The sequence below is a fragment of the Python bivittatus genome, unplaced genomic scaffold (genome assembly GCF_059951505.1).
Source record: "Python bivittatus isolate LINGU-HERP-01145 unplaced genomic scaffold, Pbiv_v1 ctg000020_np1212, whole genome shotgun sequence".
Taxonomy (NCBI): Eukaryota; Metazoa; Chordata; class Lepidosauria; order Squamata; family Pythonidae; genus Python; species Python bivittatus.
The window spans coordinates 128510709-128582797 of record NW_028277030.1 but is presented as its reverse complement, the minus strand read 5'-3'; the positions used below and the strand labels follow the sequence as shown (position 1 = coordinate 128582797).

Genomic DNA, 72089 nt, shown 5'->3' with positions numbered 1-72089 from the left:
GGTACCAAAAGAAAATAAGTTTCTACTCACACAGCACACAGTTTAAATACAAGAGACCCTACCACAATGCTAACTAAACTAACTTTCAACCTGTAACCCCTCATCCAGGACTCCAGTCAACTCCCTCACAAAAGCCATCCAAATCTCTCCCCGCCAAAACCTGCCAGAACCCCCTTCTTCTCCTGTATTGGCCCTCAGGGATCAGGTGACTCCCTTTGGGTGCATCAGGCTGACTTTTGATTTATTGGGCCAGCTGCTTCCCACCACAGGGTAGCTGCCTATTTTGACACCACATAGCTGAACCAGTGCTTGGTTTTCCCTGGGAAGATGTATTTGGGTTAAGGGCTTTCAACTTGAGCCTCCAAATTCTCATTCAATATCTTCTGTAGGCAGCTTGAAGAGGTACATGAATGTATGCCTTAAAGAAATCTATATATGTTAAGAAATTGTTCTTGGCTGTGACTATTCATATGGACCTCAGAATTTATTTGTATATTTTGAAGTATGCTTTGTGGATGAATTTAAACAATTTAAACTATCTCTCTCAGATAGTTTTCTTTCTGTAGCATCTATCTCTACCATGGCTGAATAATGTGATTGGAAATTTGAAGCTAAGCAGGATTCTCAAACCATGGAAGACATATTCTTGTTACTAGGATAGCATGAACAATCAAGGGGATATACATGACAAATTATTTCACAAAGAGATCCAACTCTAAAATCTTTCTAACATAAATGTTCTGATACTGTTCTGATGTTACCACAATGGCTCCAGCCTTAATATAGACCATTTCAACTCACTTTCATTTCCAATGAAATTGGAATAGGTGGGATATTTCAGGGTCAGAACATCTCAACCTCAGAAAGTTTCAAACATCTCTAACATAACCTGTGAGACTGAGTCTAAACCCCAAATTTTTCATATGGTTATTGAATCAAGATGCACTACTATTTCCAACAACCTGATAGATTAATTAACAAAGCATGAAGCATCATGACAATTAGATCTTCCATTCTGACAGCTAATTTCCATATACTGCTCTTAGGGATGAACATATCACTAAATATGCATCATATGAAGGTGAAAGAGGCATTCCAAGCATTCACTTTCCATTCTTCAGGCCGTTGAACAAAGAATGTCAGCAGTGACAGAATATATTATGAGAAACAGCCAGAAGAAAGTCAGTATCCCAACTGAGTATTGAGTTAGCATTCTTTGATTCCATGCAACTCATTAAACTCAAAAAACTAAAGCAATGAAATTGATAAGATGTCTAGTTTCTGCTAGGAAGATAGGACTTTTGAAAAAATACTTGAGTAAGTTAGGAAGCTAAGCAGATATACAATGATGAGTAACAGGGGTTCTGGGGGATTTCATTTGGTCCATATTTTAGAATAAGAAAACATAAATCATTCATCCTGATCAGAACTCTGAATGGCACACTTCTTTGAATTTTGCACTTTATTTTTGGCTCAAGAATATATTGTTGATGGGGTTCAGTTACTAAATCACTTCATGATCTGATGGATATTGTTTCACCAGGATTGTCTGATAGTAACTGTTTCTTTTTTAAAAAAAAATTGATTACAAAAAGAAGGAAAAAATACATAAAAGTGGTTTAACAAAAAAGTGAAAAAAACACAACAAAGTAAAAAAAAAAGGTGTTAATATATCATTATAACAATAAACAATTTCAATTCTATATATGCTTATTTGGTTCAAATATTATTCAAGTACGTATATATTTCTAATAGATTTATATGACTATCATTTTTTTAACCTACTGCATTTTGTATAAATGAGTCCCATATTTCATTATGCTTGTCCATACAAAGTTTACATCTCTAGGCAATCTGCTCATTAGTAGCAAGCACAATCAGGTCTTCAATCGGTTGAATAAATGGGGCCATACATCAAATTGATTTATTAATAATAAATATCTATAAAAATTAATAATAGGGTTTTTTGCTGTTGTTTTTGTTTGTTTATTTTAGTTTTAAAGGATTTAACAAGTTGTGCTAGTATCTCAGGTTTCTCAGAAGCTGAAAATGCTGCTGGTCCAAATAATGTTGTTAACAAATGTTGTAGCTGTAAATATTGTCATTGGGTTACAGCTGATAGATGATATTTATCTCTTAAGACAGAGTACATTAAAAATTCATCTTCATCATCTATCAGTTGGTCGAAAGTCAATAACCCCACTTCCATCCAATTTTTCCATATCACCATCTTTTTCCCAATTTTTAAAGTTGGGTTTCCCCATAAAGTCAATTTGGCATAGGAAAAAGGGTCAAACCGTTTTTTTATTAGACATTCCATTTCATAGCTTTCTAAACGATGAAATTGTTTCCAGAGATATTAGAGTTTTAGTGTATTTCGATCCTAAGACTGTCCATCTGACCAAAGTTGTTATCTATGTATATTCCAAAGTTGCCCAAATCAGAAAATTAACACCACTTGTTGGCTTCCAGTATTTAATACTTGACAATAAGTAAACATGATGATATAGCTCCAGATTTAGAAGACTGAATCCTCCCTCATTAACTGATCATTGCATTTTCTGTAAAGATATTCTCAGTATTGAAGAACCCCATAGAAATTTTCTAAACAATGAATTTATTTTCTGAAAATATTTTCCAGATATAAAAACTGGAATTCTTCTCAGAATATAAATTAATCTGGGAATAATGTTCATTTTGACAGTGTTCACCTTTCCCCAAAGGGTGATGTTTAATGACTCCCATCTATCAATATCTGAAGAAACTTCTCTCTATATTTTATTTATATTTATTTATATTTATATATGTTGCTGAGTTATATCCTTTGGTATACACATACCTAAATATTTAATAGATTTGATACAAATATGGAATTGATATTCCTTAAATGAATGGGTAACCAAATTTTCACCTACTGGCATCAATTCCAATTTGGACCAGTTAATAGAATATCTTGCTATTTTAGTAAAGGCATCTTTCCTTTCCATCAACACTGGAGTAGTAGTGTGAGGTTTAGAAATAAACAAAAGAATGTCATCTGCAGATAACACCAATTTGTGTTTAACTGAGTTGTGTACTACTTCGTAGATCTCCCTGTGTTGTCTAATAGCACAAGCCAAAGGTTCCACGTAAATGCTAAAAAGCAAGGGTGAAAGTAGACATCCTTGTCTAGTTCCTCTAAATAGTGGAAAAGTAGGAAAAAACATACCATTAACCTCTACTTTAGATGTGGGCAACTCATATAATATCTTAATCCATTTTATAAATTCCAGAGGAAATCCTGCATCATCTTGCAGGGTAGTATTTCATATGCTCCTGCACTTCTGTTGATAACAATACTTTTAGGGCCCATTTAGCCTCACTTTCACCGGCTCTGATTCAGTGATCAAACCTTTATACATATGATTGATTTTGGATTTTTTATTTTTTGTACAGTTCTGTATATTCATGGCATCTCTTAATATCTTCTTTCTCTAGTAGATCCAATTAGTGGATCTTTGCCTTCTTTATTATTTATTCTCCTAATTCCTTAATTTTCTTAAATAAATCTTTTGTCCTTACCATTTCCAAATGTACATTTTTGATAGAAATGTGATATTTTACATTTAAAATTAATATTAAATAGTTAAATTTTACATTAAAATATTAAACTAACTAATGTCTCTCTCTCATTCCTGTTTATGTCCATAATGGAAGAGGCAGAATATATATTAACTTCTTTCCCACTTTACCTTAGAAACATAATAATTAAGCTTCCGTTATCCTGCCATTTGAGCTGCAACCTTACCTTTCCAGAATGGAAAGCCCATGTGTGCTGATTCAGATTTGAGCCTTAATTGTCAGCACAGCATTCATTGATTCAAATACTGAGCCACCTTCAAGATTCATTTTTTAAAGAGTCAAGGTAAATAAACAAAAGGATAGGCAAACCTTGAACAAAACAATGAAATATAGCAGGTATATTTTGTTGAGATTCTCTCCATCAATAAATCTTGGTTGAAAAAAGTGTTTAGAGATTCACATCCCCATGATAGCATAATAAAGTCATAAATAACAGGCATGAAAAAACAGCAGGTGCCTCCATTTCCCCTTTAGATGTTGTTCAGGCTTTTTCTAATGCTCCTTTTTGTGAGTCCTCCTGAGTCCTCAAAATAGAAACATGAGATCTTCTTCCTCCAAAACCTAAAGTCTAGAGTGAAGATAGCCAGCCTGATATTCACCTGATATTTTGATTGGTAACACCAATATATTCCAGAAAACATGTCCAGTGGTCTGGGATTTGGAGGAATTTTAGTCTGCAAAATTTGTAGTCTGCAGGAATTGTAATCTGCAAAATTTGAAAGTGAAATGTTGCCACTCCTTCTGGTCTAGAGCATTCAAAAATGTGAGGCAGCTAACACTTAGTGAGTCTCAGCAGGTGGAAGTACCTGGCTGATATGTCAAGGGTCCAAAGTTAAACAGGTTGACCCTGGTTAGTATTTGGATGGAAGACCACCAGGGAACTGGTTTGACTGGTTTGTCAAAATCATTCCACAGATAAATAAAAGCAGACCACTTCTATATTGCAACCAAAAAACCCCTACAGTCATGTAGTCTTCAGATCAACTCAAGAACAACCTTACTGTTCTTTAATTAATGCAAGGAATTACAGAAGCAAGGGCTATAACATGTCAGAGCAAGATGCTTTAGAACCTTGGACAGCTCTCAAGCAGCAGATGGTCCAACAAGCTGTATGTCCAAGAGAAGCCTCCCCGCTCCAAGCAGGATGCTGTCTCTGGAGTATGGACACATAAAATTGAAAGTGGCAGTCTTGGAATCATGTGTTTTGGCCTCATACACTTCCCTCAGACTTCTCAGGGGGAGGGGGCTTCAAGAGAACAAACAGCATTAAACAGTTGATGAGTGGATTCAGCTGACTTATCCAAGAACTCTAAATTACCACATTGAGGTGGGGAAAATAGGAATGCAACAAAATGTTATCTGGATTCTTGACCTTTCCTCTGAAACAGTCACTTACAAGGCTCTCCTTTTCAGTTCAACTGAACAGGCAAATCCTTAATGATTGTTAATGCAAATGCAAAACTAGGTTCCTCCACTGAAATACATCTCATACTTATAGGTCTTGTGCATGCCTTGCAATATATAAAACATACAGATAAAAATGTATTGCATTCAGATTTAGCTTTATCACTACATCACTCCCTCTGTTATCCAACCCAGGTGGGATATACTATTAATAGTGTTTGTTTCTTTGTTTATAAAGAGTTTGATACTCTAACTTTGAGTTCCAGTTTGGTGGAGTGGTTAACAGTACCAGGTTGGAAACTGAGAGATCATGAATTCCAGTCCTGTCTTAGGCATGGAATCCAAGTGGGTGACTTTGGGCCAGTAACTCTCTCTCAAGCCCTAGGAAAAGGGTCATGGCAAACCACCTTCAAAAATATGGCCAAGAAAATTGCGTGGACTTCCCACGTAGTCACCAGGAGACAGCTGACTAAAAAGCACAAAAACTGTAACTTTAGACCTCTTCTGAATTGAAAAGTAACTTAGAAATGACTTTTTATAAATATATCAGTACTCCAAATGAAAAAGGATCTGTGTTTCGAGAATCCTGAAACATGCAAAAATTACATTGTAGTTTAAAGAGTAACACAAAAGCTTTCCAAACAAGGGAAATGGACTGCACAGACATGCACTTGCAAGCTTCTAATGCTACTTTTTAAATTTCTTTCAATAAAACGTTCATATTCTAATAAATAAATCATCTTTTGTGCAACATCAAATATATGGAATTGTATAGGAAAGCAGAGGTGGGGAGAGAGAGAGAGGGAAAGAAATGTATCAGCACTGATAGGCTAATTATTTTTGTGCACATTATCTGCTTTTGTCAGACCCTGAAGTTTTGAATGTGTTTAATTTTTCCTTTAGCGCAACCCACCCACCCCAAGAAAAAAACTGGTCACATTTTTTTCTGGTAGGAAAATGCATGGAGGAGAATAAAGCATTGTTATGGTAAAACTGTCAGATTTACTTCAGCAAGCAGAATTCGAAGGGCTACTTTGAGAAGATGACACATTAATACTTACAGCACCAACAACACCCTTTCTGCCTAGCCTAATAATTGCTCTTGTTCTTGAAGTAAACTGGCACATCCCTGACTGGCCATCTTTCTTGTAAAAGAGAGTGTTTCAAAATAGAAATTCATTATAATTGGTGACAAATAGAGGCAATTATTTTTTCCCCCTCTGAAGCATCCAAAAGAGATGATTTCTAATTTCTTCTTTCTTAGTAGAATAACAAATCAGTAAATTGGTACAAATGTTAGAGAATCTCAGGATGGTGATGCCACACATAGCCATAATTTCCCATTCTCTCAATGTTGAAGTTTTGCTTCTGTGGATTAGTATCCTAAAGGAAAGACAGGTTTGAGAATACTGTCCATGAATCAATGGTAGGCAAGGATGGGAATGCAGATAGACAGCATGCAATTAAACCAACTGCAGACACAATCTATAAACATAAACGCGATTTGGAGGGAAAGCAGGTCATATGAAGTAATGAGAGACTTGAAACCTGGCTGATCTTGAAAAACCAAGCAGGATCTAATCTAATTAGTGGTTGGATGGAAGACCACCAGGAGATTTCAGAGCTGTAGGTTAAATTAGAAAGTTAAAAAAAAATCCTATAAAAAGGCAAAAGCAAAATTAATTACCTGTTTTGTAAATGAAAGTACATGGATATGCTTATGAAGACACAAGGACTCAAGCTCAACTTCACAAAGACTTTTCCTTTTACCCAGATACACAGTCTACCAAAATCTGTTATGAGACACTTTTTAATTACTCTGTATATATATATGTGTGTGTATGTGTGTGTGTGTGTGTTTGTGTGTGTTTAAAAAAATAAAAACTTTTGTATCTTGGGTTTAGAACAAACAAATTCAACTGGTGTAGCCTCAACTCCTGGGGGATGGAAGCAAAAGAGAAATTGTTCCAGCTGTCAAAATAATTTTCTGTCTTTCAAATGATGAGCAATATTGAGATTTATTTGCATCAATAAAACAAATCATTTAAAATACAATCCCAAGAGTTATTTCAATATTTTAAATGTCCACGCACTTCTGTTTACTATGTAACCAGGAATGACTGCATTGAGCAAAAGACAGTGAAAAAAAATAATAACATGCATATAGCAAGTCCAGTGAGAAAAAAGGAGGAATGGGATGAAATGAACATTTGGTTCAAGGTTTCCTCTGAGTTTTAAAAAGACCCTGGGTGAATTTCTTCCAGCATGCAAGAGCAATGGTCAGGAATGTTTTCTCTGTTGTATTTCAGCTTATTGTATAGCTGTTTAAATGACCAGAGGACCTGTCAAGAAATAGTTACAATAAGCAGCTAACCTCACCTTTGAACCCCTCACACTAACATACCAGAAAGGGGGGACAGTTTTTAAAGACCTTGTCCTCCACCATAATTAATGCATTTGATTAATCAATTTAAAATTACATTTTATCTGTATTTAATTGTAGACATTGTTTTGCATATAACTGCCCTTAGATTTGGTTACAGAAAAACACTGTAAGACCTAATCCTAAAAGAGTTCTCTCTAGGACTTTGGGTCACTTTACACAATTGTGTTTTCATTCCACTCAACATGTTTAGCATGTGGCTACTAAGCCTACAGATAGCTATGCCATTTCTCCCTGCAATATGATCAGATGACTTTTTAAATATTCTGTCTGTCTGTCTGTCTGTCTGTCTATCTATCATTTTAAATATAGAAATACAGAAATTGAAATATAGAAATTACATGTGTCTGTGTGGGTGTGTCCTTCCCTGTATGAGTTGGTACCTTTACCCAGAGAAGTTACAGTGCAGTGAGTGCACTGTTGGAAAACCTGAAGGGACAGAATGAGGACAGATCATCCTGGAGAATATCTATGTAATTGGTAAGAGTTGACATCAACCTGATGGCACATAACCAATTAATCAATGCACTGTAAATTGTTGTAATCAATTTCCAAAGCCCTTCTGGAAGAGCCAACTTTTCACCAGCTTCAGGAAGGCCAGCTAGGAGGATGGGAGCTATCTTAGCTTCAGACAGCAAGTTTTCCAAAGGAGGGGAACTACTATAGAGAACATCCATTGTTAGGCCCTCTTGTGCTTCCTGTAAGAAGGGACTCTTAGCAGCCACTCACTTCCTGTTCGGGTAGGATGAGTGGAAACTATTGGGGAAAGGTGGTCTCTAAGATATCCAAGCCCTTGAGCCATTTAGAGCTTTATGGATAGCAATCAGCACCTTGAATTGTGTTACTGTTAGCCAATGCAGCTCCTGCAGCAATGGTGCAACATGGTGTTATCATGACTGACAACTGAGCACACATGCTGCTGCATTCTAGAGCAGCTGAAATTTCTGGATGGTCTTCAGGACAGCTGCAAGTACAGCAAGTTACAGTAACCTAACCTAGTGATGAGAAGAACACAAGCAACCATTTTTAGTACATCCTGTTCCACAACTGTAAGGCCACAACTGGCATAGCAGCCACAGCTGTGCAAAACCTGTCCTGGCCAGTGCCTCCACTTGCTCTTTAAGCAAGAGACATGAATCCAAGAGGACCCCCACACACACAAATTGTAATCCAGATCTTTCTGGGGGAGCATAACCCCATTAAGAGACAAAGATGAAACACTCCTGGAATCTGTCAGCTTCTGAATCAACAACCACTTCAATTGTTTGGGTTGAGTCTGAGTCTGTTTTTCCCCATCCAGATCTTGACTGCCTCCAGGTACCAGGTCATGACTTTTACCACATCTCCCAAGGACTCCAAAGTGTAAATATGTAACTGAGTTTCATCTATAGATTGATGATACCTCACCCTGAGTTGGGGGATGACCTCTCCTTGTGGTTTCATATAGAAATTAAACAGGATACATGGGGTACTCTTCCCCCCCCCCTTTTTTTTTTTTGTCAGCAGCACAATAACAAACCAGTAAAATAGGTTGGGCTAAGAGAGAGCAGCTGGCCCAAAGTCATCCAGTGAGCTGAGAATGGACTTGAACCAGGGTCTTCTCATTCAAAATATCACTTACCCACTATACACACTGGCTCTCCTAATACGAATAAATGTATGCGCAGCACTGAAAGCATTTCTGAGATAGATGTGTATTTGCATCAAATGAGATTTTGGTATCTCCTTATTTTTTGTGCCCATGTCATACAAACTGACCTTCTTCTTTCTTAGGCATGTATTCCTCCTTATCCTAGCCTGTAGTGCTTGATCAAACAACTGGTCTTCAATGACTAATCACTGGTATTCAAACCTTTAAAAATCCCAGCTGTAATGCATCTTAACCAGCCCAATGAACTTATGTAGTTGTAAGAGTATTGTGTTACGCTAAGCTCCTGATTGCCTTCCTTGGTGTTTATTGGAATACATCTCCTACCGGTTTTAAAATATATTATTTGTCCCTGGCCCTTACTGCCTTATTAGAAATCTGGCCTAAAGTATTTACTTTGTTTATGGATGTATTGGGTTGAAAAAAATGACAAATGCTTCATATGGAAAGGTTGATTAACATTTTGCTCAGTTCATTATTGTTAATAAGATCTCAACAACAGTTAGTGAATTTGCGATGAATGACTGGAATTAATTAAAGATGTATGTATTTTGAATCTGTGTTTTGAATTCCCAGAGGAAAGGCAAAATGTAAATGTAATAACAAATTAAGTTTTAAAAAATACAAGGCAGATTCATCTCACTGGATATAAAATACATACCTCTCTGAGTATGCAATTCTTAAAAATCAAAACTGAGTCTGTATATATTTAGTCCTGTTTGTGGTGCACTTTTGATTTGTTTGCTTCTTTAACAGCTACATTGCAGGGAATTACAATGTGGTCTTTTCTGTGCTCTGAATAGTTGCACCCATGGAACTTGTCTAGCAAGATGGGTAAACGTTTTTTGTTTTGTTTTTTTTACAGCATTATAACTTGATACATAAAAATAACTGAATGTGGAACAAAGTTAAACTGATTCATCCATCCTTAGGTCTAGAAAAGCAAGATGTTATTATTCCAGTCAGACTCAGTAATGATAATCAGGCATCAACAACCCATTTCTTTAATGTCTAATCTCATTTCAGCAATGCGATTGGAGACTTACAGGTATAGTGTAAAATTCAACCTGATTTTGCCCCTCCAATTATGACTGTTCATAATTGGCCAGGTATAAAAAGTGACAAACCTAGAACCAATTTGGCCTTTTCACTTCTAATGACAATTACCTGTTTTTAAAAGAAAAAGAAAAAAGGCAGCTCAGAGACATTCAATGATCCCATTAATATTTATGCACCTGGCTTGGCAGCATCTGTATCTTACAAACGGCCATCAATACAGGATATCAGCCCTGATGACAAGTTACATTTTATTTCTGTCAACAGACAAAGGTGTTCATATTTTCTCTCTGGCAGAGCAGTCAATCTTTTTTCCTTCCAAAATATATTTGGCCTGAACTAAAAGATCTAGGCATAATTGTGTCTTGTGTATTGCAATCTCTGTTTCAGTTGTACATAGGTGGTTGCCCCCTCTCAATTTGCAGGAGCTTCCAAATTTCCCTTTGCTCCCCATCCGTATGCATAGAATTTTCTGTTCATATAGGAAAAGGATGAGAATTAGAGCAAGCCAAGGAAACAGAGCATTCTTAGCTAAAATCTGAGATGTGTGTTAGTGTGTGGAGTGATGGGACATGGGAAATATATTGCACCATGGGGGTTCCTCTGCACATTTAATCCCTGGCTAGTCCACTTATCATATGTCACTCAAAAACAAGAGCAGACATTTAAATAGCCAAGGACCATACTTAACATTTGGAGAGGATGAGGATTGCAACATACAGAGTGATGCGAATTTGGCAAGGCCACCATTTATGGTTTGTTATTGTTATCTAGGTTACATTCTTTGAGTATCGTTGACAGGGCATATGAATGATCTGAACCTTTTTTGCCTTCTTGTTCTTTTGCAGTATTGCATAGTGGATTTCATTCCCAGGAATTTCCCCTTGTAGCAGGTGTCCCTCAGGGATCAGTCTTGGGTCCTATTTTATTAACTCTATAAACCTTTTTTGGATGCCTTGGCTCATGATAGAACTCCCAGTGTCATTGTTATACTCAAGTATATTGTGGCCCTTAATGACAACTTATTGTCAACTGTGACAAAATGCCCTACTTGCATTCCTTAATGTCATTGCATGTGAAGGAATGGTTGGATGAAGGCCGTGCTCGAGGAGATAAGCATTCCCACGCTCCTGTTGAGGGCTAAGGGAATGCTTATCTCCTCGAGCGCGGCCTTCATCCAACCATTCCTTCACATCGCACCTCCTTAAGATGAATATGGACAAGACTAAGACAGTTGCATGTTTTACTTGTTTGTTTGTTTATAAACTCTCAATCACTAAGTGACTCTAGGTGGCTTACAGAATAAGATTAAAATATCAAGTGAAAAATAACAACTAAAATAACAAAACCAACCATAAAATACTGGATACTGTGCACATCAAACAAGAGTAACTAACCAAACATATTCCCAACCAGTCACCATCAGGAAGCCAATTACTACACCCTACTCTATGGCCTTTTGGAAGAGCCAGGTTATATCTATGAAAGCCCAACAGGGTCAGGGCCATGTGGACCTCAGGGGGAACAGTGTTCCACAGGGCAAGCATAGCTACCAAAAAGGCATGTCTCCTACATCCCACTTGACTAAATTTTACAGCAGGAACATGAGCATGCAAATTTATTCAGATCCTACTGGTTAGGCAGAAACAACAAGAAGAAGAAAGCTCTGTGGGTGCCCAGGTCTTAAGCCATGAAGAGCTTTTTAGGTGACAACCAAACACTTGAATTTCACCCAGAAACCTACCACATTGTCCTTCCCATCCTCTACTGAGCCTTCCCCATTTGTCTTCAGGGCTCCTGGATTGCTCACTTTTCTACTGCCTTCAGCCTTGAGGCCTTGATAGACAAGACAATCAATCAATCAATCAATCAACTTGGCATATGTTTATTGATTCTAAAGGAAGGGTTGCCAATTTTCATTTGATAAATATTCATAGAATCTAGGAGATTCTGATGGAGGAGAATGCAGTGTTATTGGTATGTGTCTTGGTTGTCTTAACCATTCCCACCGGGGATAGCGTGAGAATTAAAACTCCCAGTATCTGAGTCAGGGAAACCTTCTAATTGTGGGATGGCTTTCTCTTTCCTAACTGATGTTGTAATGGTATGTGGGAATGACCTTGGGAGACGGGGTGAAGAGATGCTGCCTAGGGAACAGTCAGATAAGAGACAGCATAGCCCACAGCTGGAAAGTGGGTGGAGCAAGAGGCTCAGAAGGGACCCTCCCTAGTTTCCCAGGCTATAAAGGAGATGTTGGGAGAATTGTATTTTCAGACTTGCAAGATTCTGTTAATTTAGCTTTACAATAAAGTAGAATTAGATTATCTGGTTGTGTTTCATGTCTGGTCTACCTGGTAAGGCAGATATGAAACATTCTATATTGGCAAGTAGGACACTTGTGGGATCCCACAAAATAATTCATACATTGAGGGAAGGAAGACTTAATTGAAAAGCATCCATTCAAACAGCATACCACTAGATATGAGGACCACCTCTTCCCTATTATGTTTTTGAAGAACTGTAAAAATTTGATTCTTCAGGAATGCATTCAGTGACAAGTAACAATCAAATGATAGTACATCAGATTGGTTGGATTTTTTTTTTTTTGTAATTTATGAAATTTGTTTTGTTAATTTTAATCTCACTTGTGTCAAGATATTGTAAGCTTTCTTTTTTTAAATTAAGCAGCACATAAATCAAAGTAAGTAAAACATGAAGTGAAGAAAAAATCAGAGAGATAACAAGTGAAGTCTGTTTTCTATCTGCTAGTTTTCTACTTACAGAAGCTTCTGATTTGGGAGTGAATTCAGATTTGTAGCCCTGCCCTTGCATTCTGAATTGGTATAGCACAGAGAATACCATACAACATCCTTTTTAAGAACTTTCAGATTGTCCTTTTCCCCTTGATTTTCGATGGTTCATTAAGCTTAGGTAGATGAAACAGCCACATTCTGGTTTGTTGTTTCTCATTCATAAGTAATTCATCCCACTCCATTTGTGCATGAATCAAGTTTTTTTAGGTGCATGTATTTTTTAGGTGGAAGGGAGGGAGGAATTTAGAACACACCCAAAAGTTTAAAACTTATTTAAAACTGAGATTTTCATTGACTATTATATATAAAGTAAATCCACATAAAAGGCATCCTTCCTGTTTCTAGTATTTGTTTGTAAATTTTGATACGAAATGTGAATTGTAGGAAAAAAATCAAGACATAATTGTAAATGGAAACATACAAACTGAGATTTTATTGACCAAAACACAACAAGCTTTAGTGTCCAAAGATATTGGAAGTAAAAATATTCATTTATTTAAATATTTGGAAAAAATATATTAGAAGTTATTTTTGCAAGAACTTAAAATGTAAATTAAAACTTACAGCATAGGACTAAACAGCTTCTGTCTACCAAAATGTCAAGGAAATCAGTTCAATCAGTTAAGAGAGACACTAAATAGTAGAAACTAAAATAGCAAAGATTCACCAAATCCTCAGTTACCATGTGGCAGTACAAATACATAAACAAAAAATAATTAAAGTCATATAGCTACTTTCATTCACTGGTAGGAGTGCATCATTACCACTCAGATCTAAAATATTTCCCTGATGGATTAGACCAAGATCAATCGTATATAATTCATTTTCCAACAATAGTCAGATTTGTCTAGGGAAAAAAACAAGCTAATTTTCTTAAAATCAAACAATGCCATGTATCCTCTTGATCAGCTATCTGCAACCTCCTACCTTCTAGGTTCGAACACAGTGTTCAGACAAACATGCTACATAGCTTCTTGCAACTATGTATGGACAATGCAAAGGACTGTATACATACAATACATCCATACATAGGATACATACATATACATATACACATACATACATATACAAAGGATTGCATACATACAATACACCCATACATAAAGGAAAAAGATTTCCTTACAAATTCTCCAGATCAATGACTTATGGTCCCAGCTAGTGAGTCACTGATAGTATATGTTGAAACCATGTACTTTCCGGAGTCTCATTAACAAAGCAACCTATCTCTTCTCTCAGCACCTTAACATTTCTCTTTAATGAAAGTCTTCCATTTCAAACCCTGCAGTTCTCTACCAGGACTGACAATAAATCAGATTGACCAAAAATGGTAGGTGTGTCCAGCAAAGTCCATGCCCAACCAATCTTTCTAAGGTAAAAACAACAGGTTTTCAGTAGAATTTCATCACTACTTACTTGGAGATACATCTCTATAAATAAAAATAAAACAATCTCATAGTTTGGTTCATTGCCTGAAAATTGGTCTACCTTACAGTTGGCAGACACATCAGCAGTGTTGTCTCAACCCATCACCTTTATTCTTTCATGGACCTTTAGAGAGATTGTGTATCTATTAACTCAAGTAAGTCCTTTCCTTTGCCTATGCAAGTGGCCAGACACCCACCTGGAAATTATTGTAATACCAGAAAGAAGCAATAGTACATCAGACCAAACAGTTTTATGTGCAAGTTTAAAAAGTTAATCCCCTACCACTTGAAAGGATATTTAGAAGAAACCACAAGACTATGCAAACTCACTATTTTGTGTATAGCAGACCAATCCTACTCCAACATCCTTAAACAGCTATCAGGCAAAGATGCATCTGTAGAGCTCTTCTACGTGACAGACACTACCAATTGTGCCAGAGCCTCATTCAGCTAGGTGAGGTCTCTGCCATTCATTTCATAAGTCTCCTTCCATGCGGGCCAAATACACAGTCTCTACTGCTGTGCCCCATGGCACCGAAGGACCTTCACACAGCAGCATTCATAAAGGATGAAAAAAGTCAACATGGCAGCCATAACCACAAGATTGAAACTCTGCCCACTTTTAGTGTGTATTGCATGTTCTTTTAAAGTATGTGGGAAGAATTTATCCACATCTTTGCTCTGTTAAGTACTGTCGAGAAACACAAAAAGATTATTACAGGATTATTCTGTTTTGCCACTCAAATATTGAAATGTTATATGCCAGGAAGGAGGGTGGGTGGGTGTTATTTCCTGTTTGCTTAAATAAAAAGTTGATTATCTCAATGACAATGTACTGCTGGGAGCACCCTCTGCTGTTGAGGAAGAGTGTTTTGATATTATTTGACAACTGTCATTTTAAGATTGTTCCTTCTGTTCTAAAACTTCCCTAACAAATGTGACAATCTTATCTCAAGAAGACATGAAGTCCTTCACCCCACAGAAACACATAGATCAAAGTAATATAATAGAGAGAATGACATTTGCTGAAATGATCACCCTTGAAATTAAAACAAAAACCAAAAAACTGCTTTTAAAAAATGTAAACTCTTCATTAAAAGGTTTGCTGTTCTTGCCAACCCCGTTTTCTTTGAGCGTCAAAAGGAGCATGTAGCTGCTGCTAATTAGCACAGATTAGTCAGCCATGCTCCATTCTCACTGTTTATCTTGCACTAACAATGCAGACTATCAGATACAAGCAGACATTGGAGTGTGAACAATGTATCTCTTCTGATAGATGTGTGTCTTTTCATCCATTTTGGATGACTGCCAGTTAGCCAAGAGAAGATAAAAATGCACAAGGCATATATAGATTGAAGCACATGGTTAAAGTTGCTTTATAGTATAATTTGACATCATAGTAAGTGGAGATTTATACATTCAGCACTCTGATGGGATTGTAGTGATGCTATAAATCATTCATTGTATAACAAAAGTAAGATTCTGAAGCCACAGTAAGAAAGACATATAGAAAATGTCATTGGATGTTGTGTATAAAATAATTTCTCTATAATGAATGGGGCACATTCTCAGTTACAAGACTAGTGACAGCCGATTAGAAAACTCTTTTCATATGAATTTTTACTAAGTCTGATTATTTTCCCTGTGTAAAAGATCTCCTAGCCTTTAATTCTAGTCCCCTTTATTTTCTATGCTTTACCAGAATTTCTCCTGTATGTCAAAAAGTTAGAAATGGGGGCGAGATACTGATTTGATATTTCTTAAAGCTTCCCAGAGTTAGTTTGATACTAATTACAAAACTTGAGGTGTAATGTCAGATAGAGTGGCATCAGAAGTTCAGAAATAATTAATTTTTGTAATACCTAGTGAGCAATGGAACCACCAGCAGGGAAAGAAGCCTATTAACACTGAAGTTAATGGAGCAAAAGAAAAAGAAAGTTTTTACTATCATAATTACGCATCAAGATTTGGGTTGAAATCCTAGAACAAAAAATGTACCTGGTGTATTCCTGAGAAGACATTGCCTTCTAAATCAACCAAGAGTTCAATAGGCCTCCCATGGACGGGCAGGTTCTGCTATCAGGTTCATTATGGAACTAGAAATAGAGGTCTTCATTTAAAATCGCATCAGGATAACTATGCAATTTCACCTCTAGTAATGCTGGATTTTTCTTAGCTGTTAAAAGTGTGGATTGCAGGCAATTCTTAGATATGACAAGTCACAATTTTTCAGCATTTAATTACTCCGGCACTATTTCCCAAGGCTAACAATTAGGGATATTACACAATTTTGTTGGTTCTTCTGTTCTAGAAATAGGCTTCATTGAACTTTCTAATCAGTGCTGATTTATCTAAAACTGGTGGTGGGCATTTTCTTTCTTTCTTTTTCCTATCATAAATCATGTGACCATATTAGCCATTATCTGCATGTCTCAGTCTTCTGTCTCCTATCAATATTTATTTATTTATATGATTCATATAGCCACCCAGCTCACACAAGTGACTCTGGGTAGCTTACAGGATTAAAACACAGAAACCCAATAAACATAACTCACTGGCACCCAAGGTTAAACAATGACCCCAATGATCACCATCAACAGTAACAGAGCTCATCTACCCACCTGACCCAAATACCTGTGGAAACAACCAAATCCTTCCCTTTGGTACAAAACTAGACCAGCACAGATTACTTGTGAAACAGATTCCCTAAAGCAAGGATAAAGCAAACTTCAAGTTGTTCAGCATACTGGATTTGTCCAAGGATGCACAACTTTGAAAGGCAAGGGCCACAGCTAGGATGAAGAAGTGGACAGTCCAAGACAAAAGGCAGATTCAGCTTAATTTATTTATGACAGTCACATGAAATGTAGTGAATGTGATTATTCTCTATGTATTTAAAATTCATTATTTGTTAATGATTGAAACTACTGGTAGCTTTTGAAGGAGCTCTGGGAGCAGCAATTAAGAGTTTTCAACTCTTTTTTTTCTTCTTGGAATGTCCTGTGGAATGCTTTTTCACAGAGAGTTCATATGACACTGAGTTTTGCATACTTATAGCAGAATATGAAGTCCGTTTTTCCAAAAAATATCCATGTTTTCATAATTATATATTACTATATATAATATAATATATCTGCTGTTTTTCTTGTATTACTCTGCTATATGTAATACCAATTTTATTATTTCCACATGGGTGCTGTTATAACTTTTTTATTGACATGTTTATACTGGATATGGTTGTTGTTGTTGTTTTTTAATGTTTGTATAACAGCTTGGCTCTTTTATCTGAATTTCATTGTTGGCTGCCTTAATGGAAAGGCCGTGTAGGAGGCCTAATACTCTAGCATTCCTATATTCACAAGATGTGTATGGGTTACTATTGCAGTAACACTTAGGATTGTATAAGATCATATACTGTATTTCCAGGGGATCATAGCTAACCTAACATTTATAGAGATATCATAAGTATAGGAAAGCCTGCATACTTCTTAAAAAGCAATTGCTTCTTTTAGCTAAGCTTTGGTTGTCATGCCAAACTGACATGTCTGGCTATTGCAAAAATGTCAGGGACGGTTAGATAGGAAAGAAAGTTGTTTCTCAGTCAGGGTTCCAAACAGCTTTTTGTTTTACAATATCCTCGTTGAACAGGATATTATACCCAGTCAGTCCATAACAATCTAAAATAAGGAACCAAAACTAGACATTAACTCAAGCAAGGAAGAGAGATTTTATTGGCAATTAGATAACATTAATACTCATTAGTCTCAGTAGTATGTCATGAATATCAACTTGATTCAATGCATAATAACGAAGTGGAAAGTTAAGGACTAAAATGTCAAATACAACATGACATTTGGACTGAATCATATACAGTATCATACCTGGTAATAAGTTGTTGCACATCCTAGAGGAAGAGATGGACTGTTGGGCATTGTGGGGAAGTCTTGATCTGGGGAAAAAATAATTTTTGATGTTTCTGAGGATCTAGATTGCATATTCTACCTTCAACAAATGTAGCTTGAAGGGAAAAAAAAACTGCATCATAATTCATGTACTTGGTAACTCTTAATGTCTTGGGAGTGGGCTGTGTGTATGCTAATTATCACTGTTTGTTTTAATTTTGTCTCACCAATTTAATACAGAGAGTATTAACATATCACACAGTCCCAAATTCTATATTTACCTTCTTATTGAATAATACTGTGGGATGGTTTCCCCAATCAGCCAAATATGGGTTTTCCTCATCTTAAATTGTTCTCCTATATGGAGAGAACACACTGACTTCACTTCAGTTCAGCCATTTTTATGGAGACTGTGAGAGGCTAAGAAGGATATATGTGACAATTGAATTCTAAAGAAGAATTCTCTGGGTGGAAGGAGCGTTTATGGGAAAAGATGAGTCAGCATAATTTGAAACCCAGTTGATTAAGTTTAGAAACAAGGTAAAACTAAACAAAAGGAAGTTTAAAAAATGCTGGGAACTGTACGTAATTGCAAGTGTGATACTTCAGAGTTGAAGAAGCAGGAACTGGAAAGTGATAAATTAACAGAGGGGAATGAATCCTTGAAGGTTCAAGGGCAGAAGTAGAATGTTTAACTGATCAAGTCAGAAAATGTATCAAGCAGTAAAGGAGAATAGTGAACTGCAAGAGCAACTCCAACAATTTGCTTCTGAGTTGCAGAAGTAGAAACAGGAAATTGTTGATTTAAAGGAAGAGAATGGAGCGGGGAACAGAGGATTACAAGAGTGGGCACAGCAATTTGTTTCGTTAAACGAACAGGCCGCAGCTCAGATTTGAGTATATAATATTCAGCTTACCCAACTGGCTCAAAATTTGCAAGGAAAGTTCATGTGTTGAGAATGAGAGACAAATGTATTGAGGATCTGACAGCTCAAATTGTAACCTTTCATAAGACAAAGGAAGCTGCTTTTAAACTGATGAAAACAAAACATGACTGATCATACTAAATGTACACAGATAAGTTGTTTACCAAGAAATTGAAGTAGAGAGTGTCAGTTATAGCAACAGTAAAAGCTGAAGAGGAATCATCTGAAGGTTTGTCCAAAAATTCAGTGATGATAACTTCTACTCCTCTGGGAAGCCCTTCTTTAATAATAACAACAATGTTTATATGCTACTGAATCTTCTGTGTGTTTTATATACATAATTGTCTGTGGAGGCAGTCACAGAGAAGTTCAGATGGAAAAGGACTATAATGCACAACTTCCATTCAGAAAAGCTGACTTTATAACAGATTTACAGTATATGAAGTCCTTGGTGCTCTTTGAGCTTCGTTATTTGCTTGCAGACATTTCATTACCTGACTAGATAATATCATCAGTGCTAGTGAGTGTGGGGTTTGCTTCCTGTTTATATACAGTAGCTTGCCCTGACAGTGTTAGTGGGGGTGTGGTTTTCTCCTTGGTAGTTCCTTGATTAGGGAATTGTTTTCTGCTTGACTGTTTGTCTGGTGTTAATCCCTGTTTATCTGGGTGTAGGCTACTGGGGAGGATGTGTTCTGGTCTTGTTTCCTTCTTAGCTTTTTTAGTATCTCTTTTGAATGGTGTGTAAATGTGGTTTATCTCTATGTGTCTATTGATGGCTGATGTGTCTGAGTGCCAAGCTTCCAGGAATTCCCTAGTGCTTTTAGATTTAGCTTGGTCTAGGATGCTCACAGTTTCCCAGTTGAAACTATGGTTGAGTCTATCCATGTGTTGAGTCTGCGAGCATCTTAGACCAAACGTATCAGTGTAAATGGCAAGTAGTCTCTTGGGACAGGTCTCTGCTGTCTTTGGAGGGATCGCTGGTTTCACTTACCTTGCTGTAGCAAAGTAGGTCTAGCTCAGAAAATGCCAGCATAGGGTGAGATTATTATATGCTCATATGTGGAAAGATTCGGCACTACGCACAATGGAGGAATGCTGGGTGAAGATGATGGAACTTGCAGAGATGACCAAACTGACTTCTTTGGTTAAAGAAAAGGCAACATCTACATTTATGCTGACTGGAAACCCCTTATAGGCTTTTTGCATGTAACAGAAGAAAGTGATCTTATGATTTATGGCTTTGATGATTAGAAAAATAGATAATAGAAAAAAGAGAGCTTTTCTTTGTGTAACCATAGAGTAAAAGGTAATTTTGTAATTGTATTTATATTTGCTGCAAAGAAAATCAGAAGCTACTTCTACTTCTTTTCATTCTTCCTTTTTGCACTTTTTGTATTTTTCATTTTCCCTTCCTTTCTTTTCATTACTTTATATTAGTTCTTGTTAATTTTTTATCTTCTTTTCAAATATATATATATATATAAGCAGCTGGATAGGATAGTGCTTAGAACACCGCCTTTGACACAGGAGACAGGGGTTCAAATCCTGGCTGGTACCTACCTTACCAGTAGGGGTCCTTGGGCAAAGACCCCCCAACACTTCACCTGCCTACCTCAAATATGAGAGTGACACAAACTAAGAGAGTCATGCCAGCTTAGAATCACCCAGATTAACAAGGTCCGTGTCAGATGTTGGGGAACCAGGACAATCTGATGATAAGTGGGCTACTGGAACAAACCATACATGGATGAGACAAGAGAACTTGGAATTGATGGAATGGTACTACAACAGCAGACCTAATGAGAGGGGATATATGAAACATATGAGGGAACTATAGATAGACAGAAGTCCTACATCCATACTAACTGAGAAACAACTAGTTACCCAGTGCTTCAACATAGTGAAGAGGAAGCTGCTCTCACAACTTGACATAGACCAACTCTACATTACAACCCAGACTCAAGCAGACCTGGAAGAACAACTGGATGTGCAGCCAATGTCTGAAGCTGGAATGTAACTGCCACCCCTCCATTACAGAGCACAGCAGCTGATATGAGGCATAAGATCATGGATAAACTAGCTACAGTCAACCCTCGAGACCGATTACTAAGGCTCAGTGGAGAAGTACCATTGGATAGTATGCTAGAAGATGCCAACAGAGCCCTCCAGACAATCTCTACTACCACCATAACTCAAACCAATGAACTGATATATGCTACAGCTGCTGTAATCCTGAAAATGCTTGGCTACACAATCAAGAAGAACAGCACTACATACCCTCCCTGGAAAATGAGATTGGAGGCTAAGATCAAGGCAACTTGGAGAGAAGTCAGTCAGCTGGTAGAACTACAGAAGGGTGTGGAGATTAAGGATAAGACTCAGCTGCTGAAAAAATACATGGGCCTGACGCCATCTGAAGCCCTAGAGACTGTTAAAACAAACACTGGCTGCCAGATACACTAGAGAAGCAGAGGCCAAGAAAATAAATGCCCTGTTCTCCAAAGAACCATCCAAGCTGTACTCCCAACTGCAGAGCAACAATAGAGTAACAGCAGAGCCACCAGCAGCAGAAACTGAACAGTACTGGAAGAACATATGGGAGAAAGAGAAGACATATAACACCAATGGAAAGTGGTTGCAGGACCTGAAAGCAGACCACAGCAATCTCCCAGAACAGGAACCAGTCACCATCACAGTAGCAGACATCCAACAGCAGGTCAAGAACATGAAGAGCTGGACAGCACCATCCAACTACCGGCCAATAACCTGCCTCCCCACAATATGAAAAATTCTGTCAGGCATCCTAGCCACCAAGCTACATGACCATATGGGCCAGTACATGAGCAGAGCTCAGAAGGGCATTGGGAACAACACCAGAGGCTCAAAACACCAGTTGCTTATAGATAGAGCAGTCGCCTGAGACTCAAGGTCTAGGCAGACCAATCTGAGCACAGCCTGGATTGACTACAGGAAAGCCTACGACTCAATGCCACACACATGGATCTGTGAATGCCTGGCGCTATACAAAGTCAACTGGACACTAAGGACCTTCCTCAAGAACTCAGTGGGACTGTGGAAGACAACACTGGAAGTCAACTCAAGACAGCTCACACAAGTGGCCATCGAGTGCAGCATATACCAAGGCGATGCACTGTTTCCGCTGCTGTTCTGCATAGGCTTAAACCCCCTCAGCCAGATAATCACAAGGACTAGATATGGGTACAAGTTCAAGAGTGGTATCACCATCAGCCACCTCCTCTACATGGATGACATCAGGCTGTATGCTAAAAGTGAACGAGATATCGACTCACTGATCCACCTGACACGGATCTACAGTGAGGACATTGGGATGTCATTCGGACTGGAGAAGTGTGGCAGGATGATAGTAAAGAGAGGGAAGGTAGTTAAGACCGATGGAGTGGAACCACCCATCAGTGGGCCACATAGCAGACATAGAGATCAGCTATAAATACCTTGGTATCCCACAGTCACATGGGAACCATGAGGAGGAGGCAAGGAAGACAGCAACATCCAAGTACCACCAAAGGATAAGACAGGTCCTGAAGAGCCAGCTCAGTGGGAAGAACAAGATCCATGCCATCAACATGTACGCCGTGCCAGTCATCAGATACCCTGCCAGTATAGTGAGCTGGCCAAAGGAGGACATGGACACTGCTGATGTGAAGAGCCAGAAGCTCCTCACAATGTACAGAGGTTTCCACCCCAAGTCCAACACCCAGAGACTGTACACCAGCCACAAAGAGGGCGGACAGGGTCTGATGAATGTCAAAGCCACTGTCCTGGATGAAACCCAGAGCATCCAGGAGTACATCAGTAAGATGGCACCCAAAGATGAGCTGCTGTGAGAATGCCTGAGGCAGCAGCAGACATGGGAGGAAGTTCAAGTGGAGGAAGTACCATGGCAATACAAGCCCCTGCATGGGATGTACCATCGACAGATAGTTGAGGTGGCTGACATTGGGAAATCCTATCACTGGCTAGAAAGGGTTGGACTAAAAGACAGCACTGAGGCATTAATCATAACAGCACAAGAACAGGCACTAAGCACCAGATCCATAGAAGCAAGGGTCTACCACACTAGACAGGACCCAAGGTGCAGATTGTGCAAAGAAGCCTCAGAGACAGTCCAACACATAGTGGCAGGGTGTAAGATGCAGGCAGGGACAGCATATACTGAATGGCACAACCAAGTAGCTGGCATTGTGTACAGGAACATCTGCACAGTGTATGAGCTAGACCTCCCAAGTCCAGTTGGGAGATTCCACAGAAGATCATGGAGAATAACAGGGCTAAGATCCTGTGGGACTTCCAGATCCATCCGGAAAGGCAGGTACTGGCCAATCAACCAGACATTGTAGTAGTAGACAAGGACCAGAAGACAGCGGTGGTGACAGATGTAGTGGTGCCATGTGACAGCAACATCAGGGAGAAGAAGTTTGAGAAGCTGGAGAAGTACCAGGGCCTGAAGGAGGAAATAGAGAGGATGTGGAAAGTCAAGGCCAAAGTGGTCCCAGTGATGGTAGGAGCACTCGGGGCTGTGACCCCTAAACTGGGAGAGTGGCTCCAACAGATCCCAGGAACAACATCAGAGCTCTCTGTCCAGAAGAATGCAGTGCTAGGAACAGCTAAGATACTGCGCAGAACCCTTAAACTCCCAGGCCTCTGGTAAAGGACTTGAGATTGAGGAAGGCACACACCATCCATAGGGGTGAGAGGAGAATTTCTTATATATATAAAAGAAAATATATAAAAGAAAATGCCAGGGTAGGAAACAAAGTGGATTCCAGATATTCTTCCTTGCCTTATAAAATGGCAGTCATTGCCAGAATATATTGTGATGAGCAACTACTTAGATGTCTTTATTTTCCCAGCTTGCATGCAGATCCCCAAATAGTTTCTCCCACTCCTTGGAACCCTCTTCATTACTCAAAACTGAATTCACCACTTTCCACCCTTTGGAGGTAGAAAATACATGAAGACTATAGTTTAAGTGCTATTAGGCTAGTCGCAGAAATAGAGAAAACCTCCAGAATTACTTCTCACACATGAAAAAGAGAAAAGCTTGACCTCAATCACATGTGTGATGTGGTTCCAGCAAGTCTCCATTATCACCCCTGACTGGGCTGAAAAAAAATTATTTATGGCCTGCAGCCACCAAACCCCTCTCAAAGGATACAAACATAGGAGGAGCAATAGCATCAGACTAGCAGTTTTCTATTTTGTCACTGTTGTAATATAAACACCAGTCAGAATCCAGTACCTCACCTCCATGTGATTAGAACATGGCTACAGTGACCTGCTGCATCTTCCCAGAGGGCACAGTGCTTATATTGAGTTAAAGACTTGTTATGAGCTCAGCCTCGCAGTTTTTGAATTGCTGAAAATTAAGATGATCATGAATAACAGGGAAAATAGACTAACAAAAATTGATTCCTCTTTCTTTTATAGCCAGAAAAGTGAGTCATCTTGTCACTATTGACTCAAAAATTACCACGTTGGAAAACAAAAAAAAGGAAAAATAAATCTTCACTGGGTAGATTCCAGGATACTGTTATTCTTCTATTGATTCTTGCTTCCTGAAAGAGAAAATTACTTGTAGTTTTTGATGTCCTCTCTATATTTCTTAATCCTCCCCTTAGCTCTCATTGCAAAGAGATCAACCTGTCCTACTGGGTAAATTACTATGTTTTTATCAGTAATGATATTATTATATGTATTGATTATTCTTTGAAATGCTGACAGAGAGGGAAAATGGGAGGATGAGAACCAAAATATGAGGAAGTAACCCTGTCATGCTTCTTAAAAGCAGCTTTGTTGGGAATTCTGGGATTTGTAGTTCCAAATCATCAAAAGGCTGACCAATTAAGAAAAGTGTATTGTTGAAGGCTTTCATGGCCAGAGTACAATGGCTGGTGTGGGACCTCCGGGCTGTGTGGCCGTGTTCTGGAGGTTTTGTTTCCTGACGTTTCGCCAGCATCTGTGACCGGCATCTTCAGAGGGCAGGAGCGCAGACAGGAGCAGTTCTGTGCCCCGGATGATGTGACCCTTTTGTGGGTATTTATAGAGATCAGCGAGGGTGCCTGAAGGGGGGGGGGGTAAGTGAATTGTTCACATGTCCATTCACACAATGAACATGCTAAGCACCCTCAGCAGCCACTCCTTAACAACTCAATAGAAAAAACCCTGCCTAATCCCCAGGAAGATACACACATATTTTGACACCAAAACAAGCAGCCACTCATTAACCCAACCCCCCCCACCCCCTCACCCCCACCCCTTCAGGCACCCTCGCTGATCTCTATAAATACCCACAAAAGGGTCACATCATCCTGGGCACAGAGAGAACTGCTCCTGTCTGTGCTCCTGCCCTCTGAAGATGCTGGTCACAGATGGTGGCGAAACGTTAGGAAACAAAACCTCCAGAACACGGCCACACAGCCCGGAAGACCCACACCAGCCAATTAAGAAAAGGTTGTTTAAGAAACTGAAGCTGGATCACTAACCAGTTCTGACAATGACCAGCCAGATGCTGCTGAGAAGTCCATAGTGGAGCATGAAAGCAGATTGTGAAGACATCTTACATGAATACATCAACTTCCTGACTCTTTAACCTTCCCCCCCAAGGTATTCCACCTATATGAACTTACTGGTTCCTATAAGCAATTGCAGCTAATACCTATTATAGTTCTAGCTATCATAAAAATATATAATTCCATTTTAAAGCCATGGACATGTTCATGAAGACCCCAGGATTCAACCTGGATTGGAAGAAGATCCTACCTCCTACAGCACAATCAACTATATCACTGTCTCTTTTATGTCCACATGAGGACTTATTGGCTAAGTTCTTCCTTTTGTCCATTGTGAATTTACTGCTAATGAGTTTCACTGGTTGATGCTGGATTCTAGTCTTTATATAATGTCATTTCTTTGGTGCAGTAGGGATAGACAGATGTTATCCTTGTGGAATCTTCCTCTAGTTCACAATCAACAGGTGTGATTCACATTTCTTTCAGTTTTAAGTGTAGGATCAGAACAGTTATCTGTTGTTTTTCATATTGCCTTAATTTTGGTAGGCAGGTCTTGGCCCATAACAATCTAACTACATACGTATGAAAATAATTATTTTGGAATGAAACACACTTAAAATTGCAAATGCTTTCAAAATTAATATTTTAAAATTTAATTTTTTAAAATAATTTTTATTAAAAGAAGATTTTTAAAAGATTTTAAAAACTACAGAAACATAGAAGAAATAGAAAAAAGAAAAAGATTATAAAAGGGTAAAAGAAAAAGTGAAGAATAACAAAAAAGTAAGAAAAAGAAAGTTATCTAAAAGAAGCTACTTCCAATCTTCTTTACAGCAGTTACAAACATAGTAATTACCAACTCCACCCTCCCATTTTGCTTAAAAAAAATGTTTAAAATAAAAGAGCACATATTAATGCAGAAGCAAGGGAGAATTGATCTATGCATAGATCCATAAAAACTGACCAAGACCTGCAATAGACTGATTTAATTCAACACTATTCACTGTTCCCTCTTTCCACACCATTCATACCATCGTGGACACCAATCCCATCTGTTCCTTGATGTCCTTATGTTTCCAAATGAAAACATCCCAAGCCCTTTAGCTTTACATTGTAAATGTATAATTTTATCATCACCTTCTGAGGAATGTGTGACTTCTTCAGAAATACACGTCCAGTTGCATGCCATTTATTACTCTTTGAAACATTGAACTAGGGCTAGGTAGAGTATTGAACGCATGCTGCTTTTCACCAGCTTCACTTAGTCCTTCAAAGCAATACAAATGTCTAACCCATTACATGTTGAACTGCACCAACAAAGGAGCTTCTGCATATGCATGGGACATGTGTAGAAGTCACTATTATAAAATCAAGGTAGCTGTTTACGTCTAACCAGCACTGTCTCAATACCCTGACTAAAAGTCAAATCACTTGGCCTTGATGCGGTGCTTCACCACAGAACTGAGTGAAGCTTTAATCAAACCCTGACACTTTGATTAAAGGTACTAAGGCAGAGCAACTCAACTCTGTGAGGCAAAGCACCATTGTTCAGGTGGAGTCAATTGACTCTTGGCACCAAAGAGACAGGCCAGTTTGCCTCCATGTCACAAAGCACCCTATGATCTAGACAGCAGCCAGTTTGCACAGCCCTAATTGTTATCACTTTGGTATTTAAACTAAGTTCACTGCAAACTAGATTCTATTTTCCAACTATTCAGAAGTTGTTGAAATATGAGAAGTGCTACTGTTAGCATATTTCACTGTCAGAAGAGAAGGTAAACTATTGTGAAAACCACTTAAATGTTTGTATCCTGTAATATTATATCTCTGATGTTTTCATAAGTCAGTGTTTGCCTGCTATACAAAGTAGTCTTTAATCTTCTAGCCATTAATGGTGACATTGAGAAGTCAGAAACATTCAGGTCAGCATGTCTCAAATACAGAAATAAAAAGGAAGAAACTGCAAGAGAAAAACAAACTCATGTCAATCATGTACTGCAAAATGTTATAGGAATTTCTATTTAATGTCCAGCTAAATAAATAGCAAACAACCCCTTGCTGAAAGATATTTGCTAAAAAAAAAATGCACATATGAATGGCAAAAAATCAAACTAGCCTGCCATTACCAGATTCACACACAAACACCACAACACACACTTTGAAAGAGCTAGGAAATCTTTTGGTGCTCCAGGGCCATGCTAAACATGAGAGAGGAGCACTATGGCTGCAGTGGGGCAATGAATTGATACCAGGATCATATTTTGCATATAGATGTCAGGAGACTCAGCCCTTTGTACTTTATCTAGCTTTAGCTGAATCCTGTCACCTCCCCCTACTGACGGGGTGAGAGAAGATCAGCCAGGTTGTATATGTGTGTGTGTGTGTAACCATTTAATACTGACAATCAACAGCTTACAGGAAAGGACTCAGAACACAGAGATCTCACTGTAAAAATTGGCAACTCATTTTTATTTGCTATTCTTTGCTGAGCATAGAACAAACCAAAGCATGAATATATAAATAAGCAAATATGAGAGTAATAGAAACCAGCGTTGTAACATTTACCTAAAATCTTTTTGAGAAGATTCAGAATAGAAGCAGGAGGCTTCTACATTTTATATAGTATGGGCTTATTTATCTCAGTCAGATGTCCACTACTGGGGATAGAATCTTCCTTACCTAATGCAAAGCAAAGCCATGTATTCCAAACATCAGTAGTAATTGATAAGAGCCAAGTCATCCCAACTGTACCATCTCCATTAGGTTATTTTGAAGCCAAGTGAGGATGATATGTTGCTGTATCCCTAGTGACATGGACATGATCTCTCTTTCTGTGTCACACAATGGCAGACTGGATGCATTGAGGAAGCTCAGAAGCCTGGACTGGGAAGCAATTGCCCTCTTCTGTCATTTCCCAGCAACTATGATGATTCAGGAGGTAGAAAAGAGCCATAATTATCAGTAGACATTAATAGCTGGTCCTTCCATGAACTCTGTTATAAAATTCATGGACTTGATACAAAATTCATGTACTCCATCTAAATTTAGTAGTGTGACATAAAGGCAAAGGCTTGAGGAGAAAGCGAAGAAAGCAAGAAAGAAAACAAAGTCATCTGAGGAATGTGGACATGTAAAGGCCAATGAGTGACCAAGTCTGAACCAGCTAAAACTAGATCAGGAACTGGAGAATGGCCACAAAGTGAAAATTGTACATCGACAGTAAACCTTTCCCAGAGACAACAGCAACCAACTAGTGTGCAGCTATGGCAGAGAATAAAAGAAGAGCTGCAGAAACATTTTAAAAGAGGGAGCTGGACAGGAACCTAGCTGGAAGACAGCCCATGTACACACAACCATTTGGATTGCAATCCGTCTTCTCCACTCCCCTCTGGTTTCTTGGTCAGTTATTCTGGTGGAACTTGGTGAGTATATAAGAAAGGTGTTTGTGTGTGAGTTTTGCATGCCTTGCTGTCTTGCCATTAATAAAGTTAGGAGGCTAACAAGGAATTCTTTGTGTGCTCTGCTCTGTGTCCTTTAGTGTGAATCACTCAACTATCCAAGATCCCCAAAGTGTTGGTATCTCACTCAGAGGTGTGTGAGTGAGTTCCCCATATAAATTCCCAACAATTGACAAGAGCTGTGTTTCCAGCAATCTTAAAATACCCTTTCCTGGCCATTACCAAGCTATGGAGCATTGCAAATGGGTTATGCGTGCCTTAGTGGGTAGTATAAGGAAGATTGACTAACTGTAAGTGAGATACAACAGCCCATCCAGTCTCCTGTAAAAGTCATCCAAATTGGATTCCATGACCACAACTGCTAGCAGAAAATTCTATAGTTTAACTATGTGCTATATAAAACAGTATTTCCTTCTGTCAGACTGAACCTCCCTGCATTTAGTTCAGTGGATGATCTTGAATACTAATACTGTGAAAGAAGGAGAAAACTGTCTCTCTTTCCACATTATCTAAGCCATGTATGATTTTATACATCTTGGTTGTGTCTCCCCTCATATTCCTTCATTCAGACTGAAGAACCCTTCTTCCCTTTGTTTATGAATGAAATACACACACACCCTCTATCTGAAATTCTAGAGACCTTAATGTTATATGCATGAACATCAGGAGGACAGAGAACCAAACTACAAAATGTCAAGTAGGTAAGTGACTTGACCTCCTCATAGTTGAAATAAATATGAATAACCAATCTGGAGATGGTTTTTGTTTGTTTGTTTGTTTGTTTGAGCTTTGAAATACAAGAAAACCAATGCTGTAAGAGAATTGTAACTGGCCGTGTATCTCTTCATTCCTGTCATGGAGCCCTCTTCAGAGCTGGATGGCCAGACATCCAGAATTATGCCAGACAGGCCACATTTTTAAAAATGTGCCCTCTGTTCACCTCCACTCTCTAGCGGACTCTCCTTTGTTCTCTGCTTTGTTTCTGTTTCATCTCCTGATATCTTGTGGGACAGGACTTGGAGGCAGTGAGAGCACTTACAAGAGTAAAACTGACTTGGCTCCATGAAGTGTATGTGGTGGTGAAGAAGCAGTCTGGGCAGAAAGGAAATGGACAAGGCAAAACAAACTCCTGAGCCCTGAGGCAATATTCCAAGCCTTTCTTCTTTGTCTTGGTGGCTATCAGTGCAAATGTTAAAAGTTTAGTATTAGGACAGCTAATGTTTCCATGACCTGCTAATAAAAAAGCCCCAGAATCCCATGTGTGTGTGTGTGTGCATGATGAGAAGGAATGGGGAGAAAACAGAGAAAGTTGAATATTTATGAGAAAGAAGCCTGTCAGTGGGAGGAAAAATTCGAGAAAATTGTGCGTGTCAAAGAAGAGTGTGCTGCTTCTTTAGATTGACCTCATAGCATTTTGCCTAGAGTCCCAAGGGAACTTTTTGGTTAGAAGTGACACTGGTTAGTAAGCTGATCCAAAATTCCAAAACAAAAGACTTCATTTAATTTAGAATGGCCAAAAGATTAGAAAGAATGGCCATCATTCATTCTGCATCTTATATCACTGTAATGTGGATCTTACAGGGAAAGGGTGAGCTTCAGTACACATTTTGACTAGGAAGCATATAGTGAACACTCAGTGCAGCTCCCTCGTCTTTGCCAGCTTCCTTCATATTCTCTACAGCAGTGTTGTCCAAACTTGACTACTTTAAGATGAGTGGACTTCAACTCCCAGACTTCCCCAGCCAGCATGGCTGGCTGGGGAATTCTGGGAGTTGAAGTCCATTCATCTTAAAGTGGCCACATTTGGACAACACTGCTCTACAGTGTCCTAAGATGGTAAAATAACTATCACTGAATTCTGTCATGTTGTGAAGTGTTACCGATCTGACAGAAGTGTAGACTGTGGAAAAATGTTGATGGAGAAATGTTCACTATCTCCAACATTGGTAAAAAATTGATATATGAGAAAATGAAAGCGAAACTATGTAAGAACATACTTCTTCCATATTCTGTCCAAAAGCATTGGGATGGCAACAAATCCCATGTTCTTTTTTCCTCCCTTGGCAACCAATTTCTCTAATAATGACACAAAAGAGAAGTAGTGTAGTTCAGCATATGCTTTTAGATTTTTACAGTTATACTGCCAGGAAACCACTGAGGTGATTGCAAAGAAGCTAAATTGCAAGTTTGAACTTTTCAGTTTGGAGCTGAATAAATATTCAGCTTATGTAGTGGACAATGCCATGTTAATTATGGAAAGCATGATGGTATCCTTCAAAACCCACAAAATACCCCCCTAAAAAAACTGATGGCCGCAAACTGTCTAGCTCATTCCCCATGGCTGGCTGGGGAATTCTGGGAGTTGAAGTCCACCCATCTTAAAGTGGCCAAGTTTGGACCACACTGGTCTAGCTCAATGTTTCTCAAACTTGGCAAATTTAGGATGTATGGATTTCAGGGAGTTGCAGTCCACCCATCTTAAAGTCGCCAAGTTTGAGAAACACTGGCCTAGCTCATGTTTTATATAACGTCAAAGGGATCCTGTGGGAAACCTTGATACGGATGCAGCAAATCTGTTCTCAAAATGCATGGCCATTTCAGCATTTCTGCCAGCAAAACAGATGAAGGACTTCTGTGATTTTATTGAAGTAGATCACTCCAGTCTGTTGCAGCATATTGTGACAAGCTTTCAGCTACTAACTTCCTGTTAAAATGCTGGCACTCCTTGACAAGTTTCTTTCAGAATGTAGGTGAACCTAAATGCTCCAGAATGCTATGGAATTGTTTTAATGATGAGGGAAATACAAGTCATCTGCGAGAACTTTATCTTTTTTTAATCAGTCATGCCATGAAATGGTTTGCAGACTGTATTGAAGGACCGGAAGCTAAGTCATTCATATCACATTATTTCAGGATATGAACTTGGAAATTGGAAAGAAAATTTAGGGACCACTTTTGTAGGTTTCCAGCACATATCAGACTCAAGCAATTAACACCAGATGTTGCAAGGGTATGTGAAGGTGACTTCATAATTTTCAGTGAAAGTACCATGGAATACCTGTATGATAGATACGATTTCTTTGAAAATAGCTTTCATTGCCAGATGTTTCATTGCAAACTGGCCGTGGCAGTGAAAGTGTTCTGCCTTTTGAAGTTTTCTGTAACGCACTGCAAGCTTGCAGTCTAAAAGAAATTGATCTGAGTGCACAGTATGAGTAATACGGGATTCTGGAAAGTACCACACTTTTTCATAGAAGAAACCCAAACTCCATTAAAGGGCATGAAGATGATCAGCTCCTACATTTTTTCTACACCTTGTAGCAATGCTCACAACATTTTTTCAGTGATGAGCACTGCTTGGAGAAACAAAAACAGAATGGAAGTAGACCCACTGAAAGTGTTACAAATTCCTCCATTTATAGTTACACTACACACTTTCAAGAGGGCTACAGGAATTCAGGATCTTATGCAGTAAGGAAATGCTCAAGGGAACACACAGGACACACAGAGTATCTGTTAACTTACAAAAGCATTTTTATTTAAAATTACTTAACTGTCACACATCCTCATGTACCTTCACGTGCACCGAGATACTCACTTGCCTGCTACACCCCAGGTCCAGGGGATGTACAGGAATTGGGGAAGCAGGAGGGCTCCTTAGATTGCAGCTGCATGCTTCAATTAGGGGTCTTCCAACAAAAACATGCTTAGCTTTCCTTGCCAGCAATGGCCCTCAGATATTCCTTCCTACTTCCCCTCAGCCTTTTATTGATCTCCTGGGTTGCTGGATCAAATGTTATTTGCTCCATGTCAGTTAACTGTTAACTTCCTTATCTCTATGGCAAATCTTATGTCTGTTAGCTGGTATCCAGACTTGATCTGATGACTTCCTTGTTTTTCACCCTCCTCTGCAGGTCCACATTTTTCCTTCCATTCATCCATCTCTCCCAAAATGTTATTTCTTATAACATTTTCCTCCTCTTGATATCTTTTTGGCTTCATGAGAAATGGTGTATCTCATTCACACATTTATGGACATATTTATTCACACTAATAACATTTACATTGGTAATATTGATTTGCAGCAATCTTGTATTGGTTTGCAGCAATCTTATTAACAATTATAGAACTCATACAATGAATACCAGTTGCAAGTAAATACATAATAATAAATGCAACAATTACATAAAACAGTGTAAAAATTAAATAATTCTTCCAACTGCTATCACTTCAATGACCCTTCATCAGTTTCATGTAATTCCCTTACTATTTTTTGTTAAATATTACTCATAGCCTGATGGATATCTTTAGTAACATCTGGAATGCAGCATTCTTGCTCAGTCAGAGCACATACACCTCCCTTTGCTGCCAATACATTTCGGCAAATTGCAAGTACCTCTTAATTTAAAGCCTGTTAGCGTTAAATAATAGACATTTGCAATGTTTTCTAGAATACAACTTAATTTTTTTACTTCTTTAATTGTTTGTGCTGTTCCATAATTTTGGAAAATAACAACAAAAAAACATGTTGTCTCAGTTACCGCTTTTATTTTGTCTTGTTTTGTTTTACTTCACTCTCTGAGTACTTGAAATGTGTTTGCATATCAGGGTAAATGCTCCCAACATAACAGACCCCTCCTCTTCTACTAGGCAAATGTTTACATGCTCTGATTCCACAAATAAAATAATGTCCCACCACAGCAGTGATTGCCTTTTTACAAGATATTTTATAGCAAAATACTTTGTTATAGTATTCTGCAATGCCATAGCCATGTGGTGTCATATCTGTGATAAATGCCCATTATTTGATCAGGCCCCAGTTTTAGCATAAGTCATATTACATGTACTAGTTCCTAGAAATGTAGAACCATTACACTGTAAACCAGGGTTCCTCAACCTCAGCAACTTTAAGATGGGTGGACTTCAACTCCCAGAATTCCCCAGCCAGCCATGTCATCCATCTTAAAGCCACCCATCTTAAAGTTGCTGAGGTTGAGGAACCCTGCTGTAAACAATGTAGTCCAAAACAAGGTTTGAATACTCTATCATATGCAGTGACATTTCTAAGTTTGACTTGCCATGTGTTTCTTTTAGCTGTTGTTATTTCAGTAAGGTTTAATTGATATACGAGCACAAATCCAGCATACTTACATTTAAATCTCAAGAATATTATAATACTCTTTGCAAAAAAGCATTTCTCCCACCCTCATTCAAAAGCCCCCCAAAAGCAAAAAAAAACACCAATGGAAAAACAGAACACATATTCCAATGCACCATTGTTGCTACTTTGTCATGCCATTGTTTGAGATCAGTCGATGTGATATTCTTGCAGCAGCTAACTAGATGGTCCATTGTTGTTGTTGTTGTTGTTGTTGTTGTTATTTCAATTTGTTAACTGCCCATCTCATCTAAGCGACTCTGGGCGGCTCACAACAGGTAAAAACAATCCAATAAAAACAAATGAAAAACCAATATGCAAACTTATAAAAACTATCCATAATCAATGTAAAAAGCAGAATATCATAATCAGCAACAGAATCCATCTTAGATCAGCTCAACATAGCCATTATAAGAGTTTCCCACCATTGCCAGACCCCCAGGCATGGTGGCAGAGCCATGTCTTTAGGGCCTTCCTAAAGGCCGGGAGGGTTGGGACCAATCTAAGGTCTGGGAGGATGATGTTCCACAGGGCAGGGCCATGTCATAAAAGTGTCTCTTCCTGGGTCCCACCAAATAATGCTCTTTTGTAGATAGGACCCATAACTTGCCTTTCCTGCTGGTCCCGATGGGATGGATAGATGTAACCAGAAAGACGCGGTTCCTCAAATAACCCCCAGCAAGAAAGATCCAGGGAATGGGAGATCATACTTGGAAGTGGGGGGGGGGTGCTATCATGGGCATTGAATTGCCCAGTTATAACACTGCCCATTGCTGGCAAAAGAGAGTCCAGCTCCTTATAAGCAAGACTGCTTCTATTTCCAGGATCAATTTCAAAGCCACTGAAATTTGATCATCTAGAAATAGGGCTCCTCTTTATTCTTCCACAACTGACAGATCATAGTTCTCAAGCACTGAAAGATGTTTTCCCCATTCACATCTCTCTTCCTGGTATGCCAGACCACAATATTAATGGCACTGCAGCAAAACTTCCAGTTGCTTGTGAATAGAGCCTTTATTACTTGTTTATTAGATTTCCTGACAGGGACTCTTGGGGAGATATCTACTCAGAACAAGCATAAACATCCCTCTGAGCCAAATAAAAATGCCCCTTAAAGAATTTCAGTGCAAAGGCAGCTTAAAACACAGCACAATTTATTCTTTGCATAAAGCCAAATTTTATTATTATTGTTTATTAAAATTTAATAGTTTACTAAATACTGAACCACGAATAACATGGTGTAGCTAGGACCCTACCAGAACAACTTGCAATCTAATAGCTATAACAGGAAAGGTTAAAGAAGGAACAGGAAAATTAAGAATTATTTTACGTACATTCAGGGATCAGAATGTAATCAGCCTTCAGAATTCACAATTCCTAGAATTTCTTGACTCAATTTTTTGTGCAGAAAATATTCAACAAATATATACTTTAGGATGAAGCTTGTTATTTTATATAAAATATGTTTGGAAATATTTATTAAAATATGATTTAATAAAGTAATTCATTTCTATTAAGATACAGATTATCATGCCTTTAAAAAATAATTAATGCAGAAATGGATGGCCATATAGACACATGACATTGACAAAGACGAGAAATGGGGCTATTTGTCCATCCCTAACTGGAATGGAAAATCTATTTCACTTCAAAAGAGGAAATTTTACAGAAATGAGGAGATAGAAATGAAGGGACTGGTAAAGGGAAGGGAAGGGAAGGGAAGGGAAGGGAAGGGAAGGGAAGGGAAGGGAAGGGAAGGGAAGGGAAGGGAAGGGAAGGGAAGGGAAGGGAAGGGGAGGGGAGGGGAGGGGAGGGGAGGGGAAGGAAGGAAGGAAGGAAGGAAGGAAGGAAGGAAGGAAGGAAGGAAGGAAGGAAGGAAGGAAGGAAGGAAGGAAGGAAGTTAAAGAGAAGATCAAGTGGATTAAATATTTCCAGAATTTTACATCATTTATAAGTAAAGCTCAGGGGGAAGGTAAAGCACTGATGAAGAAAAATACAACAAAGTACAAGGTATCACCAGTATGTTTAATAAGTAGTCAAGGAAGTTCATGAAGAAAAAATGGCTTTCAAAAATTGGAAGAGTTGTCAAAGGAAGGAGGACAAAGGAGAGCATAATTTGCAATACAGAAACGCAAAGATGCAAGAAGGAAAGCAGAAGGCTAATAACATTAAGGCCAGATTAAAAACAAACAAACAAAAGACAGCTAGGGGAGAAGTCTGAAAACAAATTGGGTAGGAGACTGCAGCATAGATGAATAAGTTCTTCATGTTTTTCTTTACTGAGGAAGGTGCAGGGCAACTATCCAAACCTGATTGTGTATTTTCAGAAGCATGAAGAGCTCTGGCAAATGCTGATGAGAAGAAGTGAGGTTCTAATCTTTATTAATAAAGTGAAGACAAACAAATCACAAGTTCCAGATGGTATCAGCTGAGAGTTCTTAAAGAACTCAGATGTGAAAATGCTGCTTTTCTTTTTTAAAATATCCAAAAACATGCCCATTAGGTAGGTGACAGTATGAGAACTGGAAAGTTGCCAAAATAAGGACGGTTTTTAAAATGGGACCCAGGGGGGATTAGCTAAACAGCTGTTCAGTCTGAATTGTCTGGAGGCATTATTACAGATACAATTTGCAGTTGTATAAGAAGACATATTTGGCTGGAGCGGAATCAACAGAGTTTTTGCATAGGTACGTCTCTCTTACTAATCTTTCAAAAATCTTTGAGCAAACTTAGCAGGGATGGAATAAGAGATGGCACCTCTTTACTGATTAGTAATTCAATAAAGAATTGAAAGAAAGGGGCAGAAATAAATGGACAATTCTCACAAGGATGAAGGATTTAAAATGTGGAGTCCTTCCAATATCCATATTATAACTCATGAAACTGGAATTTAATTTGCTTTTTTTTAGGGTTTTTAAAACAAAAGAGCAACGTGATGCAAAAAGATCTTTCTAAACTGGAGGCCTGGGTATAAAATGGCCAGCAGTGAAAGTCAAAAGGTATATAATCTGGAGATTAGGATGGATATATTGATTCCCCTTGATCTCTCAGTGGGGTTCAATACTATTGATCATGGTATCCTTCTGGACCACCTACAGAGATTGGTGGGATCACAATTCTATGGTGATTTGCCTTTCTTTGTGGGCAGTTCCAGTCAATGTTGGCTGGGGGAGTTAGGATTGAGGCCAAGGCCCCTAACTTGTGGAGTGTCTCGGGTCCCGATGCCCTCATCTACATGAGGCCACAGGATGAGGTCATCTATCAATTCAGGGCCAGGTATCATCAGTACGTTGATGATAGCCAGTTGTATATCTCAACCCCAGGCCACCCAAGTGATGCTCTTCAAGTCTCCAGTATCTGGAGGCTGGGAAGGTCTGGATGGGGAGGGATAGACCCAGGCTCAACCTCTATAACATTGAGTGGCTATGATTATTTGGACCCCCAGTCCCATAAATTTTCCATCTTTAGTCCTGGATAGGGTAACACTTCCCCATTCGGGACTGGTATGCAATGTAGGGGTTTTCCTGGACTCATAGTTCCTGCTTGAAGAATAGGTGGCAGCCGTGGCCAGGAGGGGCTTTGCACAGATTCATCTGGTGTGCCAACGGTAACTATTCCTGGACTGGGAGGCGCTCCAGATGTACATACTCCCGAATCACCTTGCATGTGGACTTTGCAATGTGTTCTACATGAGGCTGCCCTTGAAAACCGCTAGGAAGCTGCAGTTGGTCCAGAATGTGGTAGCGTAGGCACTGATGGGCTGCCATGGCATGCCCATGCAACATCACAGCTCCGCAAACTGCACTGGCTGCCAGTTAGCTTCTGGGTGCAGTTCAAGGTGCTGATCGTTGACATAGGGCCCAGTTATGAGGGACCACCTATGTCCGATAATTTCTGTCCACCCTCCATGTTCAGACAACAAGAAGCATGTAAAGTAGATAGGATTAAGAGAGAGCTCTGGACTTGAATGAAGTTTTTAATCTGGATCTCTCTAATACAAGAACATTACTTTGTCCTGGTACACTGGATACAGTTCTAATCACTGCATCTCAAAAATTATATTCTAGAGTTGGAAAAAGTACAAAAAAGGACATGACTGTGCAGTTGTTTTAGCAAATATATGTTGCTTCTGAGTTGGGGGGTTGTTTGTTTGTTTTTTTACTTTTCAGTCTAGCTTATAGCCTTGGAATTCCCTGGTGGTCTGTTATCCAAGTACCAGCTATAATGGTATATAGAACTAGAGAGAAATTCAGTTCTAACCAGCCTGACATTCCTCCATTATCAGTGAGGAGAACAGCCCCCTCAGCAATTCACATTGGGACCATTCGTAAGAGACTGAAAGAGTCTCTGCCTGAAGAATCTGGGAGATAAATTGAATTCCAAAGGCAGAAAGCAGGCCATAGTCGTATCCTATCCACTTTTAACAAAACTTGATAAAGAAATTCTGGAAGAGGCTGTATCTTCAGACAAAGCAAGACCTGACAGGCAAAATGATTTCTACAAAATAAGCTCTACTTCTTTTGAAGAAGAAAGCGACTTCACAGTTGCATTTGAGCAAAAACTTACTCCAGCCTTCTGCAATCTGGGAGCCTCACAGGAGTCAGTTCCCAAAATTTTCAGCAACAAGGCACCAAGAGTTGACTCAAAGAATACTTTATCTTTACCTTAAGTAAGATATCCTCAGTGACCCTCTGCCTCACTGACCCATCTCTCAACTACTGGTTCATATACACTTGTCTTCTTTCTTTCTGGACTCGATCTTCACAAGCATCCAGAATGCAAGTTGCATCTCCATCAATCACTCTGGTCACTGCTTGCCTGCCCTAAGGCAGTAAGGTGAAGTGGGGGTGATGGAAATGGGGAGAAGCTCCAGGCCTTGATGTGGGTCTCTTGCAGAAATGCGAGCTTTATCAGGTGCTCTGGAGAAGTGGCTTTTGGCACTGATCCTTATAATATCCAGCAGTAAATGAACAATTCACCCTAAACTAGTTTCAGAAGCCAAGATCTTCTTTTCTTCCCAAGTTAATCTAAATCTGACAAACAAATTAAGTTGTCACATCTATATGTAGACAACCTAGGATATATGAGAAATGGGTGATGGAATAACTGCTACATGTTTGCTATCACACTATCCCAACTAGACTTGACAGTTTTAAATCACACCTGCCTGGAAATGCTTCAGACCATGTAAAAGCAGCACTTGAGAGATGTATCCACAGGAAGCCTAATTTTTGTCTCAATTTCATAGTGAGGGAAAAGTTGAAGGAAGCTGCTGTTCCCCGCTATTTGATAATGAAAATATTATCTGCTCTTTAGGTTGCATCATTTCTTATCAAACAATCTACTCTGTGCTAAAATGGTCCCTGAATGGTTTTGATCTTAGCCTCCAAGCTTCACTTGAATCTAATTTGTGCCATGCTTCCAGGATGGCAGGTGACTAACACTGAGGAACAGATAGTGGGAATTCAATCCTTTTAGTTCTCCTGGACTTCACAGCAATTTTCAGTGACATCAAACATAGGCTGATTGGCTTCAGTTTGGGGACAGAGTCTTATGGTAACTCCAGTACTCTCTCAAAAGTTGGTTTCAGAAAATAATGCTGTTCTGTTCTGTTCTGTTCTGCCTTATGGTCTTTAGCCTGTGGGATACCGTAACATTCCATTTTGTGTCCCAGGCTCTTTAACATTCATATTAAGCCACGGGGGATTCAACTGATGTTGAATGAGCTTGTATCCATGCAGGAGGACTAAGTTCATAACTTAAGAGTATGCCTAGATTCAACATCTCTCTGGAAACACAGATGGTGAGAGTAGCCAAAGATGTCTTTGACATGGCAGCTGAGACCCTACCCAAAGAAAGCAGAGATTGCTTCCATTATTCCTGTGGCATCCAGACAGAGGTGCTTATAATGCACTTTATATGGGAAGCCTTTAAATACACTTTGAATCAAGTCTAGATTTAGTGTATCCAGGAATTTTTTTATGTAATATGATCTGACAGCTAGTAAATCAAAACTCCTTTCAGTTGAGTTTGACTCCAGGCTCCTTCATGGATACCTTTCTGCAAGTTTTTTGGGCAACGATATAGAAATAATTTGCCATTGCGTTCTTCGGTTGATTTTTTATTTCCTTGTCTAGCCACTGTCCCTGATGTTTCCTGATAGTTTCCCATCTAAGTATTAACCAGGTGCAACTCTGCTCAAACAAGGGCAGTCAGAGGCTGTCACTAGCTGTGGCCAAAGACTCAAAGGGTTTCATTCTTCATCAGTTAAAATTTCCATATTATATTTTAAGGCTTCTTATACGAAGCGCCTTCTCAGTGGCACAATTTCTACTGTGAAATTCCCTTCCCATTAATGTATAGATTTTGAAATCTGAAAACTCACTGTTGTAAACTCTATTCTTTTTTTAATAGTCATTATATTAAAAATTACAATTACAGTGATAAAAATTAATACAAATTTTTAAAAAGAAAAGAATAAAAAGAAAAAATACAAGGTGCAGAAAAGAAAAAGAAAAGAGAAAAAAATGGAAAAGAAAGAATAGTAAAGAACAGTAGCAAAGAAATAGTAAAAAAAGAAAAAAGAAAAGAAATATATAAAGAAATATATATTCTTTCAACACGTATAAACAATTTTAGTAACTTATCGCCTTCCCTTCAAATGCAACACATTTTTATTTATTTATTTATTTATTTATTTATGTATCAAACTTGTCATCACCCATCTCATTGAAATGACTTTGAGCGGTTTACAGAACAATTAAAATCAATTAAAATTACAATATACAATAATCTTAAATAAATAGAAAATAAATAGATCCAAGGATAGATGTTAAAATTGGCAGTCACTCAGAGAGTGTCATCAATATGCTAGCCACTCCCAGGATTGGGTAAGATTGTTGTCACCCCATGCAAGCTGGCAGAACCAGGTCTTTAATCCTTTCCGGAAAGCCGGGAGGGTAGGGGCCTGCTGCATCTCTGGGGGGAGAATATTCCAAGGGGCAGGGGCAACAGCAGAGAAGGCTCTCCTCCTGGGCCCTACTAGCCAACATTCTCTCATTGATGGGGTCCACAACATATCCCACATGGACCGGGTGGGACAGGTTGATGTGATGGGGGTGAGACAGTCCTTCAGGTAACCTGGACCCATGCCATGTAGGGCTTTAAAGGTAATAACCAACACTTTGAATTGGACCTGGAAGCAGATTGGGACTCATTGCAGCTCACGCAGTAAAAGTGTTATATATGCCATTCTTGGGGCATCCAAGATTGTCCGCACAGCCACATTTTGAACCACCTGTAGCTTCCGGATACTCTTCAAAGCTAGCCCCATGTATAGCACAATGATCTCTTCTTCCCATATCCCATCTCTTATCTTAAAACCTTGTCTTCAGTCCTGATCAGCAAAAGTCCATTAAGGGTTACCAGAGATAGCAACATATCTATTTTAACCTTGATCAAATAAACCAACTTTATATTCCTTCCTTTTACTTTTAACAATCTTGATTTTTAGTCCTTTCAAATAATGTCCTAGAACTTGATTTCTTTTCATTTTTTCTTTGTCCCTTCTCACAAAATTCTTCAAAGATTTAACAAGCCTCTTTTGTAAATCCAATCTAGGAAAATTATCCAAGTCAGTCTCTTCATTTGTTATTTGTATAACCTTTTTAATTACTAAGATATCAGCCGATTTCTTTTGTATGTCCAGCACCTTTTTCCATATCATTCTTGTAGCCTGTCATTTTTAAATCCACTTTCAGATCTGACTGTCTTGCCAAGTAAAACTTGCTCCTCTTCCATAACATCTTTTAAATACAGTCTATCTATAGAGGCAGACACTCTTAAAATTAATTTCTGGGTCCATTGTTCAAAAATATTCTTCAATATGTCCAATGTTAAAATTCTGTATTAGTAAGTCAAATTTAAATGTTCTTCTCCCTTAATTGTAATATTTAGTTCCTTCAAGTTCTATTGTCCAACCTTCAAAGTCCCATCTTAACATTTTTTTTAAAGAATTCAAAACAAAAGCATTTTCCCATGGGAAGGATGCTTTAATTAATTCCAAAATCTTATTTCAAATCCATCTGGACCCTTAGCTATTTGTAACTTTCCAGAAACAAAGTTCTAATCACCCTTTTGCTGCTTATTCCAAAAACAATTTTTTAAAGTCCTGAAACTTGTGTTTAAAACTTCTTTTGCTAAGGATTGAAGGAAACTCACCTGGTGCTGTAAAACCTATCTATCCAAAGGTTCCTAATAGCTGAAAAGCAGTTAACAAGCAATTTCCAAAAGTGATTAGAAAAGGAAGTATGTAAACCCAGTGTCCTTTTAAAGGTGCTGACTGTGGTTGGAGCAAGATGGCTATTCCCTCATCTCCCAGAGCTCTAAACCCACAAGAGATCACTGTCATGTGGTCTCCTCATGAGGAGCAATTTTGGAGCACTTGTGGGCAATATCTAGTCCTCTCCTTGCCCATTTGAGAGGAATTACAAAGAGCTGGCCTACTCACCAGCTCTTCGTTCCTGCATGGTCATCGGTCCCACTCTTCACTTCACCATTTCATCCCCAGAAGTCATAAACTACTTTCTATTCTTGACTGGCACTTTATACTCATTATTTATGCTTGATAGCTGCTTTGGTTAATATTTCATATTGTTTTTATTTACTTACTTACTGACATGGTTTATAGGCTATTCCAGTCTGCCAATTCTGAGTGGCATACAACTCCCCAATATGTAACTGGGATTAAAATCATACAATTGGTTAAAAAAACACTAGATATTTATATTTATTTTATTGGTTTTATGTCATGATTTATCAGCTGCTTTTATTGTTTATACTGTATTTAAAATCCCATGCCATGGCTTGCCACGGGCATTGGGGTAGCAGTATGACAATAAATGAATAAACAAATAAAACATGATGGAATTACAGCTCCCAGAATTGCATGGTAAAGTTGAGAAAGCTGGCTTAAGGTCCATATTTGCATATAATTATTGACTACATTGTGTTTTCACATTACCTGGTGCACCCTTTTGTCAGTCCTAATACAGCACCACAAGATTTGCTGACACATCAAAAAAGGAAGCAGAGCTGACAACAGCAGAACCCCAATTTGGGAGCTCAAGCATGAAGAAGACTTTTCTGGAATATAGTTTTGATTCATATCCTTCTTCCATTCCCTCCCTTCCTCCTTCCTATCACTGTAATTTATTTGGGGTTTCACCTTTACTACTCCCTTAGAAGAGCACACCAAAGGAACCTAATCATCTGTCAGTTCACTTTGTTAACCTACAACTTCTTTTTTCATGCATGGAACTGAGGCTGGAGAGAAAAGAGAAAGGAACAAGTCATAATTTTAAAAGTTCTATGGTCACAGAACTGGCAGCTGGTATCTGCTATCTCTAAATTATTTAGAGGCTCCTAAACTTCCAGTACAACAATGCTGCAAGGATTTCCATAATAAACAGCAACAAAGCATTCAGACAATAGAGCAACCTTCCCAATTCTGGTACTCTGTAGATATGTTGCTTTATAACTTCCAGAAATCCAGATTGCAGGCCTTTATAAATTGTAATTTTCTCCTTTCTGTTCTATTCTGCTGTCTCCAGGTAGTGCAATGTCCACTATACAGACTTTTTTGTCTTTCTTATCAACAATTGTTAAGGCTGGGGTGTTGTGTGGCAGGTGCTTGTCTGTTTGAATTCTAAAGTCCCAGAGCACTTTAGCTTCTTCATTCTCTATTACTTGTTTTGTGGTCCCACCAGTTCTTGCTTGTAGGCAAAAGGTAATTCTTGCAGATATTCCAAAGCACCATTGTTGCTACTTTATCATGCCGTTGTTTGTAGTCACTCTGTACAATCTCCTTGCAGCAGCTAACTAGGTGGTCCACTGTTTCTTCAGCTTCTTTGCAGAGCTGGCATTTGCTATCTGCTGTTGTCTTCTCAATTCTGGCTTTATATGCATTTGTTCTTAAGGCTTCGTCTTGTGCAGCCAGAATTAGCCCCTCTGTCTCTTTCTTCAACTTTCCTGCTCTTAGCCATTGCCAGGTCTTCTTGTTATCTGCTTCGCCTGCTGGTTTTTTATGTACTGGCCATGTAATACTTTGCCTTGCCATATCTCTTTTCTATTTTTCATTTGGTTTTGTAGTCCAGTTTGGTCTCTTTGGTATTCAATAAGCCTTCAAGGTGTACTAGCTTCAGTGCATCTTCTTCACTGTTCTTCAGATATTCTTCCAATGCCCTTTTTTCTTCTTCAACTGTCTGGTGTACTTGTAACATTCCACACCCACCTATGCTCCCTGGTAAGTAGAGACTGTCAACATCACTGCATGGATGAAGGGCATGATTCATTGTCATTATTTTTCCTATCCAGGGCTTCTAGTTCTGCTTGAGTCTACTCCACTATTCCAGCTGTATATCTAATGACTAGAATTGCCCAAGTGCCTTGATGGTATTTCCTCCACAGAGTTTGGACTTTAAGATCTTCTTAAAGCTCATGAGGTATTCACTACTAACCTTCTTCTTGACTTCAATGTGCTTGATGTTGTCAGCTTGAAGGATGCCCAGGTATTTGTAGTGATCTTCTTCATCCAGACTCTTGATGTTATTTCCATTAGGCATCTTGATTCCTTTGGTTTTCACTATTTTTCCCCTGTTGACGGTCAGGATGGCACAGTTGTTCAGTCCAAACTCCATTGCAATATCTTGGCTGTATATTTGGACAGTGTTGAACAGCAATTCCATTTCAGATGGTGTTTTTCCATACAGCTTCAGATTGTCCATGTAAAGGAGGTGGGATAGCCTGGCAGATGTTTTTGATGTGTGATAGCCATGGCCTGACTTATTCAGCATTGTTGACAGAGGAATCAATGCAATGACAAACAGTAGTGGTGATAGTGAGTCTCCTTGAAAAATTCCTCTCTTGATGTTAACCTCTCCCAGCCTATCACCATTGACCAGCAACGGTGTCTTCCATTGTGCCATTGATCTTTACTTCTGATGTTTCTACTGACTCCTGTTATTTCTAGGCACTTGAATATCCAGTCATGTTGCAGGGAGTCAAATGCCTTCTCATAATCACTCCAAGCTACATTCAAGTTGGTCTTCCTTCTTTACAGTTTTCCAAAATCATCTTGTCAGTTAGGAATCTTGTCAGCAAGAGGGATCTTTTGTCCTTCTTCTGTTTGGGCAGTTTCCTTTCTGCTCAGATGGAAAGAGCTTGTTTTCAACTAGATACTGTTGGACTGCATCAGCTACCACACCAGTTAGCAATCTGAAAGTTGTTGGCAAGTGGGTAATTGGCCTGTAGTTGCCAGGTGCTGCCCCTTTTGCTGGATCTTTCATTATCAGGTAGGTTTTGCCAGATGTTAACCAATCTTCAATTTCACCTCCTTGCAGTATGTTGTTAAACTGCTTGGCAATGAGCTGTCAGATATTTCAACCAAAAACCATGCAGTTCATCTTTACCTGGTGCTGACCAGTTCTTGATCTTCCTTGCCCTTTTCTCCCCCATTTCTGCTGTTATTACAAGTTCTTTCATTTCAGCTTTTTAAAAATTCTTTTCTACTTCCTTTATCCAAGCTGCATTCTTGTTGTCTTTCTTTGGGATCTGCCATAGATGCACCAAGAACTGCACTGTTGCTTCTTTGTCAGGTGTTGACTGGTTCATTGCAGTCTCTCCATTGATGGATTGGTAGAAACATTTATGATTCAACTGAAATTGGAGATTCTGCCTGTAGTGTACAATTTGAGCTTCTGCCGATATTTTTGGCTATGGCTGTTATTTGCTGCTTTATTATTTCCAGTACTTCCTTGATCTTCCTTGTTTCTAGATGATATTTCTTGATTAGGTATTTTTTGGTCCTTTTGTTCTTCAGCTTCTTTTTCTTCATCTGTCCTAACTTGCTTGCATCTGATCTTAGCATGTTGATTTTATTTTCCAACCTGAGCTTCCATTTTGGTGGTGCACTGTTTGGTTTTTTTTCTTGTTTGTTGATTTTGCATCCAAGGTATTCAGTTATAGCTGCAGTCATGCTGTACATTACTTTGTTTCTTGCAGTGAGCTGGTGCTTATATTTGATATTACAGCATTGGCATCTTTTAATACTTGTGCTAGCTGTTTCTCTATAATCAGCTTCAATGCAGGCAACCTTATTCTGTTGTTTTTGTGCTGTTCTAGAAGCTCAGTTATTCTTTGTTTCAGTCCCTCTTGTTTTTTAGTTAGAGGGCTTTGTTCTTTCTTAGAAGAAGTCTCTATTGTCTGAGCTACTTCTGGCAAGGCTTTGATTTCTTTGCCCTGGGTAGACCTTTGCAGTTCTTCCAATTCTACTTCTGTGAATACTTTATTTCATGTTATAAATCAATGTTGATCTGCTAGCCTCGGTTCTGTCATTTCTGATTCTGGATGTTGTTCTTTCCAGATATCCTTTTCTTGTTGGACCTGATTTGTAATAGCAAATCATTATTTCTTTGTTTTCAGTCTTTGTATATTTGCGATGGGTAAACAACTTTTCTTCCAATAGTTTTGCAGCTGCTGGTCCTGTTTGCTCAGCCAACAGTCCTGAGTCCTGTAGCCCACCTGTCACCAGATGTCAAAGAACTAGAACACCTAGCACAGTCCTTGTTGACCCGGGTGATGACCGATCCAGTATGGGTTTCTGTAAATTACGTCTCACCATACTGTTTATGGGAGAGACACTCTTCGTATGGCTCCTCTGATGAGACCTGTCCAGAATGGTTGAACCTCTGGCTTGGAGCACACAAGCCTCACAACCACGTGAAGGTAGTGCCTCACTGGGGATGATGATGATGATGATGATGATGATGATGATGATGATGATGATGATTGGCTGCCCACTCCAGAAGATTCTGGGCAGCTTATAATATCCAAATATACAATTAAAACAGTTAAAAGCACGGAAAAGAAAGTGGCAGCCTGGACTAAAAGCTTAAAACACAAGAATGTGTGGAAGAGAAAAATAAACTCAAAAGAGCAAACAGAAATGTGGATCATATGCTGGGTTTGCCCCCAATGCTAAATTGTGGCTCAAAAGTGGGCATCCAGCCAGTGTGGCCACTTTGTGTTGCACTGTGGTGTGAGCAGTAAACTGTGGCTCAGTCAATCATGTTTTATGGGCACAGTTCTCTTTGGGAAAACAGCTGGCTCTCACCTGAAGACAATGTTCCTTCACAACAGACCCTGGAAAGGATACATCCACCCATAGCTCATTTGCCCTGTGAGTGGAATAGGCTGTGGTAGATGCAGCGCAAGTTAGGGGTGTGGAGGTTCAACTCAAAGGCGCTGACTTTTCAGCACTTCATGACCCCTTAACCACCAGAGGGCAACAGGGTGTAGATAGAGAGGTAAGGATTTACTCAGTGCCCCTTCTTTTTCCATCACTCTGTCTGCTCTTTAAGAAATTGCTAATCTGAGGTCACTTCCTTCTGCCTTTTTTTCCCAGGCAAAAGGGGCCCCAGAGAAGTCAAGTGACAGAGGAGAGGAAGGCAGAGTGGGAAGTAGGGAGGATATGAGTGGAGACCAAATAAGAAATAAATCCAGAGGACAAGGAAGAAGATTGAGCTTGACAGTCTGACTAGGCTGATGGAAGCCAATGAATTAAGAGCTTGGCAAACCTTTCCTTGGTTAAGAAGTAAAGCAAGCTAAGTGATTCAAAGCAATTGAAACAACAGTCAATGAAAGCAGCACATGCTCAGCTTATGATATTCCCAGCAGGAAACAAACTCATGGGCTTTACCTGGTTGCTAGGCAACATGTGTGCAGAACAGGTAGTTTGTCTGCATCCTAAGTGGTCTTCACTGATCTACTTACTCCATGGTGTGATTCCCTGACCCCCAATATTCCCACAATGGGGTTGCAGAGGGAAAGGCATTGGAAGAATCTGAGTAAGCTTTCATTCTTACTTACTAAATAAACAATCTACCTTTTCCCTTGGAGCTCAAGGAAGATTACAAGATTACAGGGGGGCTCTCATTTTATTCCCAGAACAACCCTGTGAGGTAGGATGGTCTGAGAAAAAGTGATTCTCAGTTACACTCTACATTATTTATTTGGAGAAAAGCCCACCAATTAACAAACAGAACATATCCATGAGTTGAGGTTCTGAACTGTGTTGCAAAAAAAGTCAAAGAGGGTCCAGCAAAAGCAATTCAGATTCCTTCAAAAGGGACTGCTGAAAATAATCAGTGCTAGTTGACCACCATAAGGAAAAGTGGATGGAGCTCCAGTAATTAGACCTTTTTAGCAGCATAACAGAACTGACCCTGTCCCTTGTTTTCACTGGCTATATGACAATACTTTTCTTAGTTTTGAACTTCATTCTGAATTTCCTTTTCTTGGATTGTGAAATAACATTGCCTGTTATTTCCGCAACATTACTGCTGTTACCAGCATCACAGCATGTAAATGGCGAAGGTGGAAGGTGGAAGATGATGAGTGTTTCCAACCCTCTGGAAGAATGAACTCACCACGCGGAGTAAGCAGGCATTTCTCTTTCCCTCCTGGGATCCAGCGCTTTGATGCTGCCTGGGAGAGAGGGAGAAAACAGCCCCACCCTCTCCTTAGTGGGAGAGTTTGTCCCATAAAATGGAACAGAACGCAAGCATGTGGCTGGGTGCGGTGAGAAAGGAGTCAAGCCTGGAAGACAGTAGAGACGTGGGGAAATGTGATGGAACGTATCTACGAGGAGGAGAGTGATGTGGGAGATCAAGGCCATCAGGAAGGAGGGGGTGCATTCCAGGAGAGAAGAGCAGGCAAAAGGCAACACAGTCCGCAGGGGGAGCGTGAGAAACATAAGAGGTTCAGGATAGCCACCCCCTAGAATCTCTCAGGGTATATCCACTAGTTGCTGTAGTATAGATTTAATTTGGCAAGATTCTGTCCTAGAGGTGTAAGCAAATAAAGAGCTGTACTCAACAGGACTGTTTCCTCATTGTTCTTGGGCTGGACCTGACAGGAAAAAACCCTCCACCCCAAAGGCAAGTAATTCAGCACAGTCCCCGGATGGCAGAAGAAAACCACAAGCCTTGGAGCTGCAAGACCTTCTCAGAGGAGAAAGAAAAAGGGCCTGACCAGAGTCTGCAAACCAGAACCAGCCCACTGCCTGCAGCAACCCAGCCGCAGACCTCCACAAACCAGCTCCCGGAAGAGAGGACTCTGAGAGCTGAGGGGAGAGAAAAACCCATTTGCAAGTCTCTAGAGGAGTGAAAAGCATTTTCACATGCAAATGGACTGAGACTGGCTACAAGGGTGGCAGGGGCCCAGGAGGAGAGCCTTTTCTGCCGTGGCTCCCCCCCTCTGGAGGGTCTTCCCTCTGGAGATCAATTGGCCCCACCCTGCTGGCCCTGAAGGCTTGCCCCTGTGCAGACCCATTTCCTGGTTGGGCTGACTGAAGTTTTTGTAATTTTCTTTTGGCTGCTATGTGCTTTATGATTTTTTTTAATGTGGTTTTATTATTTTTAATATTGTGAGCCACCCAGAGTCATGCATTTGAGATGGACGGCTATATAAATGGAATAAATTAATTAATTAAATATGAGCTGAAGAAAAAGGAGATACTTAAAGCGCTAGGAAATATTTAAGTTAGGAAATAGGAACAGAAACATAGAACGTAGAGATAAAAATTTATAGATTAAATAAGAAATAGTTGTATAGTCATAGGAAGACTGTAGATAAAGATAGGTAGGAAAAAGAAACAAGCATAGTATTAGCATTAAGGTTAGAAGTAAGGAATAAGTGTTTAATTGTGTATAATAAACCAGCTTTTGTGGGGGTGGGAAGCAAATCCAGTCTTTGTGTCTGTGATGTGTTCCCTATTAAGAAAAATTCTAACAGCCCCCCATTCAGGTTTGGACTTAACATTCAAAAGTAAACGTAAGGCTCTCTGTTATAAATAAATAAATAAAAAATCTATCAAAGGGCATTTGTAAAACTTTGGAGTTTGTTCATTTTTAATTGAAGCATACTGCATGTGTGATAGGTTCTCCTTCCTTATTGTAAAGAAATATTATGGACAATTTTCAAAACTCAGATTAAATTTATAAAATTATGCTTTGCTTATTCTAATGCAGGGATTGCTTAGAAGTTGATTAGAAGCTACTTACTGATCTTTGAAAAATTGGCTACAGGTGAGTTTAACAATTATTTTTTAATAAATTAATAAACCTTTTCTTCCTCTCAAAGGCTGCGGAAATTAAGGCTTGGAAGTAGATTTGGGTCTTTGGGTGAAAGAATGTAATCCAAGCTCCACTTTGGATACTGAAAATAATTCCTGAGACATCTTATCCTGAAATTCTGTGGTTGGGTTTGCACTACATGCCAGAATGAGCAAAAATGGAGTTGGATAGTTTATCACTCGCAGTATTGTGGGAACCTGAACATTGTTTTACCATGTTATGTGAAGCAGACCATCATACATGCTTTAAGGTGGGCAGCCCAGAAATCTTTTAAATAAATAAATAAATATGTAAGCCATAACATCAGGGATTTAGACAAACTGTTTATTATTTTTATTTTCTAGGGCAGTGTTTCTCAACCTTGGCAGCTTGAAGATGTGTCGACTTCAATTCCCAGAATTCCCCAGTCAGCATGCTGGCTGGGAGATTCTGGGAGTTGAAGTCCACACATCTTCAAGTGGCCAAGGTTGAGAAACACTGTTCTAGAGTGAACTATTGTGAATTGACTATGAGCGAGAGTTGCTTTATCTGGGTCCAGGATGGAACTACTGGATTAGAAGAGGGACCTGCACCGATGAGCCAGGTCCTCTTACTCTATAACAATCCCCCCAGTGCCCCCTGCAGCACCTTTCTATGCTCATCACAATGTCTGCCTGAAGCTTTACCTCAGTGTTTCCAGAATCCTGGCCCCAACTCTACTCCACTGTCCCCTGCAGCATTTGCTACCCATAGATTTCACTGGCACTAGCAGCAATGTGCAGAGTATTTTTGAGGAGTAGCCTAACTTCCCACCCAGACACTCCAGCCTCACCACAATCACAGTAACCCTCATAACACCATTCACCATGAGTCACACCCATTTTTACCATTCTACCTATCCTTCGTATTCTGATAATATTGTAATCCCTTCTTAAAATATTCCAACGAGCTCATTCCCCCTTCCATGCACCCATCACTACACTCAAGCAAGCAAGGGCTTCTCTCAGCAGAGGTCACTACTCTTATCTCCTTCTTCAACAAACAAATTAAACAAATCATGATTTAGTGTAAAATGTAAATAAAATAAGAGAACATTAGGGAATGCATGAAATTCTCCTTTGGAATTTAGGATGTATCAGATCATATCATCCATTGGACTGATCCAACAGGGCCCTTTCTGGGTTAAAGCATAAGGAAATAATGTGCTCCTGCTTCTTTCAATGTCACTAACATGAAAATAACTTTGGAAAATGGGAGTTTATTCTCCCTAGAACTTTACTGAGCTTCCGTAAAAAAGTTTTATTATTATTCCAAATGGTGGACAAATCGAGGGGGAGGAGGGGAATGAAGAGATATGACCCTTTTCTCTGTTTCATAAAAAGAAAAATGTTTTGCTTGAGCAACATATAATTTTCATATCATCCCTATCACCAGAATTACTACATTACTGATTCCCAAGTCTATCTTTAAATGTTTTAAAATTATATATTTTGCCTTTCAACTAGATAAAGGGATATAATTATTTCTCACAGTCACTATTTGTAGGGGAACAATGAATTTGTTGTCCTTCAATACTTCAGGGAAAGTGGGATACAGTTTTTCATTCTCTCCCTCCTAGTAAACAGAAGTTCTGTAAAGCAATCCCTGAAAACATCTACAAGGACATGAATTCATTTTTATTACCTCCAATATTTCATGGCAGTGGTTTGTTTTTTTTTAATGCTTAACATTCTGGAAATCATTTCCATCTTGAATTATCCAACTCCAGGTTTTCCTTTTAATTGAAGTATGTTGCAGCAGAGAATAGGATCTATCTTCTAGACCAGAGTAAGGAAAATTGATGCCCTCTAGTTGTTCTGAACCATAAATAATTTTTCATTTGCTTGCTGATGAAACTGGTGGGAAATGTAACCCTTATAGTGAATCCTACCTTGCCCAGACCTGTTCATCTAAATCAATTCATATAAAGTGCAAGGGAACTCCTGTAGATGGTAGGGAAGGGGAATAAAGGCTGGGGGTGGGGAGATGTAAATGGATCTCCAGATCCAGCTCAGATTCAGGCTGGAAAAGAATCCAGACATTTCAAAAGTTTGTATTGTCGAAGGCTTTCACGACCGGCATACGATGGCTGGTGTGGGTCTTCCGGGCTGTGTGGCCGTGTTCTGGAAGTTTTGTTTCCTAACGTTTCGCCAGCACCTGTGACCGGCATCTTCAGAGGGCAGGAGCAGTTCTCTCTGTGCCCAGGGTGATGTGACCCTTTTTGTGGGTATTTATAGAGATCTGAGTTGGGGGGAAGGAAGGGGGGGGGAGATTGGGGGTGTGTGGGTGGGGTTGGGTTACTGAGTGGCTGCTTGTTTTGGTGTCAAAATATGTGTGTATCTTCCTGGGGATTAGGCAGGGTTTTTTCTTCTATTGTGTTGTTGACGAGTGGCTGCTGGGGGTGATTAGTATGTTCATTGTGTGAACTGCTCACACATCCTGGTGGTTGAGCTGAGTTCGTTGACCTTTTGCAGGCTGTATTTTTCAGGATTGGTAGCCAGGTTTTGTTGATTTTTAGATTCTCCTCTTTTTTATTGAAGCTGTGCTGGTGTTTGTGAATCTCAATGGCTTCCTGGTATAGCCTGGTATAGTGGACAACACCAACAGCCACTATACCAGGCTATACCGGGAAGCCATTGAGATTCACAAACACCAGCACAGCTTCAATAAAGCCATCTCAATGGCTTCCCGGTATAGCCTGGTATAGTGGCTGTTGGTGTTGTCCACTATACCAGGCTATACCAGGAAGCCATTGAGATTCACAAACACCAGCACAGCTTCAATAAAAAAGAGGAGAATCTAAAAATCAACAAAACCTGGCTACCAATCCTGAAAAATACAGCCTGCAAAAGGTCAACGAACTCAGCTCAACCACCAGGATGTGTGAGCAGTTCACACAATGAACATACTAATCACCCCCAGCAGCCACTCGTCAACAACACAATAGAAGAAAAAACCCTGCCTAATCCCCAGGAAGATACACACATATTCTGACACCAAAACAAGCAGCCACTCGTTAACCCAAACCCCGCCCCCCCACATACCGCCTACCCCCCCAACCCCCCCTAACCCCCCACCACATACCCCCAATCCCCCCTCAGATCTCTATAAATATCCACAAAAGGGTCACATCATCCTGGGCACAGAGAGAACTGCTCCTGTCTGTGCTCCTGCTCTCTGAAAATGCCGGTCACAGATGCTGGCGAAACGTTAGGAAACAAAACTTCCAGAACATGGCCACACAGCCTGGAAGACCCTCACCAGCCATTTCAAAAGTTTATCTCCCATTTGAACTAGGCTTTTCAACAATGTTATGTAAACTTATCCAGAATCACAGGAACAAACGCAACTTTCTCCTGCTTTTGGTAGATCAATATTACATACTGGCTGGCTTTCAGGAAAGGCAAATGATGGATATGGGGGAAGACCAAATGCATTCATGCAACAAAGCAGACACAGTGTCTGATAGGATCTTCAAGACTAACCAACTTTATTAAGGCATAATCTTTTGTGAGAAGTTTATGCCCTAATAAAGTTGGTTGGTCTTCAAAGTGCTACCAAACTCGATGTCTACAGGAAAGTTAATCTATCTTTACTGGGCTTTTTAGTATGTTTCTAAAGAACATTGTAACTTGTACTTGTCATTGATAAGTGATGCAGTACCAACATTTACCTTGCTATTTCTCAGAACTATTATCCTCCTGTGAAAGGAATTTTCCCCCTCTGCTTTAATCCTAGGATGCTTGAAAATTGTTATTCTGAGATTTATACCCTGGGAAACCTCCATTTCTTTGGAGCTATTTCAGGCTGACTTGGCATAGTGCTCCCCATAAAGTCTTCCCTCATGGCTTGCCATAATTTGTCACTCTCTAGCCAGGTTCAGAACACTATGTTAATTGCAGCCCCAAAGCAGCTTGTATTAAAACAGGGGCAAGGTTTTGATCATGTAGCTGTGGCCACCATCTTGACTTTTTTGACCCCCACCCATCTGAGGATGCCCATGCCTGCTTCTGAGCTTGAGAATATTAGATAATTCTGATGACATTCCTGAATGGCAGAGTTTGCAAGCCTAAGGATCAGATGCCAGATGTGGCAGGAGAAGAAGTAAAAGATGTCTTTGTGTACGAATGCTAGGAGCCTGCAGGCCAAAATGAAGGATTTGGAATGGTCTTAGAAGATAGTATAGATACAGTGGACATACCTGAAATCTGGTGGACTAGGGAAAATCAGTGGGATACTGATTATTCTTGGTTATAAACTCTATAGGAAAAACAAGGAAAGGTGAAGTGAAGAAGGTGTTGCCTTGTATGTAAAACAGACCATTGAATCAAGTTATCTTGACATCCCCAAAGGGGCAGATCATTCAACAGAATCTTTCTGTGTAGAAATAGCAGGTCATAAAGGTAGGTTAATATTGCAGGTGTGCTATCATTCCCCTAACCAGGATGCTCAATCTGGAGATGGGAAGGAAAATCAGAGAGGCATCCTGGAAAGGAAGTCTTATAATTATGGGAGATTTCAGTTACCTTGACTGGTGAAGGTGTGTTCAGGAGGGGGAGGAATTGGCTTCTACTCAACCCTAGGAAGTCAGAGTGGCTCTGGGTGTTTGGTCCCCCTGTTTTGGGTGAGATACCTCCTTTGACTCTTACAAGGGTTGCATTCTCCCAGACAGGGCTGGTGCGCAATTTGGAGGTCCTTCTGCACTCGTGGCTCCTGCTCAAAGAACAGGTGGCAGCTATAGCCAGGGGCCTTTGCACAGATTTGTCTAGTGCACCACTTGCACCCATTCCTGGACAGGATCCCTTGCTCATGGTCACTCATGCTTTTGTCACTTCCTGATTCGATTACTGTAATGCACTCTACACTAGATCTGACTTGGTGCACATGCTCCAGGTCTCGTCCCTCAAATGTTGCCATCTAGCAGGACCTTGGCAGTGTGTCTTCTCGGTAGTGCTCTTTCCCCTTTGGAACTCCCTTCCCCCTGAGATCTAGCAGGCGCCTACCCTCATAGCCTTTGGAAAAGCTGTAAAGACCTGGCTTTTGCCTCAAGCCTTGGTGTGATGTGAGACTGGACCCCAGGGAAACTCTACAGTTATGTTATCTATGTGCATGTACTGTGTTTGGGTATGTTCTTTTTGTTAGTTTTTATGCTATTTATTTATTTATTTATTTATTTATTTATTTATTTATTATTTTTCAAATTTGTATATGCTGTCCATCTCACTATACAAGTGACTCTAGGCGGCGTTACAGATAAAAACACTATAAAATCCTAGAAAAATATATACGTTAAAAAACTACAAAAGGTTAAAGATTAAGATAAAAAGTTAAAACTACAATGCTAACTAAAAAAGCAGAGGGAGCATCCTCAGGCTACCAGCCACCCCCAGTGCTGTGAACCCTCGTTGGGTCCCCATGCAGGCTGGCAGATCCAGGTCTTAATGCCCTTTCGGAAGGCCAACAGAATGGGGGCCAGTCTCACCTCAGGGGGCAAGATATTCCAGAGGGTGGGAGCCACGGCAGAAGAGGCTGTCCTCCTGGACCCCCCCAGTCGAAACTCTCTAGGTGGCAGGGTCCATAACATACCCTTCCTGCCGGACCAGGTGGGATGGGTTGATGTAATGGGGACGAAACAGTTCCTCAGGTAACCTGGGCCCATGCCATGAAGGGCTTTAAAAGTTGTAACCAACACCTTGAATTGGACCCAGAAGCAGACTGGCACCTAATGCAGCTCGCGCAGCAGAGGTGTTACATGTGCAATCCTAGAGGCACCCATAACTGCCCGCCCTGCCGCATTTCAAGGGTAGCCCCATGTAGAGTGCATTGCAATAGTCCATACGGGAGGTGACCAAGGCATGAGTGACTGAGAGACGTTTCTGTTGTTTTTATTCTTTTATTACCACTGTGGGCCACCCAGGGTTATATTACATAAGATGAGCAGCTATACAAGTCTTTTATATAAATAAATAAATAAAGCTACAGTTATGCAAAATGTGAACTGAGAAAGACATTTCAGGATATGTCTCCAGGAGTCTCTCATCCTGGAAAGAAGATGATTTATTGCTGCAATTTAGCTGTTCAGCGGAGGCAAGTCATATGGGCTGTGATTTCTTCAGCATAATACTGTAGCTGAAAACTTGGTTTAGTGGATAATAGTGAGTGGGAAAGGAACAAGAAGCTTTCATTTCAGAAAAGGTGCTTAGCGAAAAACAGCAGGTCAGTTTCCTTCCATTTAACATCAGAATGATGGAGTCATTGCTAATTGGGAAAATAATTTATAAGCCCATTAAAACAATGTGACAGCTGGATTTTCCACATCCCAGATGATGATTTGGCTCTTGGAGGAAAAGTATTTGCTACAACATGAGCAGGAAGAGACTAATTCAACATCTGGATAGCTAGAGTATTTGCCTATGTTGACAAAACATGATGAATGGAGTTCAATCTGCGTTTCATCAGCACACTGATAGATGTACAGCTTTCAATTTCACTTCACTGAATTACTCAGCATTTCATTATTTGTAACAGAATGTGTAAGCAGACCCCATTACAAAGTCTTACATTCAGTTTTTAGCAATCATTTTACCAATTACCTAATTTAAATGTAATTTTCAGGTCTCCTACTATAAAAGCTGCCATCATTTTTTTTTCTTTCTACTTTCCACCTAAGAAGGAATCTATGCACTTCATGTAAGGTATACAGATGTGTATTAGGAATGTGCATCTTTAAAAATGGGGGATTGGTCTTTCTGGTTTTATTTCTTTGTTTTGTTTTGTACCAGCATTCATAAGTGCTCTGAAATCTAGCTCAGTCTAATTCAGGGTAGGCAAACTGTGGTTCCAGATTCCCAACTGTTCTTCCTCTGGCCTCTAGGCCTTCCTCTGACCACTACTGTTAAAAATTTATAAACTTACATCTCCTCAATTTAAGGCATGAAACTTCACAAATACTGTAGGGTATATCCTATAATGTTCTGTGCCAGCCAATGCAAAACAAAAAGCCAGACAAATACAAGTATAAAAGTTTTACTGCCATGGCATAAACTTTCTGATAATAGCTGGGACCTGGGTAAGTTACCAGAGAGAACTTAGGACTTAGAAAGATGGGGGGGGGGGGGGGCAAGTGACATCACACATCTTGACAGCATCTCACCACTGATGCAAATTGTGTAATTTGCAGCATTTGCAAAATGTCATTGTGGCTTCTACTGAACGCCCATGGAGGGAAGAAATCAATCTGTTTTCCCCCTAATCTGAACTTTCTCACACAAGTTTTTCACACCCTGGTTGCATTTGTATAATAATCAACCTGGTCATTAAATTAATCAAATAGGCTTGGGTTACATATACTAAGACATGCACACACAAAAATCTAACCAAGAGTAATACTAATCAAGCTAACCATGTGTCGTGTGAACACATCTGCCATATCATACATTATATGTACATGGTCATCACTTTTAAACTGGTTGCAGGCCTCTACTATTGTCCTGTTTAGTTAAGAATCAGATTGGCAAAAGGGTTGCATTCAGGTTTCCTCTGAATTTATACTCCCTTTGTTTTTATTTTTTTCTTTCCCCCTTTTTTCCTTTGAGTTTAATAGGTAATCTCATTTTAATGACTATGCAATTTAACTTTATACTATAATTGAGCATTTCTCCTGTCCTTTGGCCTCTTCCTGTATCATATACCTTTCTTCTATTTTATCTTTAATAGCCAAACATTAAGTGAATACCCTCTTCATATGAGACAACATAAAGACAAATTCTGGCTTTCTTTCAAGTGGTTTATGAGCATTCCCCGTCTATTTACTTATCCCTCCAAAAACACTGATAGTAAAAAGAATTACTTTCTTTCTGTCATTCTTTCTCTTCCTGTTAGAATGAAGAACAGCTGAGGCAAAACTGATTGAATAATTTTGCATTCTATTTTGTGAATGTCACTGAGTACAATTTTCTAAGCACTTGCTGCAAATACTTTTCTGTTACTTCAAAGCTCTTCTTTTTTTTGCCCCTTTTCTTTTATGTCCTTGACATCTAGGCGTATAATCTCATGCCACTGTCAAATCTGATTATCTTTGGGTAGTCCTATGGTTTTGCTAATGTCACAAATGAGTTTCTGAGATCATGACATTACTGGTGTTCATAGGCAAAATCATATGAGATTCCACAGACAGTCAGGTGTCCCTTCAGCAGTTAATACCAAAGATTCTGATGACAAAGGAAAGGGGTCACTGGCAGTAAGAAAAAGAAACTGAAATTGGGAACAAAAGTTATCAAACAGCATTAATGGATGCAAATGTTTGACAGTGTATTCACTTTCATTTTTTCCATGTATCTGTTTCAGTTTTGCAGAATCGCAATTGAAATGTATTTTGTCAGATGTTCTTATCATGCTCCAGTATTTCTGAAACCCAAAGAAAAGTTGCATCTCTTATTATACACAACTTTCTGTAAAGGCATTATTTTTTGTATTGTCGAAGGCTTTCACGGCCGGCATACGATTTGAGGTCTGGTTTGCATATGACCAATGTTCCTACATGGAACATTTTGAAAAATGGGCTTTAGAAACCGCACCCGTGACCCCAACAGTCTGGTTCCGATTTGTGGATAACACCTTCGCAATTTGGAGTCAGGATGAAGAAGACCTAGAGAAGTTCCTGAACCACCTAAACAGCGTCCACCCCAATATACAATTCACCATGGAAAAAGAAGTGGACGGCCAACTCCCATTTCTAGACACGTTGGTCATACACAAACCAGACCTCAAATTAGGACACAAAGTCTACAGAAAACCCACCCACACAGACCGTTACCTACACAAAAACTCCAACCACCACCCACGTCAGAAAAGAGGCATTATCAAAACCCTCATGGATCGTGCCAATCGGATCTGCGAAACCCAATTCCTAAACTCTGAACTTAACCACCTTAATTGGGTCCTACAAGCGAATGGCTACTCCAAGAATGAAATAAAAGCCATCAAACCAAGAAAGCAACATGCGACTGAAGAAGAAAAACAGCCACCCACCAACAAAGTATTTCTGCCCTATATCAAAGGGGTCACAGACCGCATGGGAAAACTCATGGAAAAGCACAATTTCCAAACAATCTTCAGACCCACCAGAAAAGTACAAGAAGTGCTAAAATCAGCAAAAGACAAAAGGGATCCCCTCACCGCCGCAGGAGTATACCGCATACCATGCAGTTGCGGGCAAGTATATATTGGGACCACAAAATGCAGCATCCATACCAGGATAAAAGAACATGAAAGACACTGCAGACTACAGCAACCAGAAAAATCTGCAGTAGCTGAACATGCTCTCAAGCACACTGGACACAAAATCCTATTTGAAAACACAGAGATACTGGACAACACCAACAGCCACTATACCAGGCTATACCGGGAAGCCATTGAGATTCACAAACACCAGCACAGCTTCAATAAAAAAGAGGAGAGTCTAAAAATCAACAAAACCTGGCTACCAATCCTGAAAAATACAGCCTGCAAAAGGTCAACGAACTCAGCTCAACCACCAGGACATGTGAACAGTTCACACAATGAACTTGCTAATCACCCCCAGCAGCCCCTTGTTAACAATTCAATAGAAGAAAAAACCCTGCCTAATCCCCAGGAAGATACACACATATTTTGACACCAAAACAAGCAGCCACTCAGTAACCCAACCCCACCCACACACCCCCAATCTCCCCCCCCTTCCTTCCCCCCTACTCAGATCTCTATAAATACCCACAAAAAGGGTCACATCACCCTGGGCACAGAGAGAACTGCTCCTGTCTGTGCTCCTGCCCTCTGAAGATGCCGGTCACAGGTGCTGGCGAAACGTTAGGAAACAAAACCTCAAGACCACGGCTACACAGCCCGGAAGACCCACACCAGCCATCGCATTATTTTTTATTTACAACTTTACTGAATATATGCATTTTGACACCTTTCCCTAATTGCTTGCTTGTTTTTGATGCAATTGTTGCATCACAAATCTAGAGGACTGCAAAATCCAAAGGGTGTCTTTCACAGGATATCATTTACTCACTGTTGTAATCTGGAACAGTTAAGTCAGGGCAGTAAATATACAGTTTATCAAAACAGTTCTCCATGTTGGTTGTGCTTCATAACAGAAGAAGGAAGATGATAATCTTCCCATCATTGTTTCTTGCACTTCATGCTTACAGCATCTAAAAGAAAAACACAGCAGAAAGGCCGGCTACCAGATTCTGATAACAGGAGCATATTGTTTCAAAAGTAAAAGTTTTGCAGGGGTTGCCACTTATTTCCCAGACACAATTTAAGAAGTTGCTGTTACCTTTAAAGATGTGAATAGCTTGGGGCATGACTATCATTGATACGAAGCTGTCTTCATGCTTAGCTCATTAGAAAACAATCTCTTGAAGACAGAATTCACATAGATTTATGGAATCAGATATCCAGAGTTATCCTGGACTGTCTTTGCCCTCCATCTACCACTACCCTTTGGCAGATACACCTTTCTGACTTCTCTGCTTCTGTCTTCAATCCCACAGAGCTACCATATTTGGACTGCAAAACTCCTAATGACCATTATGCAGCAAGAAAGAAAGAAAGTTTTCTATATCTCTGCTACCTTCTAGTTGTTGCCTGGATTTTTGCAGCCCAGGTGTGGGATCAGACTTGGAGGCAGTAGCAATACATGCAGAGCTCTAAATGCTGGTCAGGTAGAAAGGTCTGGGCACCAAGGAAGTGGACGAAACAAATGGCCAACCTCTGAGACAAGCTCCCAAGACTTCTTTCTTTCTTTGGTGATTGTCAGGGCAAATTCTGAAAGTTTATTACAAGAACAGCTGATGCTGCCATGACCTGCTAGTACAAAAACCCACATCTGTGTGGGAAGAAGGAAACAGAACACTGCGCATGTGCATAAAAGAAATGTCTGTATGTGGGGGAAGGGATTTAGTGTAAAGGTTTGGAGACTACACATCTTTATTGCTTTAGGGTATTTTATTTTTAGTAAAATAAAAAAAAACCTCTTCATCATCATCCTTCCTTCTCTCATCATGTTTTCCTTTCTTAGGGGTATTTTAATGGCCAACACACAAAGGGAAGACTTCTTGTGTTTTTCACAAGCTATGAAATATATACTTCTTTAGCAGCTAGGCTTGGCTCACACTCTTTCCTCTTTTCGGAAAAGAATCTAAACCTTTTAGACCTTTTCAACTTGAATTAGTAACATTTTCAACTATTTTATCAGATTTTGTTTGCGATTTATTTGTATTGTTAGCTGCCTCCTCCTCCTCCCCCTCTTCCTCATCATCAACTCTACCACCAGAACTCTGGGCTACTGGGTTCCTTCCTCACTGTTGCCACTGCAAAGGTAATAAGGAGAAATATGGGTGCTCACTCAACCCACTATAATCCAGGTGTTAAGAAAATAACTGCATGCACCTCACACATTTAATCTAAGCTACATGCACAGTAATGTTCAGCTCAGATTCTTGACACTTTGGAGAAGAAAAATAAGCCATGAGATCCATTTTTCAAACTAACCCTAGATGATATTTCTTAGAAGATATTTTTCCAAATGCATGCGAATGGAAAGCATAATTATTACTTTCCCATGATGCCTTAGAAGGTTTTTAAAGATTATTGCCAGCATTTCCCATATATATGTGTTTTACTCAACTATTGCAAGAGAAAAATGATTTTGTTTCGAAATCAATTAAAGCTTTTGTTAATAAACTTCATCCAAACTTTTCCTGCCTGACTTAATTATATTAATAATGGGTACGATATTAGGCATGGGCAAATTTTGAATAGGTTCATATTTTTCCCATTGTAGCTCATTTCACTCTAGTTCTGCATCACTTTGTATGTCAGGAGAGAGAACAATCTGCACAAAAAAAATTATGCATGCATATCTCCTAATATACTTGTTTTTGTATTCATGTTATCTAATAGGTAGACAAGTGGTTTTCCCCTAATAAAATATAAAATGAGGTTGAATCTATTGTTTTCCCTAAAATATATATTCTTGTGCACACTTATTTATGTGTATTCCTGATTTATATGTCACATCACAAAGTTGAAAATTGGATTTTGGTACTCAAGTTTGTTCTGGGTTCTATACAAGTTTGGAAAGTGTAAACTGGATTGAATTCATAAAGAAATCGGAATAAAATATTTCTTTTCTTTCTCTAAATAAATTTAACACTGTCAGTGAATTAAAATGTTCAAAGATAGGGGAACCTTTGTCCCAACAATCCTAAGTGTGACCTGAAATCTGCATAATAATTAACAGAACATCTATGTCTCTATTTCCATTTTAAAACTCTTGACAGTACAGACATAGAAACCTCAACATTGTCAGCCTTTTATGCCTCTTCCTTTTCCATCACACTTTTTATATTATCTTGGAAAATAAAGAGGTCTGGAACTCTCCAAACTTGGTCCACCTTCATGAGCTTTAATGAAAGTTATTTTTAGAAGAATATGTTAAGTCATACATCAAAACAGAAGTGTCTGCTCTTTGGACTATGAAATAAAGCAGTGTTTCTCAACGTCAGCAACTATAAGATGTGTGGAATTCAACTCCCAGAATTCCCCAGCCAGGTGGATGGACATCAGTTCCCAGAATTCCCCAGCCAGCATGGTGGGTGCCATTTACTTGTGTCGTTGGGATTCTTTGGGAAAAATTGGAGGGGTACCAATACTTTTAGCTGCATCTCTTTTCATATATGTATCTACACACCCTAGCTTTTCTCTCTCTTTTTAATTGTTTTTGTTCATCTCTTTTCATTTCATTTCATTTCCTTTTTTTTTTTTTTGTGACGAGGTTTTTTGTTTTACAAAAATTAAACATGTTCCAGTTTAGAGGCATTAAATGTAACCATTTTGAAGCACCACATATTTTAACCCAGTTAAGGACCAGGTAACCCTTTCCCATCTTGAGAGGAAAATAAGATGGGTCTGTTTATGCTTGTCGCAGAAAAACTTTCTTTTCCATGGGGCCAGAGATGTCCATAGGGGAGGGTAAAAAAAAGTCAAGACGCAGCCACTGTCATTCAGTCATATGATTGTTTCTAATTCTTCATGATCTGGTGGCCATCGTTTTTCCAGGATTGTCTGTCACTAACTGCTTCTTTGAATTCTTGTAAACATAATCTTGTAAGCCCACACTTAGGCACGATACAAAGATTTTAATAAATAAATGGCCCAATTGCATTGTCATGTGCTGAACTGAAGGGTTTCTATTAATTCCATATTCTCAACCTATGAGTTTGGCTAGGGGAATCAGTTTTTAAACCGCATGGGAGGAAACTCTGGGTTATTGTGGAGATAAATGCAGAGTTTATAGAAAAGATTAGACAGTTTGAGTTAAATATCCACTGTGTTTGCAAGCAGCAGCATTAGTACAATGTAATGCTCCTGGGATCCTGCTGCTACCGAGAAAATGTTGCTCTGTAATTGTGGGAGGTTGTTGTGAGAAGTGTTTGAAAGTGGCAGTTGCATCTCCCTTTCTTTTTTCAATAAATTTCTCCTGGCCCCATTTTTCTTATGAAATTTCTAGTTGTTCTATCCTGCTGCCAAAGTTGTTTTAGTAAGCATTCAAGAAAATGGCTCATGCTCTGCTCTGCAATATTGGTCTTATTTTAGCGATGTGTCATGCACATCCAAATTATAGAAAATGGCTTTGAAAGCAATTCTGAATTTAAGTAGTATATGCTTTATGTATGAATTTTTCTGAGTCTTGCAAGCCAGGTCAAACATAAATGTTGAGGGACAAGGTATGTAATCAGGATAATATGGAGGTTTGTTGTAAGAATATTAGAATAATCATACATTTTTTAAAACCTTGTAGTAAGAGCAGGAATGAAAATAATTTCACAATTCCAGACTTAGTGATACTTTCAGAAGAACCACTTGGGTTCAATACAAGTCATGTAAGTTTCATTATTTCAGTGTCAATGAGTATGTCCGGATCTAAACCATTAATAGTAGTAGTAATTCCACTATTGTTATTTTCATCCTCCTGTATGAGCCTCTGTGTATCATATTATGATAATAAACCAAAATCTTGTGTGAAAAGATCACCAACTCCATCTTGTTCCTTTACTGTTTTCCTCCTTTATTCCACTACAGTATGCAATTGACTCTTTCTTAATTTGAATGTAATTAGGAATCCCAGGACTGAAGCAAGGGCAGCATGATGCAACTTTCAATTGCTTCCATTCATTCATGCCTAGCTACCAGCACCATCCAAATTATGTTCATAAAACAGTGCACAAAACCAACCATCATGCACACAGGATGGCAATAAAATCCCTCTCAGTCAAGCAGAAGATGTGGATTATGCTTTCCAAGAGCAAACTGCAGATCTTTCAAAGAAGCACAAAGTAGCAGTGAGGGGGAGTTTAATTATCTGAACATTTATTCAGAGAAAATTCTGCCAAGCATGGTTCTTCCAGGAAATTCCTAATTTGTGTTGCTGGCAATTTTCTTCCTCAGAGGGTAGATAAACACACAAGAGGATTACTCATCTAGGTTTGATACTATCCAAGAGGGGAAACATAGCTGAGGAAGTGGAAGTAGCAGAAAATTTGATGAGTGTGACCAGCAATGGTTGCAGGATCTGACACTTCCACAAAAATGACAAAAGCAACAACATACCACCTTGCTGCCTCTTTGCTGCAACATCATACAAAAGGGGTGGAGTCTGTCGTGCTGATTTCCCCTGCAGACACCTCTGAATATAATTATCTGATGCTGATGTCCTTGTTTTTAAGGGAAATTAAAGCTGAAAATTAAAATTTGTCTGCACTTAAAAATACAGATTTTAATACATTCAGAACAGCAATAAGTAGGATTCCTTGGCAGGAGAAGCTAACAGGAAAAGGAACTCTTCCTAAAAGCAGATGTACCAAAAGGACAAATGCCAACAATTTCAGTGAGAACAGCAGTAGAAGTCAAAATGGCTGCCCCAAAAATGAATTGATTATCTGGAAATGACAAAGGGTACATACAGGAGATGAGAACAGGGCCACATTACCAAAGAAGAGTACACAGAGGGAGACTGGAACTGTAGAGATGTGAGAAAAGCAAATGCTAAGAATAAGCCAAGATTAACAAAAGATGCCCCAGTATTTTGTTTTCATATTTTTGGGCATTATGACAATTAATGAAAGCAATGTGAAAATAGCCATTTTGCACAGAAATATATTTCAGGTGCTACCGATACTGGTGCTTTTATCATCTTATGGCACAAACATGGGTATTAATACTCAACAAGAGTTGTTAAAAAAAGAGTGGTCCTACTTCAACAAGGTCATGGAAGGATTCCCCATATGTTAATACAGTGTTTCTCAGACTGGGCAACTTTAAGACGTATGGGCTTCTGGGAGTTGAAGTCCACATATCTTAAAGTTGCCCAGTCTGAGAAAGACTGTGTTAATACATCACTTTTCAGGCCTTGTTAGCCTCTCTTCTGACTGAGCAGATGTTTGCGTCGGTATGTCCCTCAGCTACATACTTTGCACTGCATCAGTCCGTACAATCATGCAAGGGAAATGTGTGCTTGTGCTGAACCAAATGTCTTCTACATTTAATTTTCATCTTAAAAATGTGATTAGGATCTACCAGCCTTCATTCCTCTATCACCTCCAAAATAAATTACCCACACATGCATGAGGCTTTCAGTTGTGATTTGATTGTAGATCACCCTGGGAAAGCTTTGCGAAAGGTTGCATATAATTCCCATAATATAGAAATTTGTCTATATTGTTCCATATAGACAAATAAATATGTGAGTAGTGGCCAGTGACTACATTCAAATTGCCTTGATTATGGACTTCCAGGGAAGCAATGGCGGACTGAAGACGGCTTCACACAAGCAGTGACTGCTGCAATGGAAAGAGGAGCCAGTGAATGAATCAGTTGTTCAGAACCTCTCTCCAGATCAAGGAGAGGATTAGGATCACCCACAAGTTTGCTCCATACAGAGGCTCACTCATGTAGAGATCGCAAAATAGCAAGCTCTGCTGGGTTTGAGAGCTCTGGGAGCTGGAGGAAACCCATCTTGCCTAAGCTGCAGTTTGGCACCTTCAAACAGACACTGGGTTCACCCACTTCCTGTCTTAACTACTTTAAGAAACTACTTATTATCTGGATGTTTGGATGTTAAGAACCTTCTAAAGGGCAAGTTTAATTACACCAGGAAAGCTTCCTTCTATCCTGGATGAAAGAGGTTTTATGTAAGTTTAAAGATTAAATAGAATTTTTTAAATTTTTGGGAAACTGCTTAAGTGTGTCTAGAATGTTGATTTTGGAAAGTTAAGGGCCAGATGGACTTGAAAGAATATTTCCTGTGGGTTGATTAAAATTTTATAAAAATATATATGAAGATTTTGAAATTAACTGTAAGAAATCCTCCTGTGGGAAAGTTTTGCTGACTGGAGAATAAACATATGATAAGAGGGAACTTTGAAGGTTGACTAGAGGGAACCAGAGAGAACTAAAGATTACAATTAAAGGAGAAGAGACCTGTTAATACAATGGAGTAATATTATTTGACTATAGAAGATGTTAAGGCTGTCTGGGAACAATGTACTCAAAAATTACTTTCAAGATTGTTGGCCACTATAGAAATGGATATAACAGAGGTTACAGAAGAGGAACAGTCTTGAAAGGATAAAATAGAGACTGAGACTGATTTGAATGTGGATTTGAAAACAGATTTTTAAAAAATGCCAGACTACAAGAGTGATATGGAAAAAGATGATGTGGATTTGAAAATGGATTTAAAAATGCCAAACTATAACAGTGACATGGGAAAAGATGCCGTAGTGGATTTACAAATGAAACTGGATGATGTTTTAATAACATCAAATAATGAAAAGAGTGACTTGCATAGCTTTTTCATTTTGGACTTACAAAAGAGACCTATTAAACTACTGAAGCTGTTCCTGATAGGAGAAAAAGAGAAAAAGATAAGAAATCAACTTGTGGAACACTATTTGTTGGGATTAAAGACCAAGCTTTTTAAAAGTAAATAGAAGGACCACAAAGTAAATTTATCTGATGCAGGTTAAAATATATATATTGTGGTTTCTGGCAGCTATTAATGGAATTTCTTTATGACTAGGACTGAATGATGGGGTTTTAAAGATTTGTTTAAAAATGGGGAGAGATTTCTTTTGCTTTATCTCTTAGAGAAAGTGATAAGTTAGAGTACAAAATGGATTTAATTCATTAAGGTTAAAATATATATATTTTTATTTCTGGTAGCTCTTAATGGATTTTTGCTGAATTATGAGTTTTTACAACTTGTTTATTGATAAGAGATGAGTTATGGGAAGAAGAGATCCTTTTTATTATTATTGAAATACTAGAGAAGGTGTTAAGTTACAGGAGTGTTTATATTTGTCTGGAGGGGGGAGTCACTTTTCTCTTTCTTTCTTTCTTTCTTTCTTTCTTTCTTTCTTTCTTTCTTTCTTTCTTTCCTTCCTTCTTTCTTTCCTTCTTTCTTTCTCTTTCTTTCTTTCTTTCTTTCTTTTTTCTTTTCTATTTTCTCTCTGCACTTTTCTTTTTCTCATTTTTTAAATATTTCTCTTAGTTTGTATTACTCTTTTATCTTTGTATTTGTAAACTTTAATAAAATTATTACCAAAAAAAAAATTCAAATTGCCTTCTCATTCTCGTTGGCTAAGTCAAACCACAGGTGCTCTGATCTATCACTGCCATCTCATTTGCAAATGAAAGACTCAGTCACTACTGTAAAGCAAAGGCTGTTGTCTGGCTTTTATGCTTGAATGTTCAACCTTTAGCATCACTTCCAGTGATCAGTGGTTTGTCACAATGGGTAATGCAGTTATCATTATTCTTATGAGTAGAGTCTTTAGGGCTTATTTTCATGGCAGAGAAAAATGAGGAAGACTGACTGAGTTCTAATGACAGCAGGCAATGAAAACAAATCTTTCCAGAACAGAATGGTGTTGACAGCTGCTATCACTCTTTTTGCAAACATTTCAGAGGCTCCAGATTGCTCTGTCTCATTCCTGATACCTGGAACTTTGTATCTATAATGTAGATAGTCAGATAAACAGAAATCAAAGGGTAACCTGAAAGAGTTTCAAGTACATCTATATAGGAACTTTGGTCACTTCAACTGACTCTTCCAACCCTGCCCTTCAATTCCAATTGAGAATTAATCAGGAGAGATCTTTGCCCCTGCCCAGTGGTGGCACTCATGTTTTGCTATTGTTTGGAAAAAAGTTTGAGATGGTAAGTGTAGAGAAGAAACATTGTATATGATCCAAGGATTTTGGAAGAAGTGTCAGCAATAGGCAGATTAAGCCCAATTCCTTCTCTCCATCAAATCTTATATGAATCAGGTTTGATGATAGGAGTGCTGGATTGGGATCTAAGTTCAGTATTGGGTTAGCTGATGCTCAATAGACTGAACTTTAAACTTGGTCTGTTTATCGAGTCCCATGAGTGGGTGCTTATGGATATTGTTCAACTTGTGGTTCAGTGGTTCCTGAAATTTTCAGATTTTCAGTGTGAAGTGTTTGTTAGGGGATATGGGTAGGAATGAAGCATTTCTGGTGGTATGGAGTATTTTCTCTAAGAGTTTAGGCTGATGCATCCTACCAAATGTCTCTTGGAGAGAGAGAGCCTGGCCACAATAAGTTCATGTTCTGGTAAAGTATTACTTAGATGATTATATTGTTTGTGAAGCTGGCCTTACCAATACACATAAAATGTGGCCCCAATACTTTTAACTGGGATACTCCACTGAGAATGTATCTCAGCACTTTTTAAAGAAGTTAACTTAATGGCTTCTAATTTGGTTAAATGCTTCCAAAGTATAATTATAAAGTATTCCAGGTTGAATTGCTGGACTAGCATTCTAACTCAAGAAACAATTCCTCTTTATAGCTAGCTCAACATAATGATGGAAGAAACTTGTTAATAGAATTGCATAGATTTTTGCTTAACATGATTGTATTCAGTAGGACAGCACTACAACTGATACATTCTATAGACAATAATAATTAGCTATGGAATTAACTGTGATCCTATAATTAAGAAACATTCACATTGCATTAATTATAGTAACTTTCTTACAGTTCAATCATATGGATTACCAAAAGAATACAATGGTAAAGAATGAATGCTGTGAACATAAACTGAAAAAATTCAAATTATAAAATGGAGCAGCTGTACCATAACATTAAAATCAACTATAAAATCAAGATTCAGCTAAATGTAGTGGATTCTAAATAATATGAACAGAAATATGCTATTGGATGGAGTATTCTCATCTGTTCATCTGCCTTCCAGTTCATGCTGCTCTGGTAGAGCATCTGAGAGAGACAGAGGACTTCCCTGAATGGCATGAAATGAGGCACACAGGACCTCTGGGGGAGGAAGGAATTGCCCACAGTTGGGCATACATACCTTGTCAGAGCTTTGCTCAGTTTTATTTTCAACCCCAGCAAAATGAATTCCTGACCATTAGTCTAGATGTTGATCAAGCTTGATAAAGAATGAATTGAATTGCCAATTGCAAATGTATTTACCAAAAATGTTCTACAATCTTTAGCAAAATGCCACATGTTAGGAACATACAAGCTATGAATATATGCCCATTGGAGACTCATTAACCTCCAGTGCTTGCCCAACTTTTAGAAATGCTAAAACCATGCAGTAGCACCTAAGCTCCCAGATGATTGCTTCAGCTGGGCAGGCATATCCTCACCTGCACCATATATGACTTGCTCTACAAAGAGCAGGTGAATCACTTGCTCTACAGCAAATAAAGGAAGGCACCTACCCTTAATTACAGTCAATGATCAGCAAGATAAAAATACAGAAGGATCCACCAAAAACAAAAAAACACTCTATCAGTCATATATGACTTTAAAAATAGGACTTTAAAAAAAAGATTAGATAAAATACTTTATGGAATAAGATAGAAATAAAATAAAAAGTAAAATTATACAGCAAATCAGTATATCATCTTATTCTCCTTGGTGCTGACTGTTAAGAAATCAATATGATATTGAAAAGAATCTTATGGGTGTCTTAATCCCTTCTTGACAGCTGGGGGTCCCCCAAAGGATGTCTATCTGGCTTCTGAGTTAAGACCATTAGCAAAAGAGAGTTCACCACTTTTGTAGGTAACAGGTTCCAGAGGAGAAATGACTGTACTCATCAAGACATTTCTCCTAATATTAAGTGAAGTTAATGGCTTGTTTTCCATAATGGGCCTTCCATTCCATTTGCAGGTTCTACTTGCTCTAACATGTTATTCAGCAACACCAGGAAGGAAGGGAGGGAGGAGATAAGCAATTTCCTGGGGTAGAAAAGCGCCCAAATTTTATATTAAGAAAACAAAGAGTGGTTTTTTTCCCAAGAAGATCCATTGGAGGGTAATTTTTTGAAAGATCCTTTACTTTCTCACTTTGAGTTTTACATACACCATTAATAATATGTTGTCACTTGAATAACTTATTGCATTTTTTAAAAAATTAAGAAGTTCAGCTGGAAAATCAAATAAGATCCATAACCTGCAACTATTGGACTATCTAGATTTTAGAAATCCAAATGTGGGCTTTACTTCTTTCTCTTACATATACATATTTTGGCCCCCATTTACCACAGACAGATTATGAATCAGTAGTTACACAGCCTGACTCTGTCTTGTTCTCTCTCTTGCTGCTGTTGCCTTCTCTGCTTGCAGAGGATCTGTAGAATATTATTTAGAGGGCACAATTAGAGAGCTATGCATTTTGCCTGTCAAAAATTGCTAATTTTTGTTGGATGTTGGGTTTGGGAAAGTCTCCAATGATTTATAAAGATGCGCACGCTCTCTCTCTCCCCCTCAGGTTTATTATTATTTAACAGATAATAAAGCTGATCCACTGTATAATAAACATGAGACCCACTGCATCACATTTCCTTGGTTGTCTTCTTGTATGCTGTTCAACATAAAGTATAATTTATGATTATTTTTCCTCACAAGTTTCTTTCTGCAGGATGAAAGGCACTGTTAAAGTGTCAGAGAAGTCTCAGTAACGGTATAATAAAGAAGTAAATAAAATCATGACGAAATAACTACCAACGTGGAATGCTTCCTAAATAATTCAAGTTCCAAAAAGCAAAAATCAACAATTGACCAAATGGCCCTAATTTTGTCACTTTGTGAATCATCTTCCTTAGTAGCAACACAGATAACAAGCAGGTAAATTATGAGAAAAGGGAAATGATGGCATTGAATAACTACCCTTTAGAAGTCATAATCAAAGGAACACAGGGATTTAAAGTAATTTTTACCTTTAAAAGAGTGGGTCTGAACCCAGACTCCACATCATAATGATGACTGATAAACAGCAAGAGGAAAAGGAACCTACAACAAAATTTTATGTGTATCTCCTAAATCTTTCCCAGGTTTCCAGCCAATAATGCAGAACAAGACATTAT

General features: G+C 39.0%; 1 long non-coding RNA gene across 1 annotated transcript; it reads left to right on the top strand.

Annotated features, from left to right (window-relative positions):
• The first annotated feature begins 29023 nt into the window (after positions 1-29023).
• On the top strand, positions 29024-50611 carry LOC148217180 (uncharacterized). The gene is made up of 3 exons (XR_015798065.1): positions 29024-29210; positions 29816-29947; positions 50493-50611. It is a non-coding gene; the product is annotated as an uncharacterized LOC148217180 (long non-coding RNA).
• The last annotated feature ends 21478 nt before the right edge of the window (positions 50612-72089 follow it).